Consider the following 72,089-nt stretch of genomic DNA (forward strand, 5'->3'; position numbering starts at 1 on the left):
AAATCACATTTATTGCACTGCCTTGTGGTGGTTTAACCCTTTCCTTGCCTTAATGTGCAAAGTTTCAATTGTGTCATCTGCTATTTATACATGTAATTGCCACTGTGCCATTCTTCTATAGTTCTGGGGTATTTATATGTAGGGGCCCCTACTGGGTAATCTGCCCTGCAGCTTTAAGGCCCCCACCTTTTTCTTAGAGTGATCTGCCAGGAGAGAATGACACTCCCCTGCTACACTGCTATATAGTGTGTGTAGGGAGTGGTCACTTCCTCTTTGGCCTGTGGATGGTGATCCAGCTGGGTGTGCTCAGGAGAGGCCCTTGTCCTTTGGAAGAAGAAGTCGGGGACCAGGTAACCCCGTGAATGAGGAATAGTTACACTAGGGCAGACTTGTTATAGTCTCTCTAGGAGAGAAAGGCAGAGAGGTGAGAGAGAAAGAGCAGCTGAAGTTCCAACAAGGATTTGCAGTAAGGGAGTAGCTTCCCAGAGGCTCTGTGTGTTGCCTCCAGTCAGGGACCTCAGTGAAGAGGGACTGTAGGGTAGAAGCTGCTTTTCTGACAACTTCCAGGAGGGAATGTGTGTGAATACTGCAAATACCTAATGGAGATCTTTCCTCTGTGAGAAATGCCTAATGCCTGCAGCTCTGTGGGAGAAATGTGCTATTGCCTCAGCTCCTGCATGAGTACTAAACCTGTGGTCACTTGCCTTGTGCATAGTCAAATAAACCGTTTCTGTTTTACTGCAAGAACCTCCTGGCGCCCATCTTTTGTTGTATGCACAGTAGCCTGGGGGATGTAGTTGCACTACACCATAGCGGGAACACTTCCACATTGGGAAGGCCCTGACCCTGTTGTGTGAAGTCGCGTGTAACCCATGCTTCTACTGCTAGCTGGACAGTTTAACTATTTGTGTGTTATGCAGCCCAAATAGGTGTTACATTTGGCGCCCAACGTGGGGCTCGATTCCCTAAAACCAGGCTGTGCATTGTTTTGTTCAAATCGTATGGATTTCCTTCAAAGTATTTGGTCGTGGGTTCGGGCTTAGAGGTTCGCCCTGAATTTCACAAAGGCCTGCGGATGTCAGTTGGAATGGATGGGAGGAAGATGGATGTCTCTGCCGGGACCACTCCCTGTTCATTTGTGACCCCCTGATGTGAGAGAAGGACCTGGAGGATGGATTCTTCTGATTTCTACAGCTTCTCTACGGACTCACTTCAGAGTTTGAGATGCCTAGAGTACAGCTGCTATTTGTGGCTTGAAGGACTGTGGACTAAGTGGGTTCTAACAAAAGACTATTGATCTCCACCACAACTCTTCTGCCTTCACCTACTCGCTGAGTAGTGTTTCTGCACCCAAGGATTGGCCTGTGTGGACCCTTGGGAGGGGGAGAAGTATTTTTGCTGATGTGTAATAAAGTTGACCAACTGCAACTGTTTATTATGCAATTGAAAATGTTTGATACAGTATTGTGCATGCTGTGTTTCCTTTACAGTGACCATTGTTACCAGGTATGCCTTAGGAGAGGATACCAGAAGTTAATGTGATGGTACTGTAAGTTGATATATGTTGGGGATGTTTAAACCATTGTCGGGACGAAATGGGTTTTTCCCCCGGGTGTATGTAGGGGCCCCTACTGGGTAATCTGCCCTGCAGCTTTAAGGCCCCCAGCTTTTTCTTAGAGTGATCTGCCAGGAGAGAATGACACTCCCCTGCTACACTGCTATATAGTGTGTGTAGGGAGTGGCCACTTCCTCTTTGGCCTGTGGATGGTGATCCAGCTGGGTGTGCTCAGGAGAACCTGGGCACAGCTAGGCCCAGAAAGGCCCATGTGCTTTGGAGGAAGAAGTCGGGGACCAGGTAACCCCGTGAATGAGGAATAGTTACACTAGGGCAGACTTGTTATAGTCTCTCTAGGAGAGAAAGGCAGAGAGGTGAGAGAGAAAGAGCAGCTGAAGCTCCAACAAGAATTTGCAGTAAGGGAGTAGCTTCCAAGAGGCTCTGTGTGTTACCTCCAGTCAGGGACCTCAGTGAAGAGGGACTGTAGGGTAGAAGCTGCTTTCCTGACAACTTCCAGGAGGGAATGTGTGTGAATACTGCAAATACCTAATGGAGATCTTTCCTCTGTGAGAAATGCCTAATGCCTGCAGCTCTGTGTGAGAAATGTGCTATTGCCTCAGCTCCTGCGTGAGTACTAAACCTGTGGTCACTTGCCTTGTGCATAGTCAAATAAACCGTTTCTGTTTTACTGCAAGAACCTCCTGGCGCCCATCTTTTGTTGTATGCACAGTAGCCTGGGGGATGTAGTTGCACTACACCATAGCGGGAACACTTCCACATGGCGAAGGCCCTGACCCTGTTGTGTGAAGTCGCGTGTAACCCATGCTTCTACTGCTAGCTGGACAGTTTAACTATTTGTGTGCTATGCAGCCCAAATAGGTGTTACATATATGTGAAATTGCCATTGTGCCATTCTTTTATAGTTCTGGGGTATTTATACATGGAGTTGCCACTGTGCCATCTTTCTATGAGTTCTGAATTATTTATACATGTAATTGCCACTGTGTCATCCTTCTATGAGTTCTGGGGTATTTATATAATAAACTTCCACTGTGCCATCCTTCTATAAGTTCTTGGGATATTATAGATAAAATTGCCTCCTTCTTGCCTCTAGCCCCAGGTTTCACTCTAAAAATCTTGTAACCTTAGTATTACAATAACTGAGGTGAATGTTGTTCCCCCATGCTGCAAATCAGTTATAAAGGTGGGGGCTCTAAAAGCATTGCCCTACCTAGCACCCCATCTAGTCTTAATCTGACTCTGATGAGCTGAAGGTACATGTGATGGAGGGGGGATACCGTGTCTCCCACGATTATGTGCAGAGGGGCCTGGAAATATTTTTCGCTGGGGGGATATCTTACTAAATGCTGTCTGTTTATAATTTTGTGACTTCGGTGTTTCAGATTTTTTATTCAGTTTATTTTTAAATGTTTTACCATAGAAAATACAAAAAAATAAAACTTCATTTTGAAAAAGTCAATACTTTTGCAGCATAGCAAAAAATTCATTTTGAAAATTTAATTTTTTTAATAAATTTTGTTGGTCAAATTTCGAGTTCATGGGAGTTTATGGGAAAAAAAATTTGCAGGCTCGGATTTGTGGAGAGCCCATCAAGGACTGGCCCTAGGGCAGCAGGTTTTTAAGTGGGTGGCATGCTGCCCCACCACACCCACATTGGTTCAGAAACACTGGGTATGCGCAGGAGATACAAAAGTTTTTTTTAAATTTCCCCGTGCGCCAATCCCCATTGCTCCGGTCCAAATGATGAAAAATAAGTGAGTAATAGGGAGGGGACGGGGATGACGCACGACTAGGGGCGCTCGTTATGTAAATCCAGCGCTGAAAATTCGACCCTTGATAAATCTGCCCCTGTGCGTTTTGTGTACATAATAGGATGAGTTCTCTTGTAGCAATTTTCATATGCATTTCTGAGCGTACAGTTACTGGAATTGAAACACTCCACAGCAATCAGATTTAGAGCATTTTGTGCAAGAGCATTTGTTAGGCTGCAAATGAAATTTATTTGCCATGATTTGTCTCAGAGTAAAAAGTCTTAAAACCCTTTATGAGATAGAGAACTTCGCTTATGAGACAAATTTATGCTAATCAGTATGATGAAAATAAAATATATTTTAAACAGTGTTATATGAATCTGTGGGTAATTTGTTTCATGCAGGAAAACTGGCACAGACTGCCATATAGCAAATCTGTTCAATGTCATAACTTGTGTGGCTAGCAGTTAGGAGTTAGCTTTCTGGTTAAATGGGTTGTTCACCTTTCAAGCACTTTTTTCTGTTCCGATGTTTTCAGATTGTTCATCATAAACAAATCATTTTTTCAATTCCATCTTTTATTTTTTACCGTTTTCCCAACATTTAAGTTTAAAGTTTAATATTCCTGTTTCTGGTGTTTCAGTCTGACATCTCAGCGCATTTGCATCAGTGATACATTTGTTGATACATTTCTCAGCAGTATCTGTGGAATATTAGCAAATTTTGAATCAATTGTAATGGCCGCCTTTAATTAAACTCAGGAATTCTGCTCAGCAGGGACAAAGAGAACAAATTTAGTATCAACTAAATGTATAAATTTAGAACAATTAGAGGCAGATTTATCAAGGTTTGAAGTGAATTCAAGGGAAATTTCGAAAATAAAAAAATTCAAAATTCAACGTATTTTTTTGGATACTTTGACCAACTGTCACGGCCGGCACCCAATACCAGAACAAATGCCAAGGACCCTGGTCTCGGCTTCACCAGTAGTGTGACCACCTTTGGGCTTCGGGAGGAGCCCTCAGCTTAATTGGGTGCCACCTGGACTTAACGAGGGGTACAAGGTGAGGAGTTCTGGCTGGCAAAGGGGCACGGCTGGATAGCAAGAGTCTTTGGGCAGAAGGTCAAGGACAAGGCGTCAGGTGGAAACGGAACAGACCCGATCAGGACAGGCAGATAACAGAATCGTCAGGCAGGCAAGGGGTCAAAACCAGATAATCAGACAGACTGGATAAGGCAGAAGGATGGTCAGACAGGCTGGGTCGAGGCAGGCGGATATCAGAATCGTCAAACAGGCAAGGGGTCAAACCGGGTGATCAAGCAAGGGGTTAAGCAGGAAGAGTTGTCGTAGGCAGGCAAGGGTCAGGATACAGAATGCAGAGTAGTCAGGAACAGGCTGGGTCAAACACGGATAATCAGTCAGGATAGCAAATTCAGAAACAGGTAGCAAAAGCTCAGGAAACCACAGGATATGATCCTATAACGGGCACTGGCTGCAGGTCTAAATGGGCCTTAAATAGGGAACCAATTGGCGCCAAAACGTGCACAATTTCACGCCGTTGCCTTTAAGAGGCGCGCAGGCGCGCCACGCGCGCCCTAGTAATCCAAGATGGTGCCGGCAAGTGCAGGATAGGAGCGGCGCAGCGGGCGTCCACGCCAAGGACGCGGCATGGACCCCGTTGCCCACTAGACCACCAGGGTAAGTTTCTTACACCAACGAATAGGATACTATGACTTCGAATTTACTTCGACTTCAATTCGAAGTAAAAATCGTTCGAATATTCGACCATTCGATAATTGAAGTACTATCTCTTTAAAACAACTTTGACTTCAATACTTCGCCAAATTAAACCTGCCGAAGTGCTATGTTAGCCTATGGGGACCTTCTACAACATTTTAAGTCTAAGTCTTTAGAGGTCGAAGGAAAATCCTTTGATCGATCGCTGAAATCGTACGATCGAACGATTTTACTACGATCATTCGTTTGCTAAATTCAGTGAAAAATCCTTAGACTTCGATATCTGAAGTCGAAGTATTTTAATTCGATGGTCGCATTTCGAAGTATTTTTTACCCTTGATAAATCTGCCCCTTAAAGAGTCTGCAAACCCCCCCCCCTCCCAGAGCTGCTTTAGAATGTGAAAAATTTAACTTTACACTTCAGTATTAGAAAAACAGTCACAAATGGAAAGTAATTGCAAAAAGTCTTTTATTTCTGGTCATTTATCTGAAACCAATTAAACTGAAAAAAAAGTGATCCGCCCCTTTAAGGTAGAGTAATACAAGCACATATCTAATTGGTTGCTGTGGGTATCTGCACTGGAGCAGATAGTGTGTAATCTGATTAAACTATAAATCAAGCAAAAGCAGTGCTTCAGGGTGATTTACATCTTAATAAAAAAAACTAGATCAAATTTAGCTGAATGCAATCAAAACGAATTCTGATTAAGCAAAATCCATACTAAAAAAATCATATTCACAAGTGCGATAGTAATGGCCACACAAAGATTCATTTTACAGAATCCATTAAATCTTTGGGTCCTACTAAATAGGCCTGATTAAAATGCCAGTGGGATGGAGTCATATCGCATATTATCATGGATGGCTTTTAGTCTGAAACTATGAAAGCTAATTAGCAATGATATTTCATTGTGATGCATTCAAATGCATATGATTTACACAGTTTCCAAGATACCGACTGCAAATGCTAATGATTCCGTTTGCTTGGAATTTATGTCCCTGTTCATTTTCCATTTGCTGATCAGTGGCTGCTCGTCAAGACTTCACAGTTCCAGCTAATGAACTAGAGGCCTCAGAGGAATAATGGTGCATCCTACAGGCCTCATTTCTTTTCTGTATCTTCCAAATGTTAAAATGCAGGCACCATCCTGAACATTGAACAAAAAAGAAAATGATTAGAGAAAGACAAAGACGGGATAATGATCACATAAATGTCACTAGGAATTTATAATTTACTTGTTTAATGTTTTAAAGGCTAAGTGAAGATTTGTGAAGAATGGAATGAATTATAGTCAACTCAGCACTTATAAGGGAGTAAGGTATCCCTTTGTATGGATACATTACCTATATTCATTTACCACAAATTTAACAGTACTTGTGCACTCCTGCATATTTGAGTAAAATGATATATCTCTGTGGGAGGCATAGTTTATACTGAACTGGTGTAAAATGGATCATCAGAGACTCCAGAAGGAATACAATTTACATTCTACATGGCACAATTACATTTGCCACCTGTAATGTTGATATTCCTGAAGTTTTAGACAAAAGGCCAAAATGTTAATGGATGTTATTCTCTTATTTGCACTGGATAATAACATTTTATTATCTGCCAAGGTGCCTTTACTTAGGATGAACACATCTGTTGCAGTCATTTCACACCTAAGAAAAGTACATTATATTAATAAAATACTTTTAATTGGTGTATTTTTCTGATGATGGAAAAATGCACTGTCGATTTTCAGTGATATTCAGGAAACTCCTTTTAAATCTTTGCCATTTTTTTTCAGGTACAAGTTTGATGTATTGATATAGCTAGAAACAGACACAATTCAATTTGTTTGAATAGAACGCTGAGTTTGAACTCATCTAGTAGTCTTCTGGTTGAGATTGGTTTTACTCTCTTGTGCAGAGTACATGAAATGGAAATATGACTATTGCTATCATATCTATTTTGTTTCATATTGGATCTTAGATTATGTCCCCATTGAAAAAAAGAAGAGAAAGTAATACTGCAGTAAGATAAATTGGCTGTAGCCTGCACATGTGGCATACAAAAAAGATCAGATGATTTAAAAGAGCAAGAAAATAAATACTGACCATTTCTTTAGGTCCTTGGAAAGTTTCTAGAGAAAACACAAGTATAAGTCTTTTTGGAATTTAAAATAATTTCCCATTATCTCAGATTTCGTTTCCCCATTCATTTTCAATGAAAATGTTTCTATCATGTCTGTAGAGACCCTGAGGTTTAGTTGTGTTTTACTCAAGCACTTTCCCCTGCATACCTCCCAACTGTCCCATTTTTTGCAGGACGTCCCTATTTTTACCGCTCAACCCGCAGTCCCAGATTGTTATTGAAATGTCCTGACTTTCTCTTTGATCTCCTGCACCGAACAGCCAGAAAAATATACAACATGATTAACTTAATTGGTTTTTATCAGAGAGTCCAGAATATGTGGCAGGTGCACTTCAATACTTTTGTAACAATTTAAGATAAGCAAAGAAGCAATTGTTTAAGATAAGCAGGTCTCTTGGGGAAATTGTGACTTGCAGCTTAAAGGGCTGTAATAAAACTGTAATAACACATAAAAACCACAGAAATGTGTTCAAACTTTCATAATTGTCAACTTTTGTAAAATGGCCAAAACAATTTCAACACGCTCTGTGCAGCAAATCTTTCTATTTGCAAATTGTTGGGAGGTATGCCCCTGTATTTGGACACATAAATGGTCCTTTGATTCACCCAGGCAGCTATGTCCCTTTTCCTGGGTCCATTGTAGTTCAATGTTTTTCCCAGTAGATGGCAGTGTTTAAAAGTTTAAAAGGGAGAACACACATGTGTTGAACCCGCCAGACAGGGACATGAGTGGATGAGTTCAGGAGCAGGGAAAGTGCCAGGGAGCAAGATACTCCATGGGATCCCTAGTGCTGTAGAAAATCACCAAGACAGGATCTACTTGCAATAACTTAAAGGTGTGAACAGTTCCAATGCCTGCCTGTTCAATAAGGAAGTTTATCTGTTTGAAGCAACCCCTGAACTACTGTTACTTTCAGCCTGATTGATCTGTGCACCAGGAGACACCCAGGATCCAGCCAAGGGTAAGGTGTTTAAAGGGGCACACTTCTGGGAGTTGCAGGGAGCTTCCCATAGGCTTAGGATGCCCGGGATACACTGTCAGCAAGTCACACTATTTCCACATATCTTAGGCCCACCTAAGGGTATGCTACATGTCATTTGTTTGGGGATTGGGACAAATACCATAGGCCTATGACAAAGTAATCTTCGAACCTGAAACATACAGATGCTTTTTAACTTTATCTTTCAATGTATTCTCTCCACCTGTTAATTTGGCTGTTATCATTTAGGTCTTTCACAGCGTTGCCCTTTTTTGTTCCTTTGTGAGCAGCAAATAATGTCTAATTTTCATTTGTCAGCCCAAAAGATCCTTGGTGTTGTTTTTGATTCCTTTATTCAAATTCCAAATTTAGCTGCCTCGCATTGTCTACTTTGTTGGTGCCCTTGGCTTTCCTTCAATGTTCAGCAATTTGCAGTTTCCTCTGACAGCCATTTGTTTGACTTATACATGTTTTGAATAGTTTTTGTGTGCACGACATGTTACCATGCTGTTTTATTGATAATTAGTGATGAGCAAACTTATTCGGCAGGCATGGATTTTAGTAATTACTGCCGGCAATATATTCCTTTTTTGCACATAATTCAAATAATCTTCTTTCGGGAAAAAAGTTTGTTGCAGTTGCTTGGTCTCTGCTGAAGCTTGTTACAGGATACAGGATACTTACTGCTTCAGTCCTTTGGCAAACTCCTGTCCCGCAGCTGTGATATCATGTCACCACCGGCATACAATTGTGCTTAGGTGCATTATCACAATGATGTCCAATTGTGCACAGATGCTGGCATGTGTATATCATGATGCAGAATGCTACAAGCGGGAGAATTGTACCGGTGCCACAGCTATTTAAAGGTATTGCCAATTCTAGTCAGTGCCTAGTTATTATGGGTTTTCCATGAAACCTAGCCTTGTTCCTGGACTCTGAACCTACATGCGCAGATGTGCGCATGAGCAGAAGATTTCAGTGATGTCAGCAGAGTGTTGTGCACACATGCAGCATGGTTTCTTTGGCTTCAGGAGAGTTCCTGCATTCGCTTGTGCCACCACTTCTGCTTATGTCGCAGACCCGGAAAAATGTTGGCTGCGTACTTTCCCCCGGAAGTTCCATATCAGAAGTTATTTTGCGAATGATGGCTAAATACATAAAAATACTTAAATATATAGCTGATTCCTGTTGCACAAATAGAATGTTTCCTGAATCAAGCAGAAAAGCTATCAAAGTTTCTTCACATGTAATTTATTTCCAACTTTCTTATTACCACTTTTACGAAGTTAAAAAATACAAACACTGTGACACACTGTGATTGCCTAAATGTGCCGATTCTGAAGTAGCTAAGAACTCATGTAGAAGATTCAATTGAAAGGAGGTGTGCAGCATTGAGTTAACTTTTAGTATGATGTATTAAGTAGTGATGGGAATCTGTCCCGTTTTGCTTTGGCGATTTTGCGAAACGGCAGAAAAATTTGTGAAACGTATTAAATTTTTATATGCGTGGCTATTTTGTCTAAATGCATTAAAGTCAACAGGTGTCCAAATAATTTTGACGCGCGTCAGTTTTTATGTGCGTGGCAATTTTTTGTTGTGGCAGATTTTTCACCACAGAATTTTCGCCGTTTCTCCAAAAATTTTACGCAAATCCATGCCTGCCAAATTTATTTGCCCATCACTAGTAGAAAGTAATATTCTGAGAAAATTTGCAATTCTATAACATACTAAACGTAAACCACTCCTTTAAGGAGAACAACTTTTCCAGACTATCACACAAACTTCAATTGAGTTTTCACAACATCAAACACAATATGCACTTTTCTGATTGGACTGAATCTGCCTTAATATATCAAACCTCCCACCTAATGGGATCCGGGATGCACCTACGGGTGGCTCCACTTGGAAATAGTAATAATAACACACAAGTGCAATAACAGATAGAACTTTATATAACTTGAAAAAGGCAAAAGCTCAATTATAATAATATCACCTATGCCCTGGGGAAACCGTGTGGTAATTCCAACCCTGGCATAGTCTTCAATCCCACACTCCACTCTGGATGGATGAAGACAGTCACAGTCCCTTCCCACAAGAGCTCTTATACTTTTTCTAGGTAGTGCTACCTGCCCCACATACCTCTCCTTAGGATAGAAGCAGTAGCTCCAACATAGCAGGCCATCAAGCAAAACCTGTCCTCATGCAATGGAAACTCACTAGAGCCTTCCAATACCCCCCTCAAGCAGAACTCACTGGGGCTCATAAAGATGATGCAGACATCCACAGTATCTAAAATTCTCTGGCCAGGCTCCCAAGCTATCCATGCTAAGCACGCAAAGCTGCTTTCACAGTTGCAGGGCAAAGCTCATAGCACTATAAGAAGTGTGAGCACACAGAACCTTCTCCTGGAATCCATACACAGGCAGCTCGTTTAGGGTTCTCCACTGCCTCAAACTCCAGTCTATCTCCATCCATGTAGCGTTCCACAATGCTTTCAGCCCTGTACCCCAAGTCCTCCAAGGGCCCCACCATCCCTTGGGCTTAGATTATATCTTGTTTTAGCCCAAGCACTCCCAACTGGAGTGAAAATGCAAATAGGCAAAGCACATGGCAGCTCTGCTTTACCATGTCGACAAATGAGCAGATCTCTCCCCGATATGCCCAACTTTGATTTTTACCCCTACCCGATTGATATCTGGCCAACTCTTGGGCAGATATTGATTGGGGAAGCTTGTCGGGAACCATTACATGGTAATATACAGTAAATTAAACCTTATTAAAGATTTGTAGAAGAACCTCCATTTCTCTGGCTGATTGGGTATTTTCCCCCGACCCCACTCCTACATTACTATTGCAACAGCCATGGTGGAAGAGGTTATAGGGGTCTGAGGGAAGGCAAGGTAATCGTTTTCAGAACAGTACATTATATTTCACCTAATAAACTGAAAGGTGGAAGTACTGAGTAGAAAGTGAAAGTAATTGAGTGCCTCACCTCTATGCCTCAGGCAAAGAGGCGGAGCATGTAATATTTGATTGACAGTTAAGATATTTAAATGCCTTTATAACAGGTGTTGATGCTTTAATGAAAAAAACTATTTGGGTTCCATGTTTAATTTGCAAACAACTTTTGTTATATAGCTTTTTATGTGTAGGTGACTGATCCACTTTAAAACAATTTATAAATTAACTGTAATTGCCTTGAAAGCAGTATCTGTCTGTCCTTTGCTTTACTTGTGATGATGGTGCTGACTTCAAGTTTTCCAGATAAGGTGTTTTTACATAATTTGGATCTCCATATCTTGTCTACTAAAAATCATCTAAACATTAATTAAACCAAAAGGATTGTTCTGCCTGCAATAAGGATAGTTAGGATCATGTACAAAGGACTGTTTTATTACAAAGCAATCACTTGGAGCTTTCTGGATAACAGGTTTCTGGATAACAGATACCATACCTGTATATGTAACATTGAAAAATATTACAGTATTCAGCTCTCCTCAATGCTTAACAAACATTTGAATAAGGGCAGGACCACCAGTACACAGAAAAGGATGAACCTGCAATTACATTTACAAATAATTGTAAAATGATTGGAAATGTGTAATTAACGTATAAGGAAAGTTGCTTGGATTGAAATTTGCTTTCATTATGCAGACTGCTATATTTAACATGACAATTGCACACTGTGGTGCCTTAAATGACAATGCTAATGTTTATTCAGAGTTTGTGCCAATGTACTCTACTAATTTGTGCTTGCTGAGCTCAAATCTTTATTTTCGAACAAGAAAAGTTCTTGTGTGGCTGTCAGTGTATAAAATACTTACCATTCATTGCTTTCAGTTTTGTTTAGACCGAAGAAATATGAGTGGGGGTCAGACTAAGAGCTTCTGCTCTGCATTGGCAGATTTCTTATTTAGTGACATTTCCATTTCTCAGCGCATAGCAGGACAGAGCAATTAATTCCTTTTGAATATGGACAGCTAAGAAATTTGCAGCTGTCCTCTGTCAAAAGCAGTGTAATGAATTGAGACATTTTATTGTATACTGTTAGACTTTTTAAAGACAGGCTTGTTTGCAAAGCACAGACATGAACTATGCGGATACTTGCATGTGCACAAGGTTTGAAGGAAGAAATTACTGTTATTGCAATCACTTTTTCAAAAAGCTTTGGATTTGGAGTACAGTCTGTAACCTGATAGAAGGGGGTGACATTAAATTCCTTCTTACCCCAGTGGATAGTACAGCACTATTACACTGGACTCTCTGTCTCAGAGGAGCCCTTGCAGAATGTTGTAGGAAGGGTCTTGCAAGCTCAACTTTAACAATAAACACTTTTCTTTCATAAAGAAGAGGTGCCAGTATTTCTCAGTGTCAATGCTGCCATTATGCGAGTTGAGAAACTCGCCGCAGGCAGCAGCAGCTCCTTAGTTACCAGGGGCAGCAAAAAACGGTTCCTGGTAACTTTAAAGGAGAAGCAAAGGCTAAAAAGGAAAGGCTAAAATAAACTTTATCAGAAAGATCTATATAAATACACCAGTAAACCCTCACAGTAATGTTGCTCTTAGTCCTCTGTCAAAAGAAACACTGCATTTCTTTCCTTCTATTGTGTACACATGGGCTTCTGTTTTCAGCATAAACCTCCAGGGCTTGGGCTTGAGCATGCTCAGTTTGCTCCTCTCTCTCTCTCTCTCTCTCTCTCTCTCTCTCACTCCCTTCCCCCCTCCCCTGAAGCTGTAATCTTGAGTCCAGAGCTATGAGTGAGCAGGGAGAGACTCAGGCAGGAAGTGATGTCACACCAAGCTAATATGACAGCTGCTATCCTAAACAAACAGAGACAGTGTCTAGAGTTGTTTACTCTTGTATGGTAAAGCATTCTGCAGAATAAATAAAGTCTTATAGCTTGCACTATTGTGGCTAATATATTGGCAATAAAATGCTTTGGTAGCTTTCCCTTTAAGAGACATTAAACCAGAATTTCAGCTCTCCTAGTACAGAAAGCGCAATGGCACTCTGCACTTTCGATGCAGCCCACCTGGACCCGCTCCTGCACAAAAAAGGTAGGCGCCAGGAAGCGAGGGGGTGAGATGGTATCTCAGGGGCTGCCTCAGGCGGCAAGAGGCTAATAATCTCCCCTGGTAGTTCTTAACCACAGGGAAATGCTGTTGTATTAGTCACACCAGTCACATCCATGGCTAAGTGTGTGCACTTTCCTGTTATTCTGACTTTTCTCTGAACACAGGTATCTATGGAAATGGTTTATGGTTTAAGCAAATTTTCAAGTTTGAAATGCAAAGGTACTGTAGCAAAGACATTTTAGTTACCATAAAGGTTTATTAAACAACAGTGATTAAAGTGAAGCAATGGAAGTGGCACAGTGGCACCGTTTAACAGAGATTTGTATACCATTATTTGTAACAGACAGCAGAAGCTGAAGCAAGTACTCTCATTACTAATCACTCAGCCTCAGTGTTACTGGATACAATTGAACTACACCCTATTTCAGCTGTACAGAATGGTTATGAGATTATTTACAAATGATTCTAATAAATCAACTGGACTGGGCTGCACTGATTTCAAACAGATTGTGTTTCAATTAATTACAACCAGTATATTCCTTCTAGATTATCACATAGTAATACTCATATAACTTTACAGACAACAGAAGGATGTCAGTTATCAGGTTCTGGCTAGCCCACACATGTCCACATGAGGCCAACACTTAGGGACAGATTTTCATTAAAAAGCTATATTTATATGAAACAGTGTTTCATACTGGCTGTTTTATGTGATATATTTTTGTAGAGACCCGTTTAAGGCCATGGACACACGTTCGGGTTTTCACTGCAGTCTGCGGATCGGTGTTTAAAAAGCCGACCACTGCATAAATACGCTAGCATAATGTACCATTGCCTAAACTTGAAACCACTAGCATATTTACAGTCTGCTTTTTTTAAAAACCGTGCCACAGACCGCGCCAAAACTGCAACGAGAATCCGCACGTGTCCATAACCTAAAACTGCATTTTCATTATTTCCATTGTAAAACAATAATTTTTCATTACTGAATGCTTTCTAGAAATCTTGCAAATTCCTGTTAAAAGTAGAGTAGCACAATGGTGTTCTCAGGTGCCATCTTCCGTATCTTTCGTTTTTTTTTTTTTTAAAGGATTTGGTAACAGTAGAGGATTCAAAGATACAGAAGATGGAGCATATGGCAACAGTAGTGACATGGAGTGCAGTGCATGGGGGCTTTTGTATATGTGGGGGTGTAGTTCTCCTATAAGCACAATTTTATTGTGATTTTTTAAATTGTGTTTTGATATACCTACCACAGATTTCAAAATAAGTACTGAGTTCAGACTTCCTCCTAAGGAGCTTATATATTACCTGAAGGATAGGCAGTAGAGACAAACAGACTAGCCATGTATGACATACAGTATATGGCTAGTGATGATGCCCTGTTTTGCTATGCTGAAAAATTTGTGAAACTGGTGAAACATAAATTGAAGTCGATGGCCATTGTTTCTCTGTGGTTTTATTTGCATAACAAATGCATTGAAGTCAATGGGTGTTTTTTCTTTTGTGTAAAAAAACACAATTTTTTTGTTGCAATATTCATCACTCACAACAATGCAGATTTCGCCACAAATTTGTATCAGGCAAAAAATTTTGCTCATCCCTACGGTCAGATTCAGATCAGTGTGTAGCATGCTTAAATTGCCTTGGTAATTTATAGTGTTTTCAGCAAGCAGCGCCCTTTTCGACAATAATGTAGTTAGAACAAAGGCTAGGCTTTTCAAAGTTAAACATTCCATCAACTCTGTCTATGGTATAGCTAAAATTCTATGTGGACTAGCCACAGCACTTAGCTACCTGACCAGCATCTGACTGATAAATGTGGTAGAACATTTGTTGGGAAGAAATAGGCAAAGCATAAGAACAACATACGACTCAAATAAGTACAGGGAACTGTTTATGTTTAAAAAGTAATTTCTAAACGTTCAAAAAGAAGGTTCTTAGCCAGTGGTGTAACTAGATATTACCGGACCCCACTGCATATTATCTTTCAGGCCTCTAAATTGTCTAGAAGTTGACCTGTTTTACCAATATTTATTGAAATTGTATATGAATTAGGGTCTTATGGTCAGGGCCTGAAGACTCTGGTTGGAGATACAGACCAAGAAGGAAGCAGCGGGTTCCAATACAGTTCACGGTTTCCAAGGGGTTAAGAAGTAGAGTAGTCAAATCCAGGCAAAGGTCAGTTAGTCAGTATAACAGGTCAAGGTCAAGATCAGGAATCAAAGGTCAAAAAGTAGTATAACACCCAGGAACACAATAAATTGAACCTATAATTGGGCAATGACTATAGGCCTCTGGGGTCCTTTTATAGGCAGATTTTCATGCCAAAAAGTGTGTGATGACGTCACGGGTCATGCGCACAGATTGACGCACCGGAGTCCGACGTCCCATGTGGTTCCCCTGGGCACCGCCATTTTGCGGAAGGTGCCGACGGAGTAAGGAGAGCCGGCGAGCGCTCCTTACACTTATGCCTGAGCCTTCTTCCTCTGTAGTTGCACCCTTGTTCCTAGCATCTCACAATGTAGCTTGTAGTCACTGTATGTCACTTTGCTCTTAATCTATTTATATGGTTGCGGATAAATGAAATTATGTGACTGTGACTTGTTTTTCTGTTTCCCAGTTCAGCTAAATAGATGATTGGCTTGCAAACCTTGATCATTCATCCCTAATAGCAGGGTTAGGAAATTATTTTAATCAGGAGGCCTGGACATTTTCTACTCATTAAGTGCAATAGATATTTAAGATAATTATTACTCTGAAGCATAATGGACAAGCTTAAATGCGTACTGTATAATAAGTGAGATAGGCATATCCATTAACTGTGCATACTCTTTCCCCCTTGACACCCTCTTTTTAGGTGGTTTTGGAAATAAACTGATCTATTTTTATTGCCTCATTTCCAGAAGAAGAATGGAAAACGCTGTACTAATGACTTCTTCTTAGTTCATGTCTGTTGAGTTTATTTTGATTAGTTTATCAAGACAGTAACTCACTTTGATTGGCAATATGGTGTTTTAAATGTGACCTTTAAAAAGAAATAGTTTAGAAATGCTCAGAAAATTACACTTTACAAAAATAAGGAGAGTGAATGAGAAGCATTCAGAGCACAATGTACAGAAAATCAATCATGTTTCAATCATTAACTTTAATGGGACAATCGCTTCTAAATCGCAGCATGTTGCTGTAAAACAATACCCCTGCTGTTAATTTGGCAAGCAACATAATGCTAAAAAATACATGATAGCTTTAAAGTAGAGCCTGTTATATTGTTTAGTTCATTAAAATCAAATGCTATTAGCAATAATGTGACGTCTGGCACTGATAATATATACTGGCACATATTTGCTTCATGTAAAATCAGGCAGTTGTTGACAGGGTAGGTAACAGTGGTTTGGTGTCCATCTGTAGAGACAGAGAGGTACATCAGGTTTAATTTAATAAGTAGTAAAACTAAGCTACAATTAAAAAAATCATCACTTTTATGAATCAATTTAAAAGAAGTTCCTAAATTAGACAGTATTCCACGCATATCATCATTTTTGTTTAGTGGACTGTCTGAAGATGGTGATCCATTAGGTAAGTCTTGAGAAAAATTGTCTTCTTTTTTGGGAATTTACATAACTTCTGGGAACCTTCTGAAGTCCTTAGAAAATATGTTAATTCTGAGGGTTGGAGAGACCAAGAGTTTAGGTTTATTCACCTTGGCTATGGATTATTATTTCAAAACGCTCCTGATTTCTCAAAGGTATAATTTTGTCCGCAATGCAAAGAATATAACGTTGACTTTTCATTATATTTGGTCAATGTCCAATGATAAAAAAATTATGGGAGAAAATTGAACGATTCATCAAAGATTCAATTAATATAAATATTAAACTGGGTCCAGAGTTTGCACTTTTAGATATGAAAGTTTCATCCGTTATGACAAATATTGTCTTTTTGTCAAATATTCAGCTGAAGTTCTTGACTTTTGTCAAATATTAATGGCAGACACTAGGAAATCTAGATTTTTATGCTGAATAACAGAGAAAGCCTCTACTCTGAAAGATGTACTCTCATATTTACATAGCTTATGTATTCAACAAGTTCTCAGATTCAGAATGGAAGATTTTTCTTTAAGGGGAAAAAATAAACAGGAGGTGGTCAATTTATTTTGAATATAGATGACAACAAAAAGGAATTTATACGTAAACTCAAGGCAGAGGCTGATTAATTCAGGAATTAAACTGGGTTGTCACCCCATTCATGGGATTTTAAATTGTGGTTACTAATTCACTTTCTGAATTATAAAATTCATGTGTATTGAGCAATAGTGAATATTAAAAATATGAGAAACAGGTCAAAATAGTTAACACTATTTGTTAATTGTTCATATTTGAAATATGTAAAAAAAATTCTTCAGATTTTGCATTTAAACATTAATGGAGTCATTTACTAACAATCACATTTTGAGAAGGGACAGTCAGGTTGGCAAAACAGTCAGGTTTAGGAACTTCAAGTAAAAATTACTTACAAAAGCAGCCCTATCCGTGAAATACTATCAGCATGACCTATAGGTAACGTTTATGTACAATAATATCTTGAAGAGTATTTTTTGTGTCAGTGTTATTTTAAGACAAAACGTTGCCAAGTAAAAGTTGTTGACGTGCTATAGAAGTTAATGGGAGCAGCGCTGATCCTATTGGACCACTTTAAATCAATTTGGACTTTTAGAGGTTTTGTTTTTCACTAGAAATTGTCCATAAAACTATTTTTCCAAAGTTTTATAGGTATTCAGATTTTAAAGCATATTATTCAGCACTTTTTTCATCATACTTTTTTTATTTGAATTTAATAAATCTCACAACATTTGTAGTTTGTTTGCGAGTTTTGTTATGGTTTCTAAAAACGAATCAGTAATATCCAACCTTTAATAAATAATGCTCCACAATCTACTAATAGAGTGACAGATAATAACCACTAAAATACACTGCAGACATACACAGTAAAGCTTCAGGTGTATATTGAATATATCTTTTTTTATAGAGTGCTGTGCTCATTATATGAGAGAGAGAGAGAGAGAGAGAGAGAGAGAGAGAGAGAGAGAGAGGGGGGGGATAAGGGCAGTTAGTAAAGCAGCCAGAGGCTCCATCAAGGAGACATTTACGATACCAAGATATTTAGGCCAGTAGCTTTAAGGAGGCAGTAAGAAATATTGTAACTACTGTTTATAATTGCACCCCAGTCCACAAATTGGTTTTGGATGCACTTGCCAGATAATAAACCTGAGTGGGGTATATTTATCAAAGAGTGAAGTTAGAGGTCGACACAGTCCTTTAGAGTAAAATTCCGTCACTCTCCATTAATTTCTATGGGATTTTGAAAGGCGAATTTATCAAAGAGTGAACTTTGACTTTCACCCATTGATAAATACTCTTTTAAAAACCACATAGAAATAAATGGAGAGTGGCAGAATTTCACTCTAGATGCCTGTGGCGACCTCTAACTTCACTCTTTGATAAATATACCCCTTGGAGAGTACCTAGTACCACACTGTCAGCTGCCAACATAAAGACTCAAGCAGCTAGAATCAGGAAATTACTGGAGTAATTCATCACTCTAATCTTCTTTTTAGAACTCTGTACAACTACCTGATCCAGCCTTCCACTGCTAGAATGAGTTATTACAGATCTTTCCTCATGCTACCTTCTCCCAATTAGGCCTAACTCCACCTAATCCTCTCCAGCACTGAGCAGACCATACAGCAAGTGGAGTCAAAAGGCAACTAGGGAAACCTGACAACCCTGGCCAACTACAGAACGGCCAGGGAAGACTTTAACCTGGAAGAGGGAAACAGCTCCCCTCTCAACTGTTAGAAGTGTCCTTGTGAGAACTGCCTGAAATTAAGGTGATCATTAATGTTTTTCTTATGTAGGTGAGTAAAGACACTGGAGACCCAACCTCCAACCAACCCAACAGCATGGAGACCCATTTTAGGTCTTTACCCATAGGTTATGAATCACTGCTATACATGAACCAAATAAAATAAAAATAGCCAATAAAATAAAATAAAACGATCAGAATACATTACAGAACTAGTCAATTTTTCATAATACAATAGAATAAAAATTCTGCATTCAATCATTTAAAGTAAAACTGTACCCCCAAAATGAATACTTAAGCAACAGATAGTTTATATCATATTAAATTGCATATTAATATTAATCACCATTTTGACTGAAGATGCTGGGGAGGACAGCTCTGAACTGTCATGTATGGAGCAAGCTGACTCTTATTCTGGGAGGCAGTTTCTATAATACAGGTTGTGAGAAAGTAAAGGCAGGTTTTAGTTATAGGGGATTCAATTATTAGAAGGTGGATAAGTGCAATGGTTCGGCATGTGGTGAAACAAGTGGACAGATTATTGATAGTGGCTCGGGAATACCCAGCTTTCTTGGTACACATACAGTAGGTACCAATGGCAAAGTCAGAGGAGGGGGTGAAGTCCTATAGAATGATTTTTTAAAACTAGGTGAAAAGTTGAGGATGAGGACTTCCAAGGTAATTTTCTTAGAGATGTTACCTGTGCCACAAGCAATGTTAAAAATACAACAGGAGCTTAGGGACATGTGTGGCTGAGAGATTGGTGTAGGTAGGGTTTCTGGAGAACTGGACTGAATTTTCAATCAGCTACAGGCTCTTCGCCATAGATGGGCTGCACCCCAATGATGATGGTGCAGCTGCTTTGGAAAAGAAAATGGCTAGAGGGTTGGAGGCAATTTTAAACTAGGCATGGTGTAGGTATAGAATGTATTTTTTAAATGGAAGGAGTTTGAATGCTAAAATGGGAGAGCTACTTGGAGTAAGGTTCTTAGTGGGGTCCCTCAGGGCTCTGTATTGGGTCCACTTTAAGTTAACTTGTTCATTAATGACTTAGGGGAGCGTATTGTAAGTAATGTATCAGTGTTTGCAGATGACGCAAAACTATGCAGCCCAATTAATTCCATCCACGATGCAGCATCCTTGCAACAGGATCTTAACAAACTGGCAATCTGGGCAGCTAAGTGGCAGATGATCTATGTTGATAAATGTAAAGTCATGCACCTGGGATGTAAAAATATCCAAGACAATTAATGGGACTGCACTAGGCAAATCCATTATGGAAAAGTACATTGGAGTCCTTGTAGATAATAGACTTGGCTGTAGCAGGCACTACCAGTCAGCAGCTGCAAGGGCAAAGAAAGTATTGAGGTGTATTAAAAGGGGCTTAGATTTGTGGGAGGAAAAGGTAATCTTCCCACGATACAGAGTGCTGGCAAGGCCCCATCTACAATACACTATACAGCTTTGGTCTCCAGCACTCAAACAGTACATTATTGAATTAAAGAGTGTCCAGAGAAGGGCAACTAAGCTGGTAAAGTGTATGGAAAATCTCAGCTATGAGGAAAGGCTCAAAATGAATAATAAACACTGGTATGTAATGTAGGTCTCAAAGCAAAAACCCACCAATTTGGAGAAGAGGTCCAGGTGCCCTGAACCTTCAGCTGAGGGAGCGGATATATATGGCCTTAAAAGGTTGCAATTGATGGACATGTGTGTTTTTTCAACCTAACTTACTATGTCACTATGGTGCTAACTAAACTGGAATAGATACTGTATTTAGGTAAATACTGTCCTTTCATATATTTACCTGAGCCACCATTTTGTGATGGTGTGTGCTGTTTCAGAGATCAGCAGTGAATTACAGGATCCCCGGGGGCAGTCCTTATTTCTTAAAATGGCAATTCTCTATTTAGGATTACCCAATGGCATAAACTATGAAAAAGTATATATGGAAATGGTTTATTTACATGAAGCAGGTTTAGCATATGAGCTGTTTTACGCAACATATTTTTGTAGCGGCCTGTTCCGGGGGGGGGGGGGGGTTAGCCCAGGTTCTACAAATGTACCATTTAAAATCAAGTACGATCTGCATACTATAGACATTCTTGGGATCCTTCTGAATAGCATTTGCCATGCACAAAAAAAGATTGGTACTTGTATTGGTAGAATAATTTAGCTGTAATAATTTCATGATTAAGATCATTATAAAAGTAATATTATACAAAACAACTAGATTTACAGTGTTCTGCTAAACATCAAGAGTATTGCCATACTTATGTTCCAATTTTGGTCTTTCTACATCAGAACATTGGTATGGCTTGTCTGTTCACAGGCAAAGTCACAAGTGTAGCTTTTGCACATACATTTGAATTCATACATTAACGTGACATCTAGTGGAGAAAAGACGTAATGATTCCAAAGAAACAGCAAGATTTGTGCAACATCACAGTTTCAGTAAAGTATACCTACTGAAATTTCTTACATTTTGTTTGTAGAGAATTAATACTGAATACTGTACATGTGCATTTGGATTTATAACTAAAGTGATTTTGTCAAATGTATGATGAATATTGTAATTCCTGAGTAAATTCTTGATTAAAATATAGAAGAAACTACTAGAAGATGTAAAAGTATATAGTCCTTTAACTTCTCAAATTGTTGTCTTATCTTGAAAGACTTTGTTGATCTTCGTATTCATCTTCATATTTTTTTTAACTCAGGAAAGTGCAGGTATGGGACAGGTTATCCAGAATGATCGGAACCTGGGGTTTTCTGAATAATGGGTCTTTCTGTAAAATATATTTTCATGCTTTAAGTCAACTAGAAAATCATTTAAACATTAAATAAACCCAATAGGCTGATTTTGCTTCCAGTGTTTTATTCTTAGAGAAAAAGGAAATATTTAAAAAAATTTTGGTTTACTTGATTATAATGGAGTCTATGGAAGACAGCCTTTCTGTAAGTTGGAGCTTTCTGGATAACAGGTTTCCAGATAACGGATCCCATACCTGTATAAATTTCCAGTTCCAAAAATTAAATTTCAGTATTCTAGTGAAATAAATTGTCATATTTTTTTTATAATTTTATGTAATAGACAGCTGGAAAAGGAACCCCTTAGAACTTTTTCAAAAATAATGTTTAATTTTTAATGATAATTTGACTGCAGAAAACAAGACACAAGTTGTTCTTATAGACACAAATTCTTCCAGAATCTCTTCTTGCAGTTTAGCTAGTTTGCTAGGCTTACAATTTATTTTGTGATCAGGAAGAAAGTTTAACGGTAAACCTTATTGTAATTTTTAGGAATAACATTTCTAGGGATCAAAAAGTTTTCTGCTCAGGGACCATTGCTTCTTCTTGACATTTATGGTTGTTCTACAGACCTAACAGGTTCATTTGGAGCCCTGCCCCAGGAGTTGTACCTGCCCAGAAAAAAAGCAGGATGAGTTGCACCTGTATTTAGCTAGTGCTGCAAGGGGAGCAACCTGACATGGCAGGCTTTCTAAACTGCTATGCTTAATGCTGTACATGTTCCGGACATCAATTAATTAAAAGGCTATGGTGCCATCATTATATAAATGAGGTTACATACTCCTTATTTAACTGTATATGGGGCCTCAATTAAAAAAATGACACATCTATAGTGCAGATTGACCACAATCAAGATCCACTGATTATGCCTGAAACATGCCCACTATGCATCCAAACACTAACCATTCTCACCCACAGCATGGCAGAAATACAGAGCACAGGCTCAGTGGTGCTAGGTTGCCCTGTGCTTAAATCTTGTTTTCAGCAAAAGTATAGGGCTCTAGCTGCAACTGCATACTTTGGGGGGCTATTAAGGCAGAGCATGGTGCATTGTGAGCATAAAATGTGATGATTTGTACCAGCATTTTGCCCCGTCTTCATAAATGAGCCTTCAGAGTTTTGCTATAGAAGGTAAACCAGTAGAAACAACATATAGTATTTGAAATAGTAGGTCAAATAGTTTTATGACGTTAGCACATAACAATGTTTTGCCTTCAGGGCCCTGTTTTTCCTAGAGGGAAGACATATGCACTGTTTAAACAGTTCAAGCCATGTACCATTTTGTCAGGTAAGCAGAAATACTAAGAACCACAACTAACAAACCAAGGAAAACACCAGTTTTAAAATCACACATAGAATTTGTAAGTTTTAGTTCCACATGTATGTAACACCTATTTGGGCCACTAGAGCATGGGTTATACGCGACGTACACCCAGGGCAGGGCCTTCGCTAATTGGGCACCAGGAGGTTCTTAACAATCAGGAACGGTTTATTATGCCAAAAAAGGCAAATGAACACAGCTTTCAGTACTCACACAGGAGTTGAGGAAAACAGTATATTGAGAGTTCACACAGAACACAGGCAGGCTCACACAGAGAGTACACAGGCAAATGCAGTACAACCTTTCCCACCTGGAAGTTGTCAGGAAAGCAGCTTCTACCCTACAGTCCCTCTTCACTGAGGTCCTTGACTGGAGGCAACACACAGAGCCTCTGGGAAGCTACTCCCTTTCTGCAAATCCTTGTTGAAGCTCAGCTGCTCTTTCTCTCTATCCTATCTGCCTTTCTCTCCTAGAGAGACTATGAAAAGTCTGCCCTAGTATATCTGTTCCTCATTCACGGGGTTACCTGGTCCCCGACTTGGACACATGCCTTCTTCTGGGCCTATTGCACTCAGTCCCCCTGAGCACATCCAGCTGGAATCATATCCAGAGGCAAAAGAGGAAGAGGCCACTCCCTACACACACTATATAGGAGTGTGTCAGAGCAGTGTCATCAAATCTCTCAGCCTATCACTGTAAAGGTTATTTTGTAACAGGGATTCTACCCAATAACCCAAGGAAATGGTAAAAAGATTAACTCTATAGGGCCTGTATCCCTATAGGGCCCTACATGTAGATGTTTTTTAAAAGGTAAATATGACCTTATATCACTTTGTTTTGCATTTACATATGTACAATAACATTGCAGAAGAAGTGGTTTGGGGAAGCCCTACATTATTGGGCAGATTTATCAAAGGTCGAGGTGAATTTTCGAAAGAAAACAATTCAAATTTTGAGCTATTTTTTGTGTACTTCAACTAGGGAATAGTCCAAATTCGATTTGAAAAAGATTTTGAAAATTCAAATATTGAAATTTATTATGTACTGTCTATTTATCTGTCTATTTTATCTGAGGATAAAAAAGTCGGAATTTAGAAAATCCGGCATCTCAGACCTATCGAGGTTGCATATAAGTCAATGGGAGAAGTTCCAATGATTTTTTGATGGGTTTTGTGCAATACCCCGAAGTATTTTGGGAAAAAAAATCTGAGTTTTAGGGAAAATGTAATAATAAATAAGCGTAAAAAACACGAACGACTTTGATCAGAGTTTGTAGCAGAAAATATTGAGATAAATTCGGACTTTGATAAATAACCCCCTTTATCCCTACTAGGATCTCCACTAGGATCTGGACCGCACGCTGTGAGCCAGAGGTGACATGTTCCGACCTATTTATGATGTGGATCCTTCTGCATACCCTATGGCTGGTGGTAAAGACAAGGGTTATTATTTCACCCCTTCAATTTTGCTATCACACTGGTTCAGACACTGGTGCAAATCAAAGACTTACATCAAGCAGCCCTCATGCTGCACCATCGATGTCAGAGCATTCATTTCAATGGAATTGGTGTGATAATCTATCTAAATGTATAACATAATGCAAAATGGTGGGCCATCTGAAAAACGTTGCTCTTTTTTTAGTGTGTTAATAAATAGCCCTTAACATCTTCAGTACAAACTTTAATTTAAAAGCATCTTTAAATAATTGCAAGTTGTCATTTACTCATCCACTTTCAAATATAAAAAAATGAAGTGTAACAATAACAAGTGTAAACACATGGGAAAACCACATGGTAATGTAAGGGCATGTTGTGGATTTACAAACGAGTATGAATACAGGTGAAGAGATGAGCTAGGGGGAGATTATCTTGTTTCAATTTTGATGTTTCATGTTACAAAAGAGAGAGAAATTTTGCTATGAAACATGTCACCGGTCATGACACATACCAATCTTTCCAATACAATTGACAGGGAGCACAAAAGCATTCTCCTTGTAGTAATAAAAGAGCTTTGCCAAACAATGAAGACAATGTCAAGTGAAAAAGTATCAGCAATGATTGCAGTGGTAATGATACAGGAAAGGATAAATGGAAGTTGGCTAAAAAAGCATTTAGAAAATGTTTCCCAGTATGAATGTAGAGACTGGTTTAAAATTATCTGAGATTTTTGTGCTGTCATAACTTAGAATAATAATAAAAATGGACACCCCGAATTATATGCACAAAGTCGTAGTCGAAGGTCGAAGTAGCCAATTCGATGGTCGAAGTAGACAAAAAAATACTTCGCAATTCGAAGTATTTTTCATTCTAATCTTTCACTCGAGCTAAGTAAATGTGCCCACAGTGTTCACTTATAATGAATTACCCCAAAAAATTAAAAGAAATTAAAAAGTTGCTCTGAATTACATATTCTATAACATACTTTTAGGGGAATGTAATATAGGTCGCTAATGCAAAAATTGCTCGCAATTTGAATGAATGTTCGCAAAGTGAAAAAAAAAGTGAAAAATTTTGCTTTCCCTAGACGTACTCCATGTCATTACGTTACGGGATAGCCCCTCCTCCCTGCTCCCATTAGAAGGAACCTCCCCAAGCCTTTAAAAGGCCAACCACACCCACCTACCGGCGTCTTTTTTTCCCTTCTCTTATGCTCTTGGCTTTGTTCTCTGAACAAATGCCTCAATCATTAGAAGCAAATTTTTGTTTTTTCTCTTTTTATGCCTAGGAAAGCATTAGGCCTGCCCCACGGGCGTCCTAAGGACAGGGGTTTTGGTCCATGGGACCTTTTTTCCCCCCAGCACACTACCTCAGACCTGGAGTCTTCTGAACTTCAGCTCTTGAATCAGGTAAGGCACTGAGGTGCAATGTTTGCTACTCCTTGTCTTCCTGTATTTCAGTTGCCTTCCCGTATTGCTACTGTATCAAGAACATTGGGTGGCAGGTGCTTGTCCCCCCATTCGTGTGCCCTACCGACCTGCCCAGAGGGCGTCCGGCGGCAGTGGTGTATGTGGCCCCTACACCCCATTTTTACGGATGGGCGAGGGAGGTGGCAGTTAGTTTAGGCGAATTAGTTAGGGGCCTGAACCTTACTGCCCCCTGTTACCTTTGTTTTATTTTTGTTTTAATGGGGGCAGGTCATGGCCAACTGCCTCCCTCAACAGACTTTCCTAAGGTGGAGGTAGTTAAAATAATAAAAAATAAAAAATATAAAAAAGTTTCGCTATAGGCTTCATATTATAGCAAACTTGGGCCTGTGCAGGAAGCACCAACACTAATTATCCAATTTGCCTCAGTATAACCTACGCAGTTGCTTTGGGTTCCCTGCCTATGCAGACACCAGCTGAGTATAATCAACCCCCCACTGAGTGCAGACACCAGCTGAGTATAATCAGGTCCAGCTAAAGCAAGTGGAGATAGCCCCGCCCACTCTCTAACTCAGCAAGCGAGGAAGCTGCAGCCTCAGGTAAGTCCTGCTGTTGTCAGTAAACTTGTGAGGCCTGTTTTCCTGTTAACAATAGTGTCCTGGAATTTGTGGCATTAAGGGGTCTGCTTCCAGCCTTGCATAATGAGCAGCAGGTAAGGAGTGTGTCCATATGCTGTTCTGCAGTGTACTAAAGTCTAACTAACTGCTTGCATGCTATATATTCATATGCTTATCTGCACTGTGCCTGGTTATGATTGTTTCCTGCCTGAAACCAGTAGCCCTTATACAAATAGATAATTGGGCTAACATTCTCTTATGCTGACAAGTATTGTATACGGTCAGGCTGGGTGCTGAATTCGAATGGAGGACCAGATAATTGCAGGCCATTTACAAATAGGACACCAGTAGCCCTATTGAATATGGATCACTGGGCTGGGGGGGCTGCTAGGCTCTGATATATACTTGCTATAAACATCAGATAATCCATAATATGTATTGCGCTATTTTTGTTCGGCATTCTATGTTTTGGCTATTACTCACATAGAACAGGTAGCCATAATGGAGGTCGAGCAAAGGTCTGGCTGAATGCTAGGGCCCGATATAAGCTTGCTCTATGCAGCAGCTAATCTAAACTATGGACCTCATGTTTCTGTGATTGTGCCTTTGCTCCTATTTGTTCTACAGCTTAAGCTCTGGCTATTGCTCACATGTAAAACGTGGCCCTACAGGATGTAGAGCACAGGTCTGGCTGGCTGCTAGGCCCTGAGACATGCTTGCTCGAAGCAGCAGCTAACTTAACTATGTATTTCAGGTTGCTGTGATTGTACCTGTGCTACTATTTTGTTATACAGCTTATGCTCTGGCTATTGCTCACAAAGAACACGTAGCCCTGCGAGATGTAGAGCACAGATCTGTCTTGCTGCTAGGCCCTGATACATGCTTGCTATAAGCAGCAGCTAACCTAACTATGTATTACATGTTTTCTGCAGTTTACGATTTGGCTATTTCTCTCATGGAACAAGTAGCCCTAATGGATGTAGAGCACAGGCCTTTTGAGTTCCTAGGCCCTGACATATGCTTGCCCTAAGCAGCAGCTAATATAAACTATGTATTCATGTTACTGTGATTGAATCTGTGCTTATATTTTCTTCCGCAGTATATACCCTGGCTATGGCTCACCTGGAATAGGTAGCCCTAAGGTATGTAAAGCACAGGCCTGGGAACGGCTAGGACCAGATTTACGCTTGCCCTAAGCAGTAGCTAATATTTTATGTATTACATGTTGCTGTGATCATATCTGTATGCTCCTATTCTCTGCAGTATGATATGCTCTAATTATTGCTCACCTTGAACCAGTAGCTCTAATAGATGTAGATCACTGGACTGGGTAGCTATGAGGGTCTGATATAGGTTTGCTCTGACTGCAGCTAACCTAAACTATGCATTACATGGGGTTGTAATTGTTTCTGGGGTACATTCCGGTTTAATCCAGATGAGTACCGATAGGAATACCTACATATGAAGGTCTTTTCATTCCAGGGCATTGCTCCTGGGATAAGATAGGGCTTAATAAATTAAGCACTAGACAATATTTTTTCCTGATGGCAGGTAAGCTTAACTTTGTCTTGATAAACACTACAGGAGTTCTGAAGCCTGTCTGTCATAAGGATTGCTGGGTTAACAATAACCACAGGTATGTACTACTTTTGGGACCATTTAATGTAAATTTTTCCAGATTCAGCAGCCTTGTATCACCGATCACTGCCTGAACGAATGGAGGACCAGATAATTGCTTTGCCCAGTCAATTGTGCGGTTTATTACTACCCACGCAGCTCAACCAGGAGCTTAGGACACTGACCGAGGTACATATTATTATCACATATTTTAATATATGCTTGCACCATGGCCCACATCCGGCAGGGGGATTCTACTGCCTTCAGAACAAATGCTCAATTAATGGATAAGCTCCATAATACAACTGGTCTACCAAGCAACATATATGTTTGCATCTATAAGAGGGCCATAGGCAGGTGCATATATTTTAATACTAAGGCATGTATATGAGTGTGTATATATGTTTGCACAGATATCTATATATGATTTGTGTCCTTGGGATGGGTTTTTGGAACCAGAAACGTTGGCTCAATAAACCTATATTTTTATGCAACAGATTCCTGGAACAATCAGTACTTGAACTCTTCATCCATAAATTTCACTATAGCAGCCAGGACATCTGGCTAGTTTCTAGGGGTGCAACCGGTGGAAATTCCATATTCATAGGTTTAAGGAAGAACAAGGTATACAGTTCTTTATGCTTGGCTGAAGGATCCCCAGATGTATCTCTTCTGTTTTCTAGGGTGCCTCCTACAAATTAGAGAGGGGAGCCACTACCCAGTGTTATTCCTATACTATTTCTACTGATATTCTTAATGTCAGGATAGATGGGACATTTTATCTGCCAATACAGGGTGTCTATAGAGACAGGGTACACATACATATCAGGCCGCTGGGAATTTGCATAAGGTATATATTTCAAACCAAGGGTTTTCAGGCTATAGGAGTCCTCAAAGTGTCTTGTTAGTCCTTAGGGATGACTTCTGTTCAAGTCTGGCCCAGGATAGGGATATTCTGCTTATACTACCTTATACTATCAACAAAACAAAACGGCTTTGTGACTTAAGGCTCTGTGTCTAGAAGGCACTTATTTTGGGCCCATTTATTTGATTTATTTATTTATTTTTTCTTCAATTTCTCAATCCCCTAGTTAGTGTTTTTTTTTTTTAGAATACAGGGCCAGCTGTTCTTCCACACCAGATAGGTATCTGATTGGACAGCAGATGGAGGCATCCTAGGAGCGTTCATTTATTTTTCGTCTCTATGTCTGTGCCCTCTTGGAACACCAGCAGTTTTGGATCTTTCCTCCTCACAGTTACATACTACAGTTGCTACCTGTCCTATTGCTTCGGCCGAGAATGTACTTTGCTCTTCTGAGCAGGATCAGAGTCTTCCCTTAAGTGGGACGGTTGCAGTCATTACAGTAGAGTAGTAGTACAGTAGAGCGTAATCTCTTACCACTTCCAGTCATTAATTTCATTGAGAATGAATTAAGGATATTTTATGTATCTGTCCTACAGGTTTGTCTAGCTTCAAAGGGGAGGTTTGGAAGTATTTTGTTTGTCTGTTTTGACCATGTCTGTCACATTGTTCCCTATACTAGGGGTATTACATTTACACCTGCTGAAAATTGTGTCTGAAACATTCGCACAGAGCTCAATGTCCAGGTAACTTCCAGATACAACACTCCTATTATCCTGGTTTGTTCTCGGATTCACATTCCTGTGCCACTCCTGATACATATTACCCAGCATGACTCTAGTAGATCAGAGGCCCTTCTGACACTTACTGGAACATCCATAGGGTCCCTCCAGTTCCAGGGTCAGCCTCAACGACTAAATATGTAATATAGTTGATTCCACATATAAATGGGTCCCTTATGGGTAGAGAACACAGGTTTGTGGGTGACTATAAACATTTATCTAGGGCATATAATCTGCCTCCATAAATCTTGGAATTAGTCCTTTAGTTGCACGGTGGTTATTGGGATCTGTAACCTTAGGGGTATTCAGTTATACCTCTCAGAGTACTAGGTTGGGTCAACCAACAGGGGCTCTTTCTTAGGTACTGTAGTTGCTCAACTCTTTACAGTTAATTGAGTCTGCCTCATCACAGGGCCTTACACAGGGTAAGGAATTCTAATCCCAATTATTTTCTCAGGTGCCCTTGTCTACGATCTTTAGGATCTGTTTTCTGTTAGAACAGTCCTGACTAACATGCATTCTGATATGAAGATATTTATGGTACTGGCCTTGGGTACCTCAGGGTACATTGGATATCATACATTTATGGATATATCCTAAGCAGATCATTCCTATATTGTGTCTGTTTTGGGTTCTTACTCCTACCAAGTGTTTCTTACAGGTACCTTGCAATTTGCACTGAAATTAGGCATACATGTGATGAATGCTTTTTGGTGAGTAGGAGAGTAAGTATTTCAGCTTGCTGAATTCGCCTTTTACAGGACTGTCTTCCTCTCTCTCTCTCTCTCTCTTCTGGAGGGTGAAGTGGTGGTTGGCGAGCTAACTTGTTCCTCACTCTCAGTGGGCTAACTTCTCTCTCTCGCGCTCTCTCTCTTTCTCTATAGTTTAGGCTATACTATAGCTCTATTCTTAGCCTGGTGAACTTATTCTGGGGTTTTCACCTGGACTCTCTATATTAAAGTAAGGAGTTTGCATGATGGTGGACTATCTAGTCAGAGATACTCCTTTCCTTATTACAGTTTCTTCTTAAAGCATATTCCCTCCCATGGGATAACGTTAACTTGCTATGTCCCGTAACGTAATGACATGGAGTATGTCTAGGGAAAAAGGAAGATTATTTCATACTTACCGAGATCTTCCTTTCCTACACGTACTCCATGTCATTACACCCGCCCTTTCTTTTCCGGTAATTTAAGAGCTTGTTACAAAGACGCCGGTAGGTGGGTGTGGTTGGACTTTTTTTTTTTTTTTTTTTTTTTCTTTTAAAATTCTTTTTATTGAATTTTCATGAAAATACAATGAATTAAATATATGAACAATCATATTATGGAATAAAAGAACAATTCATATGAGTAAAATTCAAGAGATGTTTTCATGTATCTGAACCATGAAATAACCAGAAACAAATCAAAACAAAAACAAAAAGACCCGTACTTTTTTTTAAAAAAGATAATTAAGACATGGGAAGTCAGTACAAATAGTTTTAACACACTATTACCAAATTCATTCATTAGCGATCATCTTGTCCCATCAGTTTACGGATAAAATCTTTTTTAGAAACATCTAAAGATGAAATATACAGGGACCATCTGTTTTTAACTTTATTTCTTTGAATAGAATCATCCATCCTAAATCTAACAGCTTCTTGCATACATAGCTTATGTAAATATGAAATTATATTTTTCAAAGAAGGGGGTTTATCTTTAATCCAAAACAGAAAAATAGACTTTCGAGTAGCAGCCATAACCAGCCAACAGAAAGACAGTATTTCATCTGTAATCTTCCCAGAAGAATCACTCTGTGATAACTGAAACGAATCTTTAAGATCTAACAGTGCATATTGGGGTTTCAACAATATATCTAACGTGACCACTCCTTTTATATAACGTGAAATTTTCTCCCATAAAGTTGTGATAAGTGGACATACCCACATATAATGAAAAAAGTCAACATTTTGCTCTTTGCATTTCGGACAATAAGAAACCTTCTGAGAATTTTTATTTTCTTGAAACAATTGTCCATAACCCAGATGAATGAATCTAAATTGCTGATCTCTCCAGCTCTCAGAAAGTACATTCTTTCTAAAATTTTGAAACGATCTCAAAAGGTCTTTGGAAGAAATGTTTATCCCTAAAAACACGGACCATTTTTTACTGGAATTATCAAGTGGATCAAAATCATTAGAAATTGGGTTTAGAAGATGTGATGAGATCCATGAAATATTATTTAGTTTGAGATCTTCAGTTAATTACACTACGGAATCATAAAACTGATGATGATTTAGTTGTGACTTTGTTTTGTGATCAATTAGTTGAAAACCTTGTCTAATTTGCAAATAACTTAACCTCTCTTTCTCAGAAAGACCATATTGTTCTTTAATTTTGTTCCAAGAAAGAGGATCTCCTGAAACTGGATCAATAATATGACTAATTTGAAAAATACCAAATCTTCTCCACCTATGAGAGACAATATTTCTTCCCTTTTTAGGAAAACCTCCCAAAAAAAAGGAGATAAGAAAGGTGAAACATTAAAATTTAAATTATTCTGTTTATACAAAATTTTCCAAGTGCTGAATGTATCTCTATATATTGGGTTTCTTTTAATATCAATATTTTGCTCTGACCAACCTCTATGTAGAGAAGAAATAATATGCTCTTTTGAGTCTAAAAATTGTTCCAAATCTAGATTTGTGAATTTCTCTCTACCAGACAACCATTCAACAATATATCTATTATTTGCAGCAACATTAAACTTTCTAAAATCTGGAACATTAAGTCCCCCTAAGCATTTAGGTTTCCTAAGTTTAGATAAAGAAATTTTTGCTTTTTTGTTATGCCAGATAAAATTACTTAAAATTCGATCCATCTTCTGCACATCTGAGTGCTTTAACAATAGTGGGAGATTTAATATAGGAAATGCAATTTTTGGAAAGATCAACATCTTAAATAATGCTATTCTTCCCATTAAATTTAATGGGCTATCCATCCATTTTTTACAAAGAGTATTCATTATTTGAATTAATGGGTTATAATTTAATGAATATAACTTAGAGAGATCAGAAGAGACCAGCAATCCTAAATATTTCAATGTACCAGAAGGAGATTTAATGTGAAGGTCAACAAGTAATTGTCTTGGAATGACATTACCAATGTTTAAAATATTTGTTTTGCTAGAGTTTATAAAGTACCCCGAAAAAGTTTTATAATAATCAAAAAATTTAAAAATGTTCTTAAGTGATAGTGTAGGATTACTAACAATTGTGGTTGGACTTTTAAAGGCTTGGGGAGGTTCCTTCTAATGGGAGCAGGGAGGAGGGGCTATCCCGTAATGTAATGACATGGAGTACGTCTAGGAAAGGAAGATCTCGGTAAGTATGAAATAATCTTCCTTTTTTTTGAACACTTTGCTACTCACGCGACAGTAGGATGTCGACTGCAAATTTTATAGCTTGCTATAGTGTATGCAGTAAAACTTTTAATTGAAAAGTTGTTACATTTGCTCCAAAAGTTTACGCCACCTTGAGGCATGCTTGCAATACGCAATAAAGATAATGCAGTGTAGTAAAAGGCTAATGAAGAACATTACATTGATAAATGTGAATTTTTATTTGCAAAATTGTCCTCTGCGTATTATATTACATTTCCCCCCAAGAGAGGATCAGAGGCAGGCCAGGAGCCCCAATAGTTCAGACTGGGGAACAAATATTGCAATAAATATACATGTATATATTTTTACAATTAAAAAAAAAAGAGAGTGAGAGTGAGAGTGAGAGTGAGAGTGAGAGTGAGAGTGAGAGTGAGAGTGAGAGTGAGAGTGAGAGTGAGAGTGAGAGTGAGAGTGAGAGTGAGAGTGAGAGTGAGAGAGATGGAGGTAAAAGTTTCTACTAGGGATGAGTGAATTTTTTCTCAGAGTTTCACCACGGAAATGACGCCCATAAACTTCAATGAGAGAAAAAAACACACACCAAATAAAAGGTTAAATTCGCCCATCCCTACCTCATACATCTTAGTAATTCATTCAATTCTAAGGGTATTGCAATCTGCAAATGCTGTGTTGTCTATTCTACATGAGTACACTTTTTGGGTGGTTGAAACTGCAGTTCATTGGAAAGAGATTACTTAGCAGATTTCCAACATAGTAACACATTTGTCTAATGTATTTCGATCAATGATAAAATCCTATGTTACTGTTAAAGTGCTGAGCTGTCTGCAGAATCTAGATACTGATTAAATAAATGTCTCAGTAGGAAACCTTATGCATTAGTTGCTTCCAATACTCAGAATCTCAAATAATGGAGTACGTTACATGATCCCTCAGATATGTTCATAAATTGACCCATGCTTATGAATATACCATGTTCAAATTAATGTATCTTCCTAAACATAATTATTCAAATAAACACCTGTTTTTTACTTTATAACTCTATAATGTGATTTTCTACAAATGTAGCTACAGTTGTGGCCTGTCTTCTGGCTATTTGAATGTTCATGTGTCTTGTAGGTGTTGGTGCTTTTCTTTGTCTAGCTGACATTTATCTTTTGGAATCGATGTTTCTCCAGTTGCTATTTACCTTCTAGATACTATTGCTTCTCTAGTTATCTAGGTATGGGTGCGTCTACTTCTCTAGTTACTATTTATTTTGTGGCTACTGTTGCTGCTACAGCCCATAAATAATACGGATAATATTTCCTCCTGCCTGATATAACACCAAGGGGCAGATTTATTAAGGGTGGAATAGTAAATTCGAATTTTCGAATTGTATTTTTGGTCAAAACTTACAAATTCGAATTGGGAACAATCCAAACTTGATTCGAAATTGAAATCCGACATTCATCAAACCTTGACCCTGGGAACAATTAGGGGCAGATTTACTAAGGGTCGAATATCGAGGGTTAATTAACCCTCGATATTCGACTAGGAACTAAAATCGTTCGACTTCGAATATCGAAGTCGAACGATTTAGCGCAAATCCTGCGATCGAACGATCGAAGGATTATTCGTTCGATCGAACGATTAAATCCTTCGAATCGAATGATTCGAAGGATTTTAATACAACGATCGAAGGAATATCCTTCGATCAAAAAATCACAGGCAAGCCTATGGGGACTTACTTTAGTTGCCGAAGTAAGGGGGCCGAAGTTTTTCTTAAAGAGACAGTACTTCGACTATCGAATGGTCGAATAGTCGAACGATTTTTAGTTCGAATCGTTCGAGTCGAAGTAGTAGTCGAAGGTCGAAGTAGCCCATTCGATGGTCGAAGTAGCCCAAAAAACACTTCGAAATTCGAAGTTTTTTTAATTCGAATCCTTCACTCGAGCTTTGTAAATGTGCCCCTTAGACTATTCCACTATTTCCTACCTAAAGCTGGCCAAGTTCATGTAGAAGTCTATGGCAGAGGTCCCATTTGAAGATGTTAATAGCCTTGGAGAAAAAACTTGATTCGAGTTTAGTCTAATTAGATTACAATTCATTTTTGAGTTGGTAATATTCATTCGAGTTTTAGACATTCAAATTTTTTCTTAGATAACCTCCCATTTGAATTTTGAGTATTATCAATTTTTTTTCTTTCGATAAATGGGCCTCCCGACTTGATGTGCCATGGAAACAATGTATGATTATTTAAGCATTTTGGGCATGCACTTTAGCACCTCATTACACAGTGAAGCTATAAAGGGATTATACTATTTTGCAGATACGATCTTTATATAATGCTCTATAATACAGTGCGTGACCATATGTACACTGTAATTGAATTGCTTTCCTCAGTAATAATGCACACACAAGCAGTACAATCATGCAGACGATAACATTCTAGTTCAATGTACATTTAAGACACTTAATTGCATATCCTAAGATTAATTAATTTTCTTTCATCAAATGATAATGTATTTTTCCTGTTATTGTATCCGTGATGTCATGCAAGCATACTGATTATGTCTTATGCAGTCTGACTGTATATGTTATTTATCCATTCATTTAGGGAAAACACAGAATTTCTGTTGTTTGAAGAATTGTTTTCATAAACTTTTTTTAGCTCCAGAGTCTGGTGCATTTGTGTTTGAAGTCTTTAGTGATGGGGAGAAATGTAATGTTAATAGGTACCTATGTATTCTATACTTGTAGTGGAAGTAAATACTTCTACTATATTTGTCTATAATAAAGTCTGTGAAAAGTAAAAATATAAAAGCAGGTTTATTTACAAAACTGCAATGAGTCTATGAATTCTGGTCAGTAAATAAGGCAAATAATATACAAATATGGGATACATTATCCAGAATGCTCAGGACCTCGGGTTATCCGTATAAGGAATCTTTTTGTAATTTGGTTCTCTATACTGTAAGTCTACTAAAAATAATTTGTGTATTTTATCTATACATTTTCATTGTCACTGACTGTCAATATATCATTTTTTTTTACACACTAGAAAACAAGCAGGCACTGACTATAAACAGTGTTGTCAAAGAAACACATTACACACATCTATTCCCATCCATCTTTTACTGGAGGTCACTTTCTCACTAGCACATTAAACACAATTTTATTAAACCAAACTTTGTTTCATTATTAACTTTTACAGAGGGACTATCCAAACTCTGGAAAAACACTAAAAGGCTCATTTATAAATACACTTACAATTTTGGATGCAATTCATCAGGTTTTACTCAGACTGCACTGTTCATCCCACAATGCAGTGCAATTGGGGCCACGGGTAGGAATCATGTCTGACACAATTGCAATGTGCACAAATATATGGGTTTTGACAAATCAGACTCAACTAAACATTTTTAGATCATGTATGTTGGCAAGCACTTCACAGTCCACTCGTCGAGTAAAAACTTCAAGTTTATTTCAGTAGATTAAAAACATATCAATCCTGACGCGTTTTGTATCACAGATACGTAGTCATAGGTGTGATTGCACACCACCTTCAGCTACGGGTTCGGGGTGATGCACCTGGGCCACTCGTTAATTTTGGTGAGTGCGGCTTTTTCCCTAATAAATCGTAATTGTGTCAAGAATGTGTGAATCCAGGAGCGTAGGACCTGGAGTATAAACACCCAGGTCACCGGCTTAAAAAGGTGAGCACGATATCTGGATGAAGGCTTATTGCTGCTTTTAAGGAAAATAAATAACAATATAATAAATCATCATTAGAAAAGTGGTGTTATCCCTCTATGATTTTGAATATGCAAAATGCCTTATACCATATCGGTTGAATTTGAGCTTGTTATTTTTGTGAATAAACATTTTTAGAGTCAGGATTCCATCATTTCCGGCATACAGCATCAAAATGAAATCTTTACCTAATTTTTAAGGTGCAAGTCTGCTGTGCTTATTGACATAGGTTTGTAGATGGATCCCCAGAATAACCACCAGCTTGAAGGTTGCTCTAGCTCTAAAAGTGCCTTTGTGTCAGTTGGACTAAATTTCACTGTTTTTAATACCTTGAGTTTAAAATGTGGCCAAAGCGATTGCAATCATTATGCCCGACTGCATATACAGCTACATATTAACACACAAGCATCACTGTTTACGATAAACTAAACATTTTGTCTCTAGCATATGGTACTGTAGATCATTTAACAGGCTGTTTCTTTGCATATGTGTGGACATTTGTAATATAGTTTTGGTAAAAAGATGCATGGAGCTCTCAATAAAATAGCCTAAGGGTGTCCGCACATTTGCTGTTGTGAGTGCCATCTGATCCCTTGCATGAGTGCAAGCATGTTAGTGACGCTTTAGTAGCCAACTGCAAATCTATCACATACTTTGGCATCAGTTTAGAAAATGAGCAAGTTCATTAAAGTGCAAGCACTTCTGTCATTGTGAATATTCTGGCAGACATACTGTATATATTAACTCCTATTATCGTATTTATGCAACATACATTGTCTCGCAAGGTTTATTAAGATTTTTGCCAGAATTGTCGCCAAATATAGACAAATTTGTTGCCAATTTTTATTGCCACCCAGAGAGAGGCATTATGTAAAGAAATGACAGAAATTGTATATTAAAAGAGGAGTATAGTCAGAAGAATAATACTTGTAATTTAAGAAAAAATTATATAATTGGAAAATGCTTTATTCCTGATAGTAATTGACCATAAGTATATTTAATAATACATTAAAAACGTAATAACTATTTATATAAACTAATTCATATTTATATATTCATTAACGTGGCCATTGGCAGTGTCAAAAAAATAAGATTATGTAGTTAACCTAAATGAGCACCAAAACTCTTGCAAACTAAATGTCTTTTACAGTACAGTGTACAGGCTCACACAGTAGGTTAAGCTTACTAACAACGGCAATTAGATCTGTGATATGGTGCACTGCATTTGCCTTGTTTTTATATACTAAACTAAATAACTTATGTACCATATTAATTATTCTAGATCTATTATGTAAAAACAATGTTTTCAGACATAAATAATCCTAAATGCTGTCCAAATAATGACCAATCTAATGGGCAGAGCAAATCCATGGATCAATAACTTACTAGTTATTGTATGAATGCTATAAAATTCTGCACAGAAATACCCACAATTACCTCATGTTATGTCACCTTATGTTATATCAACTTAATAAAGTTTTTATTGCGAAACGCGCATCAGCATCTTCTGCTTTTTAATATTTCCAATCCTTTCAGACGGCTATTAGTATTTAGAATTGATCCGATATACAACATATAGAGGGGTGTTGAAATTTAGCTCGGCTCGTACCTGCTCTCTCTCGTTTTCTACTATGCTTTCTCTAGTTTAAAACAAATCGCATGGTCTCTCGTTTTCTCTATCTTTCTTTCTCCCTATATACAGTAAATGGTTCATCTGATCTTTTCATTACAATACTCCTGACCTTGGGATGTAGAACAATAAGCATTTGCAGTGAGAAAAAAAGACAAATCAAAGCCTCCTCATTGTTAAATAACAAATAATGTATATTAAAAAAAAATCTTCCTCCCCATATTTAACGTTTCTTTTTTTTTAATGAATAATTATTGTTCAAAACTTTTCTTTTTCCTTTTTATTCAGAGTTAAGACATGAAATGAAATAAATCTGAATACTAAAAATGAGTCACAGTTAATGCATTCCTACAATTGTTCTGGCCTGAATTTAGAGCTGTGGAAATGTATCTACATTATTTTTACTTGATCTCTCCAGCACAGTGTAAAATGTCACCTTGAATGAGGCAGTGGAACATCTTGCTGCTTTAACAATAAGTTATCATATTGCTTCAAATCAGAACAACATAATTAACGATACTCCTATATCAGCTGCACAAAGGTAAAAGAGTTTCTTTTATTTTATAAAAGTATTCAGTCTTATGAAACATTTAAAAAATGCTTTTAAAATGAACCATAATTAACTCTATCATGTGAATTCTTTCAACAAAAATTCTTGTTCTGTATATGTACAGTACCATCCTGGGAAATCAACTTTAATAAGTTTAGTATATGCGTCAAAAAAGGTATTTTTTATGCAGTGTAAAGGAAGGAGTAAAATAAATGAAATTCAGGTATGGAAACTGTTATCCAGAAACATGAACCCAAAAAGATCTCCCATCGTTGTCAATTGAGAAATTATTCACTTTTTAAAATTTCCCCTTTTTTTTTTTTTTTTACTGATAATAAAAACATGCCTCACACTTTATAGTAACTAAGTTGCATACAGTTGAATTAAAGGTTTGGACAGCCCTGACCAGATTGCATATTTAGTTAATTTTGTTAGCAAAAGATACTGTAAGAAAAAAAATCAACATTTTTGGGTGAAAAATCCAAAAAAATTGTACGATTCATTGTTTTCACAATTTTTACAAGTTTTTTCCCGCAATCAAAATTTTCGGACGAGTGTATTAATTAAAAAGGAGAAAAAACCTTAGCGCATTTGGTCAGAGTTTTTATCAGAAAATATTAGTCGGACTTAAATAAATAACCCCCATAAAGTATAGTGATCCATATTATGGGGGGGGGGGCTACAAAACCCTAGTTTCCCAGGTCTTATACCTGCATTTATACAGATGTGTTGTCTCTAACATTATTCATTGCACAGCTGAAATTGCTATAATATAGCTCTTTATTTTGCACAAACGCTTTTAGACTTTTTTAGATTTGACGCCCAAAAGCACGAAATCTTTGGATTATTGAACAAAAACCAGTGCAGATCAGGATATTTTCAAAATGTCAACAGGACCTCTGCCATTGACTTTTACATGAACTCGGCAGGTCTGAGATGGTGTACTTTTAACACCATCTGGGTTTAATAGATCTTAAAAAATCCAAGTTATTTTTTCCTACAAAAAATTGTGTTTTTCCCCTTTTAAAGTCTAATCAGAATAAAATAAATAGCCACCTTAGATGGCCATGTTTGGAGTGTTCTAAAGAATCAATAACACCAAAAAATTTAAGTGTTTTAAAATAATTAAAACATAATGTCCTGGTGCCCTGCACTGATAAAACTGGTGTGTTCGCTACTATATTATATACCAACAAGCTGTAATGTACAGTAAGCAGTAAACAAGTAATGGAGGCATTTGAAACAGGGCTAAATGGCACAGGTTAAATATTTAACAACAAATAAGCTCTGTAGAACACCAAATAAACTCTGTAGAACAGTGTCGGACTGGCCCATCCGGGATGCCAGGAAAACTCCCGGTGGGCCAAGGTGTCAGTGAGCCCTCATGCTGCTAAATATTTGGCTTATTTCATGGCCATTCCCTATTATACTGTATGTAAAAAAAAAAAAAAAAGACTAGGAGAATGGAGGTTGAGTGAGGAGAGGAAGAATAATAGTACTGAGAGTGGGCCCCTGGTCTAAGGTTATGTGTTGGGCCCCTGGTCAGTAACGTAACTAGAGGGGGGCGAGCGCTGGTGCGTGATGCGCAGCCGGGCCCCCGCCTCCCTCCGTACGGCCCTGGCCCACTCGCACCCCCTACTCCACCGGTAGTTCCGCCACTGCCTCTGGTCTAAGGTTTTTTGGTGGGCCCCTGGTGTCCCAGTCCAACACTGCTGTAGAACATATTCTGTAGCTCTTATCCGCTATCTGCTAAGAAACCTGAGCATTTTCTCCTTTGAATGGCTTCCCCAACAGCTACACGTCTGATTATACACTACTATATAATCAGTGTGAGCTACACATCAGAACTTCTCCCTAGAGATCTCCTTGAATGGAGGAGGATGAAGGGCCAGTGGAAACCTCCATGTGCAGCAGGGAGGTGAGGAATCAAAGAGAGTTTGATTCCCCACTGAGCTCCAAAAGGACTGGAGAGAGGAAGAGAGAAACACCTCCCAAGAGACAAGAATGTCTAAAGTGAGCCAGAGATGATTCTTGGATTTGTGTCCACTAAAAGCAGTAGGTGCTGAAAAGTGAATTTGTGTGAACACCAATGAGGGTGTTAAAGCGGGACTGTTATTACCTATGTGAAGCAAGTGTGTTGAAGCATTGTTTTGTTCCAAATAAAAGCCAACCAATTTGAACTCTCAAATGTGGTGTCAGTCTCCTTTTCTGTACTGAAAACTGTGCCGTGGCTATGGTTTTCGCTACCTGAAGGTAACAATATATATTAGGATCCACCATCTCTTTGCTAAAAACTGGACAACCTTCACGTTACTATAATTGCAATTGTGTTTGAGCAAGGTGCAGTATTTTCTATAATTTTCTTATACAGTGATTAAAGAGCTACCCCCAAGCCATCCAAACTCTCTTGTCACTGACAATGAGAGAAACCAAGTTCTGATGCTCAACCTGAGGTGCATAAATAATGTCGACTATGACGAGACAAAATCAGCTCATTGCACTTAAGTAAAATTAAAGCTGCATTAATATTGGAGCAAACAAATTTGCTGTTTGGAACTGAGCCAGTTTTAATGAATTTAATAAACAGCTGTCTAAATCACTTATTATAAAATGTAACTAAAACCAGATATAATTAACTGAATTACAAGAATATTAACAGCACAGATATCCCTGGACTGATAGTAATGGTGCTTTTTAGAGTTGCCATAGTCATATTTCCATCATATAAGGAAAATTTGCTAGACTACATGGTTTTTATAAATGGTAACATTATTCGATAGTTACAATTATGCAAATTACATTGAGGGTATAAAATCAGATGCCCTAGTTTCTTCTTCCTTCTTTTAGACTGATTTTTCTGTTTTCAAGAAATGACATGTGCCATATTTATACCAGCAGAGTAACATTAGATTTCATTTTGCATGCATCACAGGACAGAGTAATTTCATCGTAACAACTCTAATTTTCCAAAAACTATTCTTTCTTTCCTTGGTTACAGATTTAGGAGGAGAAACATACTGTCACTATTCTTTGTCATTTTATCTTTAACAAAAAATGTAATTTCTGAAAACAGATAACAATTTAATGAAGACTCTAGTGAATACTAATCTAGTCTAAGTGAACATCTGGGTATGAATTTGCCAGGGTTATCAAACATGCTGAACACACATACCACAAAATGTTTAGCAAACATAAGAACAAATAGGTATACAGAATAAATGACTGAACCTGCAAGATAAAAAATGCATCATTTTGAATATATGTTTCTGTATTAATAGCAGCTTTTTTCTATGTTAAAACAATCAAGATCTGTAGGGCATGATAACATTTGGAGAAAACAGGCCATTTATTTTTCATAAAATGTTAATGTAGTTCCTTGTATTTCCAAATGTAAAACCTACTATCAAGTAACCACAGGTTCAACTCAACTAAACTTGAATTTATGGCCCTATTTGCAAAGGATCAAAGCAGCATAATACTGTTTTGGCCCACCTACTGCCTACTCTAGCCAAACGTGTTTCTTGGAGATATGCTTCTCCAGTCAGCCCATGAATGGCTTCTTCCATTAGTATATTATTCAGGCAAGGGAATTTGGGGATCAGAGAAGATTTTTAGCTAGTCATCTGTCTTTCTCAATTCAGAATGACAAAAATCTTTCTGTTGTTAAAATGCCCTGGAATGTTATTCCAATCAGCATAATTTGTTTAGTATAACCAGCATGGGGTCAAAAACCTCATGGAGGCAAGGTGTTGATTGTCTTTGTGGAAATCCAGATTGGGCCTTTGTTAAAACTGGGAGAAGGAGAAACAACACCACCAAAACTACTAGTGGAAGTTGGAAAGCAGGAAAGACAAAAAAACTTGGGTTCTATGTGGGTCTTTCCATATATTTCTGGGGTGTCCGAAAAACTTTGAAGAAATTTGAGATTTATAATCCTATGGGGTAGCCCTTGCAATGGTGTGGAGGCAGGGTGCAATTGTAACTGCATGCAAGGCATAGGGGCAAATTTACTAACCTCCAAAAATTCACCTTCAACGGCTTCGCTCAGGCATAGATTCGCCAGGAAAATGCTAATTCACTAAAATCCGTAGTTGCATCCAGGGCACCGAATGCTGGCGAAGTTGCACTAGCGTTACTGCGCCAAGCAAGGCGAAGTTGCACTAGCATTACCTAATTTGCATACGGCGAGAAGTTAAAGTTGAATGGACGTATATGTTGCAGCATATACATTACACTACACAAGCCCAGGAAACATTAATAAAAGAAAATAGAGTTGTTATATTGCCCTACACATGAGCCCAGTATATAGTTTATGTGCCATATGTTAGGAAATGTAGGGGGAAGCCGGTTACTCCCAAAAAATGTTATGCTCTTTTGCAGCCTTATCACCCTGAAAAAAGGAAAAGAAGCTAGCGTTTTTTGGGACTTAGAAAAATTTTAAACTATTTTTTGAGGAACTCCTATCTACTCTATTGCACTTCACCTGGTCTGAGGTGGTGAAGGCAAGTCTGGCGCAAGAGGTAACGTTCACAAAATACATTTAGGTGTCATTAAAGTCAGGTTTCCCTGATCAATTGTCTATTGTATTGTTTCAAAAAAGGGGGGTTGTGGGTGCACACCTAAGGCAAATTTCAAAATATTTTAAGCCCTGTCTAAGTAATTCAAGTAAATATGCAAATGCATGTAATTTTAAAAACAGGGTTTTTTTTGTTACAAAGTTATGATTATAAAATTGATAAGCCACCATACCATGTCAAAGTAAACCCCACACCGTGGTCCCTAACTTGTTTACCTTGTTTATCATTACTCCAGATAAAGCAACTCCATTTTAAATACAGTATAACAAAAACACAATTTACCATTTTTCATGAAAAATACAGGAGAGACAAGAGGTCCTCTGCACTCAACCCATTATAGTCCATTATTAAGGTTATATATTAAGGGGGTATCTCAAAGGGGGGTAATAGAATAACTGTTGCAAAGTCTACTTAAGATCTGGTAAACAACAGTAACCATTAGCAGGTGACCAAACAGCTGATTGGTTGCTATGGTTTACAAGTTGTTAGCACCTTTTATGCCATTAACAAACACTACTAATTATTTTAGTGCTAATACTACTTTTAGCACCAATAATTATTAAAGGTATGGGATCGGTTATCCGAAAAAATGTTTTCAAGAAAGCTCTGAATTACAAAATGGTGGTCTCCCATTGACTCCATTTTATCCAAATTTTTAAAAACGATTTCTTTATTCTGCGTAATAATAAAACAATACCTTGTATATGACCCAAACTAAGATATCATTAATCCTTACTGAAAGCAGGTATTTTGGATAACAGGTCCTAAATATAACTGTACTACCAAAATAATATAACCAATTATTCTTTAAGCTTAAAAATATTTAGGGGGTTATTTACTAAAGTTCGAATTATTCCGGTCAAACTTTTTTTCTAAGGAAAAGAATGGGATCGTGTTTAAAGTCAGATGAAAAAAGTACTCCAACTTAGACCTGTCGGGAACATGTAATAGTCAATGGCAGATGTCCCATTAACAATTGAAAGATTTTCTGAGTTGTGCTAGGTTTACGGCAAAATTTTAACTTTCGGATGATTTTAAGAAAAAAACGTAGGATTCGAATGCAAAATCTGAAATAGTTGATTGCAGCATTAACAACAAGACATTAACAAAAGACATTCCTTAGAGAGTTGATCAACATTCCCCAATTTTTAGCTCAAATGTAATTTTTGCTGAAGCCTTTTTGGCTAGTAGATTTGTAAATTACCTTGTTTTCACTCTTATATAGTATACATTCCAAATGAAAATGTGTTCAATTGCATTTTCATACACGAGGAAACAAGGTGTTTTATTTAGTGTGGCAAAAGATATTTATGGGATTTGTCAGCTCTGCCATTGCAGTGCATTTGCTGCCAGTAAAACATTGCATATTGATTACATCTAAATGATAATTTGTAGCCGGTCTGGAGTTGACACAGTTTCATTATGTGACCGGCTGGGATTCATGCTGTCTCGAAGATGCAATGTCACCTTTGAATTGCCACACAGCTTCCATTATTCACAAAACCTCAAATCTGAGAGATTGCTCTACATGTTTTGAAAAATCAATTCTGCTGCTCTATTACTGTTCACCAGAAAAATGAAGCTTTTATTGTTCTATTTTGAGATAAAATCTTGCTTACTTTTCCTTATAGCAATGATTCAATTGCAGCCCCATTGTTAAACTTTCCTAGCTGCTCACAAATTAAAATAGCATGTGATGCTCCATTTGTTGTAATGTTCCATCAAAATCATTCTGTTCACAGTAACAGATTTCATGACCTGTTTACCTAGGACATCTGATGATTTTTTTTTTCGTTCTGAGAATTGTTTTTTTTCCCACCCAATGGTTTTTGTATAGCTGTGTAGGGTAACAAAGAATCATACAAGATATATCTGCTTCCTTTTCAATGATACACAACTCTCAACTGCTAAAAGTGCTCTCAGGTCAAATAATCTCTATTCAGCTAATTATTTCTTCCCCCATGAGTAAGAAAATCATTACATTTAATTAAAATACCTCACCCTCCTTCATGCGTAATAGGTTCCAGGTCCCAGGAGATATTCTGCACTGTTATTTAATAGAACAAAACACACAAATGAAAATCAATGTGTCTATTTATATTGCACATTTTGATTATTACATAACGGGTATCCTTGAATCTTACATTTTTTTTTTACAAATAAAGCAATTACAATTTTAGATAAAATTGTTAGATTTGAATGGTTTCTTGTTTTTTGGTTGACGAATATCCCAGTATTGCAGTACTTTCAACTTTTAAGCATGAAGAACAATCTTCTTCACATTATTCAATTTGACACATTCATCATAGCGTGTTTCCGTGCACTGGAACAAGTATCAAAGTAATCATAAAAGAGGGAAAACAGAAGGTACAAGAAAAAAAAGAAAGCTTAGATGGGCTGTGCTGCTATGATTAAATGAAGAAGGAATAAAGACATTTTTAAAACTTTTCAGACAGCAGACTCCATTAATTTATTCAGACAGTGATGCTTTATATTTGCCCATGTTGGTAGTTTAATGACACATTGATAGAATAATTGAATGACAGTTTGCTTAGTGATAGAAAATCCTGCTTTTGTTCAAGAAAAGTAAAATCTTTTTTCCATTGGGTCTATCAAAATAAATGAAAGATGTCCATATAGATAAAGGGCATATTTATGAAAGACTGCAATGGTTTAGACTAAGTTAAAGGAGTGGTTCACCTTTAAATTAAATTTTAGTGTTTATGTTCTAGAATGACCAATTCTAAGTAACTTTTCAATTGGTTTTCATTGTTTATTTATTATAGTTTTTTTTTATCATTCGCCTTCATCTTCTGATTCTTTCTATCTTTCAAATGGGGATCACTTACCCCATCTAAAAATCAAATCTTCTGTAAGGCTACACATTTATTTTTATTGTTACTTTTTTAATACTCATCTTTTTATTCAGACCCTCCTCTGATTATATTCCAGTCTCTTATTCAACTAAGTGCATGGCTGCTAGGTTCATTTGGACCCTAGCAACAAAACTGCTGGAATTAAATAAAATGATGAATAAAATGCTAAATACAGTAACTCAGAACCTACAAATTATAAGAAATTAAAACGAGTTGCAAAATGTCTCGGACTATTACTCTCTACATTAATTGCACAGCAAAACAACTACAAGTGAAGTAGATAACAGTGTGTGATTGTCAGTTACAAATAAAAAGCTGATTGTTCACTAGAAAGGGTATGTCTGTTCTCTATACCTATACATTTTATAGTGGAATAGGAAAAAAAACATTCACCCTTTTGACAGTGTGCTCATTTGTTTGAGCTTATGGAAAACAAAGAATAAACATTCTCTAAACAGATTCTAGAACTTGAAGTCTCTCTGATTTCTTTAGTGAATGATGAACATTTTCTCTGAAAAGCAGAAGGACTTTGCTTTACCATGAGAACAAGGTGAGAAATCAATACAAATTATGCGACACCCCATAGGTTATATACACAAATGGATTAAGAGCCACCAATCCCCCTTAAATCCCTTAGGGAATAACAGAACACACTTTAAATAAAGGAAAAAATAAACAAGGGATTGCATAACTGTGTGAGTCTAAAGGGGTTTGAGAAATAGTTCCTGCATGCATATTATACATCAGATTTTCTGTCATTGGAAAAGTAATAATACATATATATTTATTTTTGTAAGTTCAGATAGTGTTTATACACATTTTCGACACAAGCCTAACAGAATGAGCTCATGTCAAAAGGGAGGTATTTTTCCATTTAATAAGACATAATAAGATGTCTAACATCCACTTGGGTACTACTGAGTAACTAGTAGACAGGCTATGATTTGTTTGAAACTATGAAAACGAAAAGGTAAAAGACGAATGAACCATAGAGGCATGTTATCAAATAATGTAAAAAAACAGAGTTCACCAGTCACCGACCTTTGCAAGTTTCACAGCCCTCTTTTTATATGCACTTGAATTTTTATGGGCATTTTTCTAGTGGGTGAATCTGAAAGTTCACCCTTTCCCACTGACAGAAAATAACAATTAGATAACAATCAGTATTAGATTAACTACAAACTTAATGATGGGATCTCATGCCTAGGAGCTTTCGGGACTAGAGGTTTTACCAATGAAAGACATTTCAACAATAATAAAATCTAATTCAGTGTTTGGATATTGATTTGACTGAACTTAGAATGGAAGAATAGAGTTTAGGCACAAAAACCCATTATTATTTTAACTCACACCTACCCTCACCCACACATACAAAAATATTTTAATATAATCAACAAGTACAGTGATCAGTGGGTTAAAGAATTGCCATTCTAATAGGGACTGTGGATGAATGAAACAAATACAGTACTTAAAAAAGCTTGTCCAGTAATTAATATAACATATCAAGTCCAGGAAATGGGCTACATTGTCTCCCTTTAAACTTCACTTCAAACAACTGACTGTTTGGCGATACCAGCATGATTTGCATTATGTTCCACAGTGCACTTACACAAAATGCAAGTGCAACAATCAGAATGTTACAAAAATATCTTGTTCATGATTCTTGAATGATAGGATACATTACAATAATACAGTACCTTGCAATAGAAGTCAGACTCTGGCTCGATTCTCTGATTTTATAACATAACAAATCCTAAAATGTGTTTTTGATGTATTTTTATTTCAAACCTCTGAAACTCAAATTATTGTAGAAAGCCACCTTTGGCAGCAATTAACACCGAAGTTTAGTATTTGTTATGCAGAATAATAAGAGAATTGAAGAGTCTGAATACTCTGAATATGTGAATGATTTTATTTATAATGTAGCTTTTTAACACAAAAGATAATTTACATAAAGAACTCACAGCCTAACCTTTTCTAATTACATTTCTAGAAATACACAGGTAGTTGCAGTATTGTCTTTTTCATTACCTGATTTTCATTGTACACCTTTGTTTCATTGTACACCTTTGTTTCAATTTCACATATGTAATTAAGGTTCTTCAGTTTATTCATTCAATATCTCACTGTATATTTATTCAGACTATTTATATAAAATGTAGTTTTTTGGGTGCAATATGCCATCTGTATATTAAATTAATTATGGACTCAATTTAGAATTGGGGTAATTAGCTTGTCTCAGAGCTGGGCTCAAGTCTGTCTGTCTCAAATTTAACGTCAATATCATAAATATAAAATCTGTATGTAACATTATGGGGCAAATTCATCAAGGGTCGAATATCGAGGGTTAATTAACCCTCGATATTCGGCTGGGAATGAAAATCCTTCGACTTCGAATATCGAAGACAAAGGATTTTTCGCAAATGGTTCGAACGTACGATCGAAGGAATAATCGTTCGATTCGAAGGATTTTAATCCAAGGATCAAAGGATTATCCTTCAACCAAAAAACTTAGGCAAGCCTATGGGGACCTTCCCCATAGGCTAACATTGGGTTCGGTAGCTTTTAGGTGGCGAACTAGGGGGTCGAAGTTTTTTCTTAAAGAGACAGTACTTCGACTATCGAATGGTCGAATAGTCGAACGATTTTTAGTTCGAATCCTTCAATATCAAGTCAAAGTCGTAGTCGAAGGTTGAAGTATCCCATTCGATGGTCGAAGTAGCCAAAAAAACACTTCGAAATTCGAAGTATTTTTTCTTCTATTCCTTCACTCGAAGTTAATGAATTGGCCCCTATAAGTGGAGTTATTAAGTGAATTAAAATCCAGGAACTACTTATTAGTTTTGTGCAAATGTGGTTGATTAATTATTGCAAGAAAAGATGTTTAGCAGCACTAATATATAGGTAAAGCTATACTTTCAGAACTAATCCTAATTTAATGTTAATTAAATTTTATCCAGAATGCTCTGAACTAGGGTTTTTCCAGATAAGGGGTCTGCAGTTTGGGTGCCTTAAAGAGATACCAACACCATAAATTAAACATTTTTTTTACATCTACCATAAAATTGACTTTATAATTTTGCCATAAAGTATTTGCCCAAAGTTTTTTCATTACCTGTTTGACTCCCTGTGCTCGTCTATGAGGAGGCTGCCATATTTGTGCAGCAGGAGTCCGTTAGCATTAGAAACTTTAACTGACAGACTGACATGGGACAGTCAGGTTGGCAAAACAATCAGGTTTAGGAACTTCAACTACTAATTACTTACAAAAAACAAACTTCTCAGCAAAAAGCATCAGCATGACCTATAAGTAACTTTTAGGGGCAGATTTATCAAAGGTCAAGGTGAATTTCAAGTAGTAAGACAAAACAGAGGCGCCAAAAGGATAAAAATAGCTAAAAGCACTTTAAAACCCAATGGGTAATTCAGAGGAGGTAGTAATGAACTTACCTCCTCCAAGCAGACACCAACGAAAGTGGTAATTTTCAATAATAGTTTATTCACAAAACTGTTTTGTGAATAAACTATTATTGAAAATTACCACTTTCGTTGGTGTCTGCTTGGAGGAGGTAAGTTCATTACTACCTCCTCTGAATTACCCATTGGGTTTTTAAGTGCTTTTAGCTATTTTTATCCTTTTGGCGCCTCTGTTTTGTCTTACTACTATATCGGTCCACCCCGAGTGGAGGGGTATCATCCCCTTTTTCTTCTTCTACAGAGAGCGACGTTTTATTCCTGAGAGGGGTCAGGATAATCTCCCCACCTGCCTATACAGTGGTTGCCTATCGGTAACCCTGGTTTGTGAGTATTAACTTGTTTACTCTACCATTACTCCCTGTAAAAACATATTACACTATTGGGGCTCTTGGTGTTCCTTTTTGTCTCCAAGGTGAATTTCAAGCTATTTTTTGTGTACTTCAACTAGAGAATAGTCCAATTTCGATTTGAATTTGCAAAAAATTAGAAAATTCGAATATCAAAATGTATCATGTACTGTCTCTTTAAAAATTCACTCGACCATTCGCCATCTAAAACTTGCCGAATTGCTGTTTTAGCCAATTGGGAACCTCCTAGAACCTATTTGGAGTCAATTGGTGGACTTTGAAAAATCAAAGTTCTTTGTGGGAAAAACTTCGAATCGAATACGATCTAATGCGCTATTCCTTCAATTCAAAGGTTTCGAATATGGACCTATTCGATTGAAAACGGATCTATTCGACCCAAAAAAAATCTTTGACTTAATTTTGGTTGGTCTTTTTTAATTCGAATTTCAAAGTTTTGTTGATTTGAAATTCGACCCTTGATAAATATGCCCCTTAATGTACCTTCATATTTTAAAAAGTAGTTTTATTAGTGTTTATTGAGAAAAAAGTAAATCATTTTAAAAATGTGAATTACTTGATTATAATGGAGTGTGTTTAAAAAAGTGAATAAAGCTCAGAATCCTTATAATAGCTTTAATTTCCATACACGCGAATGCATTGGGAACACTGCACATTCTATTCCAAACAGAAACATGAAGAAAAATGTATCAAATTTGTGTTATTCTTTTACAGAAAGTGAAGACAATGGAATATTATTTTGCTTTCCTTTGAATCACAGAACTAATATTTAGTTGTATAATCAGTTTTTCTGAGAACTGCTGCACATCTGTGTTGCATGGAGTCCACCAACTTCTGCCACTTGTTACATTCCACAATTCTTCTGCATTTCTTGGTTTTGCCTCAGAAACAAAATTTTGATGTCACCCCACAAGTTTTCTTTTTTATTAAGGTCCGGGGATTAGGCTGGCCACTCCATAACGTCAATCTTATTGGTCTGGAACCAAGATGCTGCTGGTGTGTTTGGGGTCGTTCAAGGACATTTTCTCTTCTGCATAAGGCAACATGACCTCTTCAATATTTTTATGTATTTAAACTGATCCATGATCCCTGATATGCAATAAATAGGGTTTCAGCTTTTGAGATCATTTTAGCTGAGTTTTTTGAATTTTTTTGAATTTCTATATATGTTTTCTCCTCTCTAATAAACTTTCACATTTTACCTTGAAAACTTCTGGGTATTGCATGAAACCCAGTGCACATCAAAAAATCATTGGGACTTCTCCCATGGATTTATGGCAACCGCGAGAGGTCTGAGATGCCAGATTTTCAGATTAAGATTTTTCCATCTTCGGGGTTTAATAAATTTCGAAAAATTTGTGATTTTTTTATGAATAAGCCCCTATAAGTGTGGTGTAAAAAAAATGATTGTCATTTACTGTTAGTTAAGCAGTCACCATTTTATTCTGGCTGCACAGAGGTATAACAAGGTATAAATATACTGGTTTAAAAACTGTAGAACACCATAGCTATGCAAATTTTGGTCTTGCCTAATAGAGAAGCAGGATATAAAACTTTGCTATGTTTATTAGGATATTGAAAGGCTTTATGGTTGCCATCCCACAAGTCTAGCTGAGCGGAGCACTTTCCTGATTTTGAGAGTTTTATGGTGCTGTTATGAATATTAATCACTATAAAATTATATGTTTTTACCATTAGTGCTATTAAATGTGATTTTTTTTTCTTTCCCTTCAATTATCAGTTGCAGGATTGCCAACTAAGAATATATATATATATAAGGTCTCTTGCCATTGCGCAAGTCTGGGAGGCCTGTTTTTCATAAAACGACTCATTTAAATTGCAGAGAAAGCTAATTTTGTTTTGACAAGAAATGGCATAACATGTCACAGCATTCATTTCAAAGGAATAATGAAATCTGAGTAACATGGCGGCACATAGGATGCTATCCCAAATGTCAATAAAAATTGCTCCCTCAGTATGCAGGCAAGTTGGTAGGTGAACCAGATGTATTCAATCAGGTGGTTTTTGTACAGAATACTAATTCATAGAACATGTTCCCTTAGCATTAAAAGGATTTAACAAGTCAAACAGGTCCTTTAGCTTTTGCAGTGGGGCCAAGTATTTGATTAACCTCATACAGAGCACATTCATTAAGTTTCTTCGGTTATTGCAACTGTGCTTGTTAGAGATAGCAAAGCTACTTTTTCAACATTCTACATTTTCCATTAACCATTTATTGTAAAGTTATGTTATTTCCACTGAACTCCTTTGCTACACAGATTTTGTGTGACAAAGAGGGTATGTCCTATTCCTATTAGACTTTTCCTTTGAATCTATCTTTTCAATCTCATACCATACATTTATTCATTTCAACTTTCTCCTCACTGATCTAGCTAATCTGTTTGTAGCAACATAAAGAAATCAGATCTAGATAAAGTTTCATTCTGTACATTGGAAGTCATGTTTCTGTCCTGGGGTCAAGTTAAATGCACCATACACAACAAATAAAACAACAGTATATTAAATGGATTAGATGGTAAATATGCTGAAAGAAAAGACGTAAAATGTCAATGTCAACTTTTTCATGAATGTGTCATCTTTCTGCTAGCTCAGCCAGCCATGGTCAACAAATCATGCTCTTTCTTACTAACAACAATTTATATATGCATTTAATCGGTTTTAAAGGGAGCAAATGTAATGTGCAAAGTGCAATTTTCAGACACAGGTCTCCTTATTTTTTACCCACAATCCAATATTTTTCAAGGTTTCCAGCATAACTTCGGGCTCTCACTAAGCAGCATCAGCCACATGCTGCATGTTATGCACCAACACAGGCATAAAGTGATTTTCATATGTTTTCAGTAGTGATGGGCGAATGGGAAAATTTAAAGAACCAGTAACAGCAAAAATTCTCTTCCTCTCCTTTCCAGAAACGGCGTCAGGGAGACAATCCATCGTGCGGCACTCAATTTCTCCTCCCTGGCTATCTCCTATATGAGAGGCAGGGAGGCAGAAATCGAGCGCCGCACGATGGATCGCCGATCGCCTTTTCTGAAGAGGAGTGCAAGCGGTGTTTCGGTAAGTTATTTCTTAGCAAAGATTTAGGGACTTTAAAGATTAATATGTGTTGGTGTCTATTTTCCGTAGCATACTAATGAATTTTTTTAAAAAATTGTTTTGCTGTTACTAGTTCTTTAACCCGTTTAGCTTTGCCAAAAATCTGCCGTCTGCGAAAATTTGCCAAAATGCATTAAAGTCTATGGGTGACAATTTTTTTTTTGATGCTCAACATTTTTTTTCTCCCATTGAAGTCTATGGGCGTCATTTCCACGGCAAAACACAGGGAAAAAATTCACTCATCCCTAATTATTTGTTTTGCAAACACAAGTCACAAATAGATCTGAGAATCTATTAAGCACTCACATTAGTCCTAATTTACATCTACAATATCTATGTGTAAATACTAGTGATGGGCAAATTTATTCACAAGGCATGGATTCGCAGCAAATTTCCGCATTTCGCCACCTGTGAATTTTTTTGTGAAACAGCTGCAGGTGTAAAAATTAACGCGTGCTAAAATTATTTTGACTTAATTGACTTCAATGCATTTTGTAGATTTTTCGTAGTTTCGTTAATTTTTCCGTAGATCAGAAAAAATCTTGGCAAAGCAAAACGGGACAGATTAAGCCAATAAATACCTGCATGTATAAAATACACCATATAAGTTAGCACTTGACAGAAATGCTTTAGTGAGGTCTGCAGATATACACAGCAGTTTAATCAAGAATCATAGATTTAAAAATGCCACCCTCCTCTCCTGTTACTTTCTAAACTGAATCTGTCTTTTTCTTTTTTAAGAAAAGTAACAGCAAATGTCAGAAAAGCTTGTTGTATTTTCCCTCCGTCAAAATTACAGTGACACAATAAATAGCTTGCATGATTGTTTCAAAGTCTAGATCTTGACCTAAAGTACTTCTGAGAGCAATCGAAAAACTTAAATGGATTTATGGCTTCATGATTGTTCATGGCAATTTAAGGAGAAACCGTTATAGACAAAAATGGGCAACATTAAAATGTATGGACTTCAGAAAGTAAAATGATGTTGTTCCAGGTAAAGCTGAACTAGTATGAATTTGTCAACTTTAACAGTGCGGCTTTAGAATTCATATACTTTCAGCAAGTATTGCTAGCCAAGGAGATAAAGGAAGTTAATTTTCAGTGGGTTTTGGCCATACAGCACCCAAGGCCCAATGCACAGCATAATAAATGCATAATAAACTGATAAACTAATTTATTACTGTATTTGTAATCCAAGTTTAATGACTAGCAAAAACCAAAACAAATGGCACCTCCAGTACAGGAGAAAAATATAGAATGATATTTCAAGTTCATGCGTGATGCTAACTGATAAACTGATGCATCTCCCTGACCTTGGAACGCCTATGGAAGAAACATTACTAAATAAATTGTCTTTTAGTTGAATGACGAGATACCAGCTGATGGATCATGTAAGGGTTTCATACAATTCATGATCTCATTTCCAAGTAAGCATCATTTGTCTTGGATAAAATAATTCATATGTGAGTCAGTTAATGACAATTTCTTACTGCTTTTGCACAAAAATATTTATGTAAGAATTTATATTGCAGTTTTAGGCATTTCATTTTACTAGTCCATTTCTGGGTGACTAAATATGTTTCATCTTTCTCTCCAGAAGAAAAAAAAAATGATTACAATATTTTTCGATATGTTTAAAGTGTGTAACCTGCCCTGTAATGTAATTCTGTAGCATATTTTCAGTTGAAAGAAGAAAGCAATGACAGATTAACCTCTAATGAAAGAAGGAAGAAGAGGTGTTGAGAGGTGACTGACAGGGATGGAAAAAACAGAGAGAGACTGGAAGGGGGATAGAGGAAAGAACACCCCCCCCAAAAAAAAACAACAGATCAGTGTACTTAAATACCCTTAACCTGTGCAAGATCCCCAGATGCAACATACAGGGTCTTGACTGACTGCCAAATTTGAGAATGGGAGTAGTTACCAAAAATTAACTCATTTAAATGTAATTAATATATGGAAATAAAGTGAACCAGAGGCTTGCAAATGACCACCCTTTAAAACATTTCTTGTTTGAAAAAGCACATACATTATATAATGGCATTAAATTATGCCATAAATAAGTATCTAGTTCTTTTTGCAATATCTAAAGAAACTTTTGCAAACTAGCAGGATTTTAATCATAATTCCTTTATTTTTTGAAGTGACACAGCATGCAATGATAACGTTATTATAGATCAAGTTCAGTACTCAGATGTTTTAAAAATAATCAGGTTAAAATGCCTTCAAACACTGACAAAGGCACAATAATAGAAACAGATTTCAACTGTGATTAATATTCAGAAAAAACACTTTTGCATGAGTTCTACAGTATGTAGTGTGTAACAGATTAAGGGGCAGAAATAGATTTTCATTTCAAATAACAAAGCAATGTCATAATTTAATAGATTCACACTGACTAATCGTATACTTAAACATATTGAACTCAGTAGTGCCATATGGCAAACAGCAAATCAAGAAATTAAAATGTATCAAATGCTAAGATCTTGTATTGTTCTGTTATAACAGCTTTTGGGATACACAATGTAACAAGGAAGTTTCTTTTAAATACCATTATCACTGTTTAACCATGTATATGCAAATTCTGGTGACATTTTTTTCAGTCTGAATGATTTATGGGTATGGGATCCCTTAACTGGAAAGCCGTTATCCAGAAAACGCACAATTACAGAAACACCATTTCCCACAGAGTCCATTTTAAACAAATAATTCTTTTTTTTTTTAATTATTTCCTTTTCCTCTGCAATAATAAAACAGTACCTTGTACTTGATGGTAACTAAGTTGCATTTCTCTACTAAAGAAATAGAGATTTCAGAAATGGTGAAGTGTTCATGAAAAGCATCTTCTCACTAAAGGAATACGGCAAGATAATGTTCAGGAAAGTAAATGCAAAGATTAATTCACACTATCATGAAAAGGTCTTGCTATAATATTCTCTAAAGAGAAAGTGTTTCATTGTTCCACCAGTTTCTAACCTTGGTTTCCCCTTCATTGCATTGTGTTTATATTCTATTACAGGAAATCAAATGCTAGATATATATTGTAAGCTTCGTAAGCTTAATTTTTAATGGCAACTACTTTTCATTCCTACAAACTGTCTTTCTCTCTCTCTCTGTCAAAGGGCGTATTTATCAAAGGCAGAAACAGACCTGGCCTTGTTCTCCAAATGTGAAATTCACACATTTTTATTGAATTTTATTAGATTTTTAGAAGCATATTTATTAGAGGCAGAGGCGATCCTGACCTCTCTGCTGCCTGAGGGGGCTTTCCTGCTGTTGCCCCTCCCCCTTTCCCCCCGCACTTACCTTTTCAGCACCGGGGGGGTCCCATCACTAGTGTAGAGTTTGCAATTGCACGTTCTGCACTAGAAGAGCCAAATTTCTGGTTGGATAACTGGCCTGTTCCACATCTGCACTCTCTGTTTCTTGTCCTTCCTGTACATGAACAGTTCCCTTGCCTGCCTAGAACTTACCCCTTGGTCCTCTCACTTTAAGACCTGATGGCATTCAAGATGCACTGGGCTTCTCCCAAAGAGAAAGGTGGTTGTTAAGGCCGGAAACATGAGCTGAAACTGGAACCTTGGTGTTTGTCCTGAGTTTTGGGATACCATATGACAACTGACACATGTGCTTTTCCAGCTCCTCTTGATGCATACTGTGCTCACGCAACAATCTTTACAACACTGAAAACTAACTTGAATATGAATATTATGGTCCAAAATCCATTGGCACTATACAGGTATATCCATATTATAATACACAAAATGAATATATTGTAAATTATATCCTTATAAATGGTGAGTTTTGATGTCATCAGTTATAAATGGTGAGTTCTGATGTCATTTCAGTCACATGACTCACTGAAATTTGTGTATTATAATAAATAAAGTACCCCCAGTTGCAAAATATGAGGATATTAGAAGTTACCTTGGAGTACTATGACCTGTATAAAAACACTCGGCCTTCAGCCTTGTGTTTTTATATGGTCATGAAACTCCTCAGTAACTTATAATATCCTTATATTTTACAAGAGGGGGTACTTTATTCACTATATATCCATATTAAGTGTTCACAATGGCTGGTGGCTTAAATAGTGCACATTTGTCATTTACCACCCTGGTTTTCTAAAATCTATGGCACAGTATCACAATCAATGGGCAAAGTTTAGCATTTTGAATAAATACAGGCAGCTAGACCAAGCTATACCCAAGCAAAAAGTATGTTCAATAACAGGTGACAAAATGTGACATTCATGCTGATGTGCACTGAAGCCAATTAAAATTATATACTGTTTCCAAAATAATCAAGTTGATCATAACTATCCCCCACTCAGCAAGCTGTTCTCCTTTCAAGTAAGAGTTGCTGTCAAATTTTGATTGACAGTTAGGCAAAATACATATTTTAGGAAGTTCCTCCTAGCAGACATATTAGGGATAATTGAAATACACAACTCCAGCAAAAATCCTGCGTGTAGTGGGAACATATTTCTGCCAAAGTTGGTTATTTTGAAAGAGTATGCTAAAATACATCTTTTAGGCAAAGGGAGCCAAATAATTGGTTCTGTCTGTGTGTTTTTATGAAATATTAAAATAATATATATAATATTGTCCTGTCTAAACAAGGGCCCTATGTGACCGTGCAAAGGTTTTTGGCCTCCAGCCTGTTAAAGCCCTCCATACACGCCCCTGTTAACAATCAACGTTTTATTAATAGTTTTTACACTGGATAACCATCATACTGCATAGAAAAAACTGCCAGCACTGATAATAAACAAAACAGAGATACAACAGACAAAATGTCTACATGATGCATTTTCACAAGAGAAAAGAAAACATATTACTGCTTCCAGTCATTAAACATATAAATGTGTTTTCCTTTTCCATGATTATTTATTTATTGTGAAATAAAGGCAATTAGCCCTTAGGCTTGCAATATGTTCATTAATCTGGTAATGAAATTAAGTTAAGTCAAGTTGGATAAAGAATGAAATAACAAATGTTATGAATGCCTAATGTCAGCTTACAAGTTTTGTTCTAAAATATTAAAAATATTGTTACTATTTTTAACCAAGTAACATTTGGGTACAATCAGTCTTTGTCTAAAAATGTTTTTTTCCCCCCTCTCTGTTTTTAGCCAGCATAACCACACTGTTCTGTAGAATACTTGGAACATAGAAATAATGACTCACAATGAAACAAATGTTTTTTTTTTCAAATGCCCTTGGGGGTTCAGACATGATACAGAGCATGGGATTTAATATCTTTAATATTTCCTAAGACATGGTTATTCACATGTTCCTAAAGATAATCCACATAGCGTCTATCATTTACAGGTTGCTGTATTGTTACTGTGGCTGCACATAGTTGGTCATAGAAACCTAAAGACACACTACAACACAACTGTGTTAAAAATAGTGTTTATTATAATACTCATAAGATTTTTTTATTCTTAATAAATACACAAAGTGACACCCCCCACAAAAAAAAAAGAAATCAACTAAAGTCAAAGGGAAGAGACAACTAGCTCCGTTTGTTTAATGCACTGTTATGGCCATCAGATGCTCAGAAATATATAACAACCTACCATTACTGTTTTACTGTGTTACAATGATTTATATATATATATATGCTTTCATATATAATGGTATATTATTAAATTGTTATTATTAAATGTAGAAAAATGGCAAATAGCTCTTAATTCTAATTGATTCATAGACACACATAAATAGATATACTGCTTAGTAGGTATCAGTGTATTTTTTTCCAATGCCTATAATTTAGCCTGCAACTCTTTAGGATAATGTCTAATAATAAGGGATAATAGGGAGACATAGGGCAAATTTATTAAAAGGCGAAGTGACTAACGCAGGTGAAAATTCGCCAGCGTGGCGTCATTTCGGTACTTCTATTTACTAACGGTGGCTGGTCTAACTTCACTAGCGAAGGAGATAGACTCCTTCGCTCTGGCGAATGTACATAACTGTGCAAATTCACTATGATGCAGATATTACTGAACGTTACCTCTTGCGCAAGACTTGTCTTTGCCACCTCAGACCAGGCAAAGTGCAATAGATTAGATAGGAGTTCCTAAAAAAGTCCCAAAAAACACTAGTGCCCTTCCTTTTTCAGGGTGATAGGCTGAAAAAGAGCGTTTAATTTTTTTTGGGGTAACCGGCTTCCCCCCCACATTTCCTAAAATATGGCACATAAATTATACAATGGGCTCATGTATAGTGCAGTATAACAACTTTATTTTATTTTATTAAGGTTTTACTGGGCTTGTGTAGTGTAATATATTTGCTGCAACATATATGTCTATTGAACTTTAACTTCCCAGAAGTATGTAAATTTGGCAACGCTAGTGCAACTTCGCTTCGCTTGGCGCAGTAACGCTAGTGCAACTTCGCCAGCATTTTGGAATCTACGCCTGGTGAAGTGTTACACTGTAAGCGAAGGCCGTCGCTGGTGAATTTTCGGAGGTAGGTGAATTTGCCCCATAGTATTCCAATGGAGTGTGCTTCCTTTCAGTTGAGAGTATAACAATAATAATTTTACTGAAAAAAATGTATGACACTAATGGGGAAATGTAATAAAAGTCGGTAACCAAAAAAATATTTGCAATGAGAAAATTTATGCCTTTGTGCAAACAAGTTTTCCTTTGCACAAATTTAATATAACTTTGGCGAACCTGGAAACTGTTTAGCGACCACTTCTGACAGTGGAAGAAGGTTTGCGAATTTTGTAGTTAGCGCCAGTGCGCAGTGAATGTAATAAAACCTCTTACTGAAAAATTTGTTATGTTTGCTCCAAAAGATTACGACACCTTCAAGCATTTCTTATAAGTGGGCAATGCGCAATTAAAATTCGCAATGTAAGAACAGTATTACGTAAATAACAGTATTAGTAATTAAGAGTATTACATTGTGAAATTCGATTTTTAATCTGATTTGTGCTAATTGTTTTGTTCTTTCCGACTTTTATTACATTCCCCCATATATGTTAATATTTCCCCTATGATATTTCCATATAATCAAATGAATGTGAATAGCTTTGCTTACAGCAGTCACAGGAGCTGAGCACTTGATAATGCCTAGTATCCATTTAGACTGTAAGCTCTATGGAATATATTATCCACTGGGCAATTGGGACACTGTGACACACTTAAAACAGCACAATGACAAATAAGTCAAACAACCGGTGCGAAAGACATTTGTTAGGGTGAAAGCATTTGTATAGTGACATTGGCAATACTAATGAATAGATTTTAACATGATTAATTTTGTAAATGCGAGGCTTATTTGAGAATGCCATTGTGTTGAATCTTTAAAGTTACCTTCCACGTAGAACTCTATTATGGAGATGCAAATGGAAAGTTTATTATTGTTAATTGTTCTCATTTTTATTTTTGACAGACGTTCAATGTGTAATAATGGGCTGTTGCTTTTCAGCCACATTTTCTCTTTTAGACAGAACTCAAAGGCCAGTGAGGGAACCACAGCCAAATCCCAGATCCAAAGAGACTTTTTATATGTAAATCTTAGAATTTCAAATACAACACTTCAGTTGTATAATGAATCATGTTAAACACATTAAAAAAATAAAATGCAGAAATAAGTAAATTAAAAACAGAATCTACAGCCCATATTATTGTGCAGTTAAATATTTACTGGTTTAAAGGAAAACTATACCCCCCAAACAATGTAGGTCTCTATAAAAAGATATTGTATAAAACAGCTCATATGTAAAACCTTGCTTCATGTAAATGAACCATTTTCATAATAATATACTTTTCTAGTAGTATGTGCCATTGGGTAATTATAAATAGAAAATTGCCATTTTAAAAAATAAGGGCCGCCCCCTGGGATCGTAGGATTCACTGTACTCACAAACATACCAACAAACCATACATGTTGGGTCACATGAGCCAATTAACAGACAGAGTTTTATCTTTTGCTTCAACACTTCTTCCTGTTACAGTTAGAGTTGAAGTATTTCTGGTCAGGTGATCTCTGAGGCAGCACAGACACCATTACTAAATGGTGGCTCAAGGCAAGAGATAAATGGTAAAAGGGCAATATTTACTTAAATATATAGACCAGTTTGGTAAGATTCTTTAATATGCCACTTAATATGATATGAACTATCTGTTGCTTAAGTGTTAATTTTGGGGGTATAGTTTTCCTTTAAACACTATTTAATCAGCAAATAAAAATCTCTTTTTGTATTAGCTTGAGATATTGAGGTATTTTCTTAAACCCCCTTCCCTCTATTTTCCACTCCAATAAATATACCTCCCTTTTGCCTGTTCGGCCCTCTCTTGCTTCAACCAGCAACAAGTACCTGTACAATGAGACCTTGATTTTTGTTTCCACACCATCCCCCTTTTTTCTTCTTATCAGTTGTTTCATTCTTCTGTTGGGGTGGGGGAGTCATGGACCCCAGCATCCAAAAAGTTGTTGTTCTGTGAGACCACAATAGTATTGTTATTGTTACTTTTTATTACTTATCTTTCTCTTTAGACCCACTATTATTAATCTTCCAGTCTCTCATTCATGTATCACTGTCTGGTTGCTAAGGTATGGCTGATTAAAATGAACCATTGGAGAGCTGCTAAACAAAATTTAAATGAATCAGAAACAAAAAAAAAAGCTTCAGAATATCATTATCTACATCATGCTAAAGCTAATATAAATGTGAACTACTCATTCAAGGACCATTTAATAACAATGTGCCAATAATGACAGTGTGATAGTGTGTTATTCTTAGATCCTTACTTCAGTACATGTTTGATATAAGAACATCAACAAACTAATAAAATTGCATACAAAAGAAATAAAACACATTAACGCATTGATTACATAAGAAATCACAGAACTTATAATATTACTGGGCCCAATAGAAAACAAATGACAGACCCCAAAGACATATATGAACTCAGTGATAACTTTTCATAACATATCACTTCATTTAACAATAAAACTCTGTCTAGATATATATTCTTCCCCTCACTTTCACAAAAGCTATCTTGCTACTAGGCAGTGCTTTGAATGACAGACTAGAGAGAAGATAGAAGTAGAAGATAAATGGCTACACACAATCAATTTGTTTTTTATTTTTTTAGGGGGAAATGTAATAAAAGTCGCAAAGAGAAAAACAATGAGCACCGAGTCAGAATAATCTTACTTGGACAGACAAATTACACTGGGAGAAGTCACAGAAGCCATTGGTACTGTAGCTTCCCCTCTGGGAAGACCCCGGGCCTTGATGTCCTACCAGTGGCTGTGTACTGGTTACTTAGTGATGAACTTGCCCCACAACTCCATACTTCTCTACTAGAGGCTAATAGTGCAGGCACCCTCCTTAAATCCTTCTACTCCATATTGATTGTGCTTATATTGAAAGAAGGGAAAAACCCAGACCTGTGTGACGCTTACAGCCTCAATTCACTTATAAATACAGACGTTAAGGTCTTAGCAAAAGTTAAGTGCCCTAATAAAGTGATAACTTTGATTGTTCACCCAGATCAAACAAGCTTTATGCCTAATAAGAGTACCACAATAAACTTCCGTATATTGCACTTCCACCTTCAAACCACTTGAACAAATAGAGGCTCTCCTATTCGCCTTGGTGATAAAACCCTTTGCCATTATGGTTTGACAGACCCTGCAGTCGTATGCTTCAAGAGTGGGAGACTAGAAGACAAAATCGCATTGTATGCGGGCGACCTCTGAGTCCCCAGCCCCCCACAGTAAAACAATAGATAAAGCAAGTTAATGGCAGACTTCCGCTGATAAAACTAACATACTTAGCCAGAAAATCTCCCCTTAAATTAAAAAAAAGTTGGGATCCATGTCTAGAGGCTTGTCCTAAAGCAAACCCTATGGTAAAATAAATGTAAATAGACTGGGATTTAATACTATGAGCTTAGCTCTGCTCTATTACATGCTGCCTCTGCTTTGAAATGTTGTGGTTCTGTGAGACCAAATATACCCTGATGTAGCAATGCTCACATTAACTTGTCACACCTTGTGCCTTGTGTTTCAAAGATATACATGCTACCCCTGCTTTGATATGCTGCGGTCCTACGAGACCAAACACATTTTGACTTAGAAATGCCTATTTTGTTTTGTCTTCTTATGGTCTGTTTAAAATGCAAAATATAAACCTTTTAAAAAAAAAAAAAAAAAATTTACATTTTGCAATGTAATATTCTGCCTTAGACTGTCATTGCATTGCAAATTTTAATTGTGCGTTCTGCACTGCGCACTAGTGAAATAACATCTGAAATCTTTCTTCCACTGTATTTTTTGCTTAGCAAACAGTTTTTTATTATTATTATTACATTCTCCTATTAGAGTCTTACAAACACTAGGCAGGTTTGCCTCATTGCTGAAGCCTGTAGAAACCAATAAGAAGTTAGTTTTGGTCCAGCTCCTGCAGGTAGAAACACGAAAATAAATATGTATCAATTGCTATGCATTACTGTATGGCCAAAGTTCCACACTGACTGAAATTCCATATATTTTTAAAACGTTTAGTTTGATTTTCTCAAGGAATGACACTATTTCCTATTTCTGCAGGACAATGATAAGCAAAATAATAGGTTTCTGTACTTTTATATACAGATAAACTCATTCTTGTAATCATTAGTTATATAATTAAATATCCTGGAAACTACATAATCATAAAGTATATGTTTGATTTCCTTTAAAGAATCAGTACTTTTTCCTGTTTGCTTTCCATACATCTGCATCATTCTTGTAATAGGCAATGGATATTCATGGAGAAATAAAAGCCTTAATTCTAAAAGGATGGAATTTATGAACATAATGTAATGACCATAACTTCAAAAAATTAATGAGTTTTAAAGTGAAAAGTGAAAATATCATGCACTGTTGCCCTGCACTGGTAAAACTGATCAGTTTGCTTCAGCAACACTACTGTAGTTCATATAAACAAGGTGATGTGTAGCAATGGTGGAAATTGAAAAAAAGGCTATATGGCACAGGTTAAATAGTGGATAACAGATAACACCATTATGTTCTACCGAGCTGATCTGCTATCTGGTAAGTGGTTCTGTAAGAGCAATAACTCGACTGTCTCTCCTGGATTCTTCTGGGGTTATGCTGTGGCATGCATTCATATGAGTTAATATGAAGATGTTTAACAGAAGTCTGCTATAGCTTGAAAATCAAAAATTTTTTCATGGTTTGTTCAAGGTAAAAAATGTATTTATTCAAATATCGCAGTATCGTTTCTAACAAATCGTACTCAATAGCAGCAGTCTGCATGTTTGTTTTTGTTTAGTATGCTAATGAGACTTCAAGAAAGCACACAATAATTGTATTTATTGGGATTTATGGTTTATGGAGAAATAGCCTGTCCTTTCCTAGAATCATAGTTCTTGATGATGTCACTTGGGTTCCTTGCTTATTTTCCATTTAAACACATGCCATTCTGTAAATTGCAGACTGTTACCTAGAGAAGATGAAGCCAGAACATTTTGGCAGATTACTTTTCAACCTTATTCTTTTTTACTGGATAATCTCTTGCAGTGAAGCTCATTTTTCTAACTAAACATTTCAGCAACAAAGTAAGGTAGATTAGAGACCAAATTAGGTCTCCCACAAAATATAATTCTTCTAGGAAATATTAGATTAGTTTGTAATAGTTTTGTCTTCCTTTGGTTTTGAGTCATCAGTGATTGATAACCTTATGCAAGGGTCAATAAAGTTAGGGTCATGTATTAGCTATATTACTGCAAATGATGATTTTCAGTTTTATGCTATGTATAATTAACACCAGACTTATTCCACTAGCTATTAGTGTAGACCCCAAAATAGATCCCAGACAATGGGGGCTACTAACTGACATCAAATTAATACATTGGCCAACAATTTAAAAGATAACTAAAGCCTAACTACAGAAGTAGTATCGAGTTGTTGTACATGTTGTACATCATGGTTTGATATCACCACCCTTCCCTCCCCAGCAGCCCATCAGCAGCCTATCAACAGAACAATGGGCAACTAATCAGATAGCTCACTGACATTTGCTTGTTTTGCTAAAGGTGCAACATCCATAATGTTGTACTTGGGTATGGATTTATCTCATGTCCTCCTTAGCCTTAAAGGGATACTGTCATGGGAAAAAAAGAAATTTTCAAAATGAATCAGTTAATAGTGCTTCTCCAGCAGAATTCTGCACTGAAATCCATTTCTCAAAAGAGAAAACATATTTTTTTATATTCAATTTTGAAATCTGACATGGGGCTAGACATATTGTCAATTTCCCAGCTGCCCCAAGTCATGTGACTTGTGCTCTGATAAACTTCAATCACTCTTTACTGCTGTACTGCAAGTTAGAGTCCCCTTCATTTCCCCCCCCAGCAGCCAAACAAAAGAACAATGGGAAGGTAACCAGATAGCAGCTCCCTAACACAAGATAACAGCTGCCTGGTAGATCTAAGAACAGCACTCAATAGTAAAAACCAATGTCCCACTGAGACACATTCAGTTACATTGAGAAGGAAAAACAGCAGCCTGCCAGAAAGCATTTCTCTCCTGAAGTGCAGGCACACGTCACATGACTTGGGGCAACTGGGAAATTGACAAGATGTCTAGCCCCATGTCAGATTTTAAAATTAAATATAAAAAAATCTGTTTGAAATGGATTTCAGCGCAGAATTCTGCTGGAGCAGCACTATTAACTGATTCATTTTGAAAAGATTTTTTTTTCCCATGACAGTATACCTTTAACTTTTAACTATGTAACTTGCTGGTTTCCATGATCTTTGGTCTGGACCATGGATTAAAATGACAGCTGTTCCCTCCCTCTGCTGTCCCAAGTGGAGTAAGATCTTCATAAACCATAAAACTATAAAAAGCCTTGTGCCCTAAAGGGCACTGGTGATCACCTATAGTGCAAGGAAAGTAGAGGATAGGAGTCAAGTTAACAGGCTCAGCTCATTGCTGGCTTACTCACATCAACCAGTAGTAGGTATTGATAGTCAGACACAAGTCACAGGGGATTTCCTCTGCATCAATCCCAGCAGGCATTGCACATTTAAAGATAATGTGACTAATTGTATCCAAATCCATTTCTCTAAAAACATTTACATTTATTCTTCCATATTAAAGAGCAGAAATCCGTACAGTATACATGGTGGAAAAAGTTTATACCCTTAACACCTAACATGTTTCATTCCCTCATGGGGTCTTCATTAGAGGTGAAATACCTCCTCCCAAGAGAATTTCTTATGTATTTTCACACATGATGTCAATCGATACATCCTCAGGAGGAGGTGGAAGGCAGCCAAGGCGGAGAAAGCAGAGGAGTATACCACTACGTGGAGCCAGGGAGCACCTCTAGCAATGCAAACAAATCCTTCAGCTATCTGGTTAGCTGCCCATTGTTCTGTTGATAGGCTGCTGATGGGCTGCTGGGGGGGAGGTGGTGGATATCACTCCAATTTGCAGTGTAGCAGTAAAGAGTGACTGAAACTTATCAGAGCACAAGTCACATGACCTGAGGGCACCTGGCAAACTGACAATATGTCTAGCCCTATGACTTAAATTAAAGATAAAATGATCTGTTTGTTCTTTAAATTAATTGATATCAATGCAGATTTCTGCTGGACCAGCACATTTAACTAATGCATTTAAAGAAACATGTTTTCCCACAACAGTATCCCTTTAACCTGACTGCCTAACACCAGACAACTTTATCACCGATTGTTAGTAACCCTCTCCTTTATCTCAATTGTAATTGGTAAAATTAATGTAATTTAAACCAAGAGGGTAGATGTTCAAAATTGGAGTTGGAGTTTGTTTGGTCTTTTATCAACCCAACCTAACTATGAAACTACTGAAAAATTTTTTTACCGATAACCCTGAATTCCTCATCCTTGGCTCCTTGCACCTGGAACAACTACTTTTACAGATCTTTCCATTGACAATTTTACTATCTTACAGTAACATTCTCCTGTAACAAAAGAGAAATGTCTATATTTTCAAGTAATGTGTGAGTGCCTACAGTACCTAATATTACCTTCCTGATATAATAGGCTCATGGATCAAACCCAGGCATTGGAAAAATCCAGCAGTTCATGCTGTTGTGTTTCTTGCTCAAATAAAAATCATAGACATGAGCTGGAAGTTTTACATATTTGCAAGGGATATTTTCCAGTGGAAAGGGTGATTTCCTAGGAAACATTAACAAAATCAATCATATCTTTTGAACTTCCTGTAAACCAGAAATAAAGGAGACTGACAGCGAAATGAGTTCAATAAGAAAAAAAAAATACAGCACGGCCAGTTGTATGTTATTACTATAGACATACCATGAGCTGGATGAATGAGAACCTTCAAAGACATAATGGAGATTCTGATATTCACAATAGCAGGTCAAAACATTCTGTATTAATAAAAAAATAAACATAAATAAACTGTTATTGATACTGGAAAAAGAAAATGATGACATAACAGGACAGAGGTTTTTAAGGGTCATTATAGCCTATATTTTAGTAAAGGTATTCTTGTTAATAGTGCTAGATCTATAAATGCACTTGCTGTAAATGTACAGTCACAGAAATATTACCGCGCTTCCAAGTAACTGTTGATTCGGCCACATTTATCCTGACAAAATGATATGCATCAAGGTCTCTCTGCCATGTATACATTTATAATCTAATCACATGTCCACTTTAAAAATCAGTTTGCACTGTGTAATGGATAAAATACAATTACAAAATGATATGCGTAATCATTCAGTGCTATTAGTGCTGAAAGGTGATATTGCAGTGACATTGAGAAAATTAGATCTATTCTTCATACAATTATATTGCTACATTTTCACTCTAATGCCATTCTAATTGGAATGAAGCACTGAAATGTGAAACCAGGTGAACACCACTATCTAATTATACAGCAACTCATTCCTGGGATCACTTATTGAAAGACAAAATAAAAAAAAGAATAAAAAAGAATAGTAGTTCTAATATTAGGTCTTCGCTGTTTGCTACTGCACTGCTTATGCATTTATTCTATTGTCCATCTAGTTTATGCAAATATTGGTAAATTGTTTGGTGGCTGAATCAACATGCAGTGGACTGCACAGATTACATATTGATAGACAGAATTGTATTTGTACAATTGCACTGCATATCTTGACAGCGCTATATAAATAAATGATGATGATGATGATTTGTACCTGAAAATGAACAAAATGTTCTCATAGTAGTGATGCACTCCATACAGACATATTTGTTTGGTATGTATATATGAAAAATGACAGTATTACTCTTTTTACAGTACTGCTAGTATACAGTATTAACCCTTGTAGTATCCTACACATAGGCTACTCTTGAAAAAAACACACATCCATCAAGTTTAACCTTTTTTGTCTATATATAACCTGCCTAACTGCCAGTTGATCCAGAGGAAGGAAAAAAAAAACGTATTTCAAGTCTCTCCAATTTGCCTCAGACGGGGAAAAATTCCTTCCTGACTCCAAAATGACAGACTAGTCCCTGGATCAACTTGTACTATGAGCTTTATTCCATAACCCTGTATTCCCTCACTTGCTAAAAAGCCATCCAACCCCTTCTTAAAGTTATCTAATGTATCAGCCTGTACAACTGATTCAGGGAGAGAATTCCACATCTTCACAGCTCTCACTGTAAAAAAAAAAACCTTGCTGAATATTTTGAGGGAACTTCTTATCAAAATGGGTGACCTTGTGTCAGCTGGAAGGTAATTCACTGGTAAAGCATTACATAGAGGATCCCCTTATATATATATTTACACATAGTTATCATATTCCCCTTAAAGGAATAGTAACACTAAAAATGTCAAGTGTTTTAAAGGATTGACAATATAATGTAGTGTTTCCCTTCACTGGTAAAACTGGTTTGTTTGCTTCAGAAACTATACTATAGTTTATATAAAAAAGCTTCTGTGTAGCCAAGGGGGCAGCCATTTATGCACAGGATAATCAGTAGATAACAGATAAGTTCTGTAGAATCCCATTGTACACTACAGGGCTTATCTGTTATCTGCTGTGTATCCTCTGCCTTTTCTAATTTTCCTGCTTTAAATAGCTGCCCCCATGATTACACATATATATAAACAATGGTAAAAAACTGTTTTACTGGTGCAGGGCAAATCGACATTATATTGTCAATTCTTTAAAACACTTTCAGTTGTTGGTGTTACTGTTCCTTTAAGCACCTCTAGTGATGGGTGAATTTCCGTGCCCGTTTCACCGGCGGTGAATTGCGCAAATTTGCCGTAAATTCGTGCCTGCAGAATAAATTTGCCAATCACTAAGCACCTCTTCTTTAGCATAAAAACAACCCCTACTTGGCCAGTCTTTCCTCATAGCTGAGATTTTTCCATACGTTTTACCAGCTTAGTTGCCCTTCTCTGGACCCTCTCCAATTTAATAATGTCCCATTTGAACGTTGGAGACCAAAACTGTAGGGCATATTCTAGATGGGGCAAAAACTGCCAATAAGCCCAGTGGTTTGAAGTAGTAGATCTAAAAGCACCTGATGAGTATTTGCGATATCATTTAGATCCGTATCTACCAATTCGTCATCAATCGACAATAACAGAGCATAAGCAAATTAGGTTTCTCGTAGGGACAGACTCAGGCTGATTTCGAATTATAACTTCAAATCAAGTTTTTATTAAGATAGAAAAACTTACCGTATATACTCGAGTATAAGCCGACCCGAGTATAAGCCGAGGTACCTAATTTTACCTACGAAAACTGGGAAAACGTATTGACTCTAGTATAAGCCTAGACACAACTACAGCCCTGTCTCCCAGCAGCGCACATTCTGCCAAAGCGACCCCCCCAGCGATCAACCGGACTTCTTTGCAAAGTTGATGGTGACAGAGAATTGCCAAACGGATTACTGTGTGCATTGTCCCACTGTCCCACTACCATGTGCAGAGGGTGCTGTTTGATATTGCCATCACTGTTAATCTTTCGTATAACCAACAGAGGGTGCTGTGTGATATTGCAGTCACTGTTATTCTTCCATATAACCAACAGATGGCGCTGTGTGATATTGCAGTCACTGTTATTCTTTCATATAACCAGCAGAGGGTGCTGTGTGATATTGCAGTCACTGTTATTCTTTCATATAACCAACAGAGGGTGCACTGTTATTCTTTCATATAACCAACAGAGGGTGCTGTGTGATATTGCAGTCACTGTTATTCTTTAATATAACCAACAGAGGGCGCACTGTTATTCTTTCATACAACCAACAGATGGCGCTGTGTGATATTGCAGTCACTGTTATTCTTTCATATAACCAACAGATGGCGCAGTGTGATATTTCAGTCACTGTTATTCTTTCATATAACCAACAGAGGGCGCACTGTTATTCTTTCATATAACCAACAGAGGGCATTGTGGGATATTGCAGTCTCTCCCCAAGTGTACTGTTGGTATAGGAATGATTAAAAGTGACTGCAATTTCAGCTACTCGGGTCGGGTACCGCTGACCCGAGTATAAGCCGAGGTAGACTTTTTCAGCACATTTTGGATGCTGAAAAACTCGGCTTATACTCGGGTATATATGGTAAATGTAAAAGTTCAGTATCTAAAAAAAATTTTGGAGCTTGAAAACTCACAAATTTGGTATTTTAGTATTTTTCACTATATTATTCAATCACTTTTTTATATTAACATTTTTGATAAATAAGCAAACATTCAGTTTTTAAAGGTTTTTTTTCTTCTTTAAATTAACTTTTAATATGAATTGACAAGGACCTGAATAGAAAAATGATTAATAAAAATATTTTTACATTTTTAGCCTCACAGAGCATTTGTTTTTAGATGTGGTCTGTGACCAGCATTTGAAAGCTGAAGAGTCAGAAGAGGAAAGCAAATCATTTTAAAAAAACGAATTTCTGAGTTTCACTGCCGGCAAATAAATTCGCAATTTGTGAATTTTTCCGCACGTTTGGGGAATTTCATGGGAAATTCACTAATTTCATGGCAAAGAGAAACAGGACAAATTCGCGCATCACTAATAATGAATACCAATCCAAAAGTTGCTTAGATTTAGCCATTCTCTAACATACTTAAAGTTAACTTAAATGTGAAGTACCCCTTTAAATGCAAGTTTATTGAAGTAGAAAAAATTAAAAATTACACAAATTCTAATTTTGATAGATAGACCTCTAATTGTGGTTCAGTGAGAACAGAAGAACTGTATTTTATTATCACTGTAAGCATCTGTTTTTACATGACTGTACACTGTGGGGGTTATTTATTGAAATCTGATTTTTTCTGGTCAGAGTTTTAAAGGGGAAAATACAATTTTTTAGTAGGAAAAAACTCAGATTTTTTTGATTTATTAAACTCAGA

Source organism: Xenopus laevis, chromosome 3S (genome assembly GCF_017654675.1).
Source record: "Xenopus laevis strain J_2021 chromosome 3S, Xenopus_laevis_v10.1, whole genome shotgun sequence".
Classification (NCBI taxonomy): Eukaryota; Metazoa; Chordata; class Amphibia; order Anura; family Pipidae; genus Xenopus; species Xenopus laevis.